The sequence below is a fragment of the Enhydra lutris genome, unplaced genomic scaffold, assembly GCF_002288905.1.
Source record: "Enhydra lutris kenyoni isolate GAN:26980312 unplaced genomic scaffold, ASM228890v2 scaffoldscaffold110, whole genome shotgun sequence".
NCBI classification, from domain to species: domain Eukaryota; kingdom Metazoa; phylum Chordata; class Mammalia; order Carnivora; family Mustelidae; genus Enhydra; species Enhydra lutris.
Window position 1 is genome coordinate 824,442 of NW_019154194.1, and position 70,732 is coordinate 895,173.

Here is a 70,732-nt window from a genome sequence, read left to right on the forward strand (position 1 = left end):
CTGATGGAGAAAATTCGTATTTGGAACCCTGATAACTGAGAGGTGAAAGGAAGCTGTTTGTATTGAAACCAGGGAAAGGGAGGCCTGAGAACTGCCCACTCAGACTCTGTTACTCTCGGCCCGGTCACTAGTCCTGGAGCCTCGGGGCCCCGGGCTCGGAGACATACACTGGTTTCTCCTTATGTCAGGTGAAAAGTGAGGGCTCAAAAGAGGGGAGATTTACCCAGGCCACAGACTATAAAAGCCAAGTCTCCTAACCTGTAACAGAAACTTGACTACATAAGCCTTATTATTTTAAGATTTTTTATTTATTTATTTGACAAAGAGATCACAAGCAGGCAGAGAGGCAGGCAGAGAGAGGAGGAAGCAGGCTCCCCTAGAGAGCAGAGAGCCCGATGCGGGGCTCTATCCCAGGACTCTGAGATCATGACCTGAGCCGAAGGCAGTGGCTTAACCCACTGAGCCACCCAGGCGCCCCTACATAAGCCTTATTATTAAAACAAGTCACCTGTTTGATAACTTGACTGCACTCTGGGGCGCCTGGGTGACTCCGTGGGTTAAGCCTCTGCCTTTGGCTCAGGTCATGATCTCAGGGTCCTGGGATCGAGCCCCGCATCAGGCTCTGCTCAGTGGAGAGCCTGCTTCCCCCACTCTCTCTCTGCCTGCCTCTCTGCCTACTTGGGATCTGTCAAGTAAGTAAAATCTTAAAAAAAAAAACAAAAAAACCTGATTGCCCTCGTTAAGAGCAGTTACCTGTTGAGCAGTTGTTCTCCAACAGAGTGTGTGAAGCATGGACACCAGCTTTCAATGACCTCATACCCTGCAGAAAGGCCTCAGGCCACCTCAGCCCTGCATGCCAGATCCCCTTTGGTCCCCAAGCAGAGTCATTCTCAAACTGCCTGTTCCCAAGAAGAGCAGCAACGTCGTGAAAGTCCTATCAAGTAAGTGCTTAGAACAATTGGAGGGTCTGTCCCTGCCAAGCCAGACAGGTTGAATCAAGAAAAGGGACGAGGATAGGGGAAGGGGGAACGCTGAGGGTGCTGGTTGACTCCCAGATTCAGAAGAGAAGAACAGCTCTCTTCCTCAACTGTTCAAAAGAGGTTCCTTTTTAGAGCCTCTAATGAAAACTTCAGACTCACCCTGAGAGAAAAGCTGACGTGTGCAAACAATGCTGAACAAGACTCATTGTTCACCATCACCCCGCTGAAACTTGATGGTCCTCAGTTGAACCACTGTCCTAAAAAAAGATGGCACAAATCAAGCCCTTATTGGATGCTGGGGTTTGGACAGCAAAAGGCTCTTGAACTTTTTTTTTTTTAAGATTTTATTTATTTATTTGACACAGAGAGAGAGATCATAAGTAGTCAGAAAGGCAGGCAGAGAGAGAGGGGGAAGCAGGCTCCCTGCCGAGCAGAGAGCAGAGAGCTGGATGTGGGGCTTCATCCCAGGACCCTGAGACCATGACCTGAGCTGAAGGCAGAGGCTTAACCCCCTGAGCCACCCAGGTGCCCCTGAACTTTAATGCTTGTTAGGCCAATTCCCCCAGAGATTCAGATCCAGCAAACATGTCCAGATGAGATCCAGGAATCTGCCTTTTTTTTTTTTTTTTTTTTTTTTAGAAGGAGAATCCCAAGCAGGTTCCATACTCAGTGCAGAGCCTGACTTGAGGCTCAGTCCCATGACCCTGAGATCATAACCTGAGCCGAAATCAAGAGTTGGATGCTTAACTGACTTGAGCCACCCAGGTGCCCCCAGAAATCTGCATTTAAACACCAATTCTGGGGCACCAGCTGTTTCAGTCAGTAGAGCATGCAACTCTTGATCTTGGCATTGTGAGTTTAAGCCCCATGTCGAGTGTAGAGATTACTTAAAAATAAAACATTTAAAAATAAATAGGGGAGACTGGGGTCATGGGATTGAGCCCCAGGTCAAGTTCCAGGCTGGGTGTGGAACCTGCTTAAGATTGTCTCTGCCTCTCTCCCCACCCCCCCCACCCCCTCGCCAATCAATAAACAAACACCAATTCTGATGCAGGTGACTTGCTGACCCCTCTAAGGAGCCTTGCAGTGCCTATTTTTAGTTGGATATGGGAGCTGCGTAAGGAGAAGAAAAGGTGCTTTTTTTCTTTCAATCTTGCCAAAATGATGCAGTGCCACTACTTCGTACCTAAGTGATCAACCCCTCTTCTGTTCTTTTCCTTTCTCCTATCTCTCCCACCCCCTCCTGTTGAATTTGCAGAATCCCAGCATCTGTGTGCCAAGCATACATCAGAGGGGTGGAAGAGTGGCAAGGAGACATGATGCCAGTGAGAAAACCTAGCTGTTGACACCATTTCTGATTTTCAGTTGTGAGGTCTTGGGGAGCAGCCCACGGCCTGGCCTGTAAAGCGACTGTTCTTGTCAAATGACCTAGTCAAGCTGGGCACAAAAATTTGAGTGTTAATGTCACTCTGAGAAAGAGTGTACCTCGTACCACCAGACAACTTCAAAATCAACTGTTTTTCAAGGGTCTTGTTAGTCCTCTGGGCATGGAAGTGGGGAAGGACTCACTGGCTTCCTGGCTTTCCCATAGTTCTCATTTACTGAAGGCAGTGTTGCTAGAGATCTGTCCTAAGCACTTACCTTGTCATCTCCTTTAATTCTTCAACCCCATAGGGTTGGTATTGCCCATATGTTGCAGATGAGGACTTTGAAGGTCAGCTATCAAAAGTCACACAGCTATAAAATGGCAGAACTGAGATGTGAATTCAGAATTTTGAATTCATCCTAAATTCTGAGACTTGGTTCTGTTGGGTGAAAATATGGCTCAGGCCTCACTTCTGAACATATACTGTTTGAACAGAAGCAAAGTCAGCCCCCTACGCAGCACACACGTACCCACCACCCTTACCAGAACAGAGAGGAGACCACAGGAGAGCAGGCAGCATTTCTCTCTGTACAGTTTTTACTTTTTTATTTTTTGATGTTGTTCAGATGAATGACACACTCAAGTTACAAAAATGGGGCCTTAAAAGAAGCACATTGTACAATGAACAAGCAGATTGGAGTTAAGAACACTGAAACGCTAACCCGCTACCACGAGAAGAGACAGGGAGGGGTACAGGATGGGCAGAGAGGGGCTACCAACACAGGGGTCAGACAGAACTGAAAGTGGGGCTAACTTGCTGAGAACAGATGAAAGGCAGGTCTCCTCCAGGCCTACTCAATTTCCAGACACCATTTCATGGTCTCCCTTGCCCTCTACTTGCCACCTCCTCCCTCCCCATTCCAACCTGGTCATCTAAATGAATGGGTGGGAGACACCCACCCCAGAAAGGGCTGAGCCACTGAGATCTTTACAAGGTGGGTGCTCATCTTGCCCTAGCACAGGCTTGGATTTGGGAGGTGACAGTGGCAGCAGTGGGACGGGAAGCCAGAAAGGAGCTAGCAGAGAGGAGTTGATCCAAGATCAGGCCCCTGCTTTTCCCCCAAAGACTCCTTGCCCCTTTCCCACCCCACCAGGATCCAAAGGCCCTCTCTACAAGTGCAGAGAAGTCCCAGTCACCCTGCAGATATGTAAATAAATAAATACTGAGCCCCTGGACTTGGAGGACAGGCTGGGGGAGGGGCAGCAGGGATAGAGGAGAGGAAAGGGAGGCAGAAGGGAGGGGTCACAGACATAGTAAATAGTTGTCTCCGTCCCAGCAACACTTCTCTCTAGATTTTTCTCTCCTTTTTGTGTTTGTTTAACAAGGAGCTAACATTTCAAGGACAAATACTTAAAAATATACATTATTTTTTTCTTCTTTTTCGCCTTTGTCATCGTCATCTTGCTTTGGAGACTGCTGAGGTCAAAGTTCAAACCGCACTAAGGAGCTGCGGCTTGGAGTTTTTGTGTATTTTTTTTAATTTTTCTTTTTTAATTTTTTTCACTTTTTTTCCAACGTATAAAAAGGTAGCGGAGTTGTCTGTGGGTTTTTTTTTTTTTTTTTTAAATGTTTAATTTTTTGGTTTTTTTTTTTTTTTTTTTTTCTCTTGGAGGCCTTTATCTCTCTCACTTGCCTTTCCCACTTGGAGGCCAGTGGGGGCCCGCGTGTCTCAGTCTTGCTCAGTCGGTCTCACTCTCTCTCTCACTCAGTTCCCCCTACCCTGGGCTAAAGGGAGAGAGAGGCACCCTGGGATTTGGGTGGGCAAGGAAATTATCAGGTCATCACCTAAGAGGCTAATCCCTTAGCCTGTCTTCCCAGGGTGCAGGGCTTGGAGACCCTCTCTTGGGCTTCCCCAGGGAGGAGATGTGCTGGGGGGGGACAGAAAAAGACTCATATCCTTCCCTCCCCTCCTGATCATAGCCCCAACTCTTATAGGGCTTGGGTTCCCCATCTCCACCCAACCCTACTTAAAACCCTACCCCCTCCCTCCCAATTCCAACCCCCACCCTCCCAGAAGAGAACAGAGAGATGTTTCAGTTACTGGCATATATATATATATTTTTTTTTTTGGCACAAAAGGCCCACCATTAGGGTAGACCCATTCTCTGTCCCTCCCTCAAGTAGGAGGTCAGTGTTGGGGAGAAGAGAATTTCAGAAGGCTCCCCCTTCCTCCAATCCACTCATCTTCCTCTCTTTCTAGCCCAGGCCGCTGGCCCCCCACCTCAGACATCTCACCTAGCCCAGAGCCTAGCTTGGGGTCTCCCTCCCCATCTCCCACATAAAGTCCCCCAGCCCCCCAACTCTCTCGCTCACACACAGACACACGGACACAGGCTCTGTACAGACCACAAAATAAAAACGATGAGATAGTTTTGTTTCCCGGAGTCGAGACAGGGGGTACTGGAGTGGAAGGGGCAGAGCGGGGTGGGGGGCATGAATTCCCCCATCACCTTCCCAACCCTGGCTCCCTCCAGCCCCCCAGCCCCTTGCCCTGGCTGGCCCCCAGCCAACGATATTTGGTTTCCTTTTTTTAACATTAAAGTTCTATGAGGTATTTGGTGCCTTATCTCGAGTCCTCGGGGGAGGGGGGCCCAGGGGGGAGACCTGGGGCACACATGCCCCTCCCTCCCTCCCACCCCCTTCCCAATATTTGGTTTCACAGCTGTAGTTAAAGCTTGGGATTTGGTTATTTTTCCCCTCCCAGGAATTTTCTTTTTTTTTCTTGTTTTTCTTTTCCCAGTTATGGGGGTTGGATGGGGAGGGTCCCTCCCCACCCCCGGCTGGACGGGGGTCCCTCCACCAATGTCAGGGCATTGGTCCCATCCCTGCCCCTGCTTCCTCCTCTCCCCCTGCCCCACTCCCCCCACACCAGGGGGTGCGGGGTGTGGAGTGGCCCAACTTGATGGGGAGGAAGCAGGATGAAGTGGGTGGTGGTGAATCCTGGATTTTCTTTCCTTTTTTTCTTCTTTTTTCCTTTTTTTTTTTTTTGTTTTTTTCTTTTTGTTGTTTTTTTTTTGTGGGGTTTTTTGGTGGTTTTTTTGTTTGTTTGTTTTTTTGGTTTTTGTTTTTTTTTTGTTTTTTTTTGTTTTTTGTTTTTTGTTTTTTTTTGGTCTAGAATCATAGTTTTTGAGTCATCTCCACCATGCCTTCCATGCTGCCTGTCTTCTCAGAGGGGTATTTGGTCGTAATTCCTTTCATTTTGCTCTGCTCAAATGTCCTTCCTTTCTGTTCAGGAGCCCTTGGCCCCCTCTCCACCCTTGGGCTGGGGCCCAGGCCCTCTCGCCAGTCCCTTCTCTTCAGGAAATAAACATGGACAAACTCAGAGGTAGGGTAAGGGCAGGGAGTTGGTTCAGCGGAGATGCTTACATTCCGGCAAGGATGGGTCGACAGCATGCCAGGCCCCATCGGTGCCAGGGCGGGAGGGGCAGCCGCTCCACTGCTGCCCAGACAAGGCACCCCGAGACCCCCAAAACAGCCGAGTCTCTGCTGTCTCCGTGGCCCAGCCCAACAGTTTCATTTCCCGGGTGGGAGAAAGGAGACAAGAAAGAAAGAACGCTGAGGCCTCGGGGGACCCAGGGTGGCAGCCGCCTCTCCTTGGAGTGTCCAGTGGCACCGCTGGGGCTCGGGGCTCTGGGCTCCCCGCTGCTCCGCCCAGCGGGGTCCAGGCCTCTGATTTCAATGGCTCGCGTCCTTCACAGCAACACTTTGGTTTGAGGAGAGACACAGAAAGATGGGAGACTGAGAGGGGCGAGAGAAGAGTGAAGGATGAGGGGGAGAGAGAAGCAGAGAGAGAACGGACTGAAGAGAACAGAAAAAGAAATCAAAGGAGGAATCAAACCACCCGAAAGTTTGTTCGTTTTCCTTTGTCCATTCTTTTTGCTTGCTTATTCCTTGTTTCGTTCTTTTTTTTTTTTTTAAAGCTTTTTCAATGGATTGGGGGGCAGGGAGCTTGGGGCTCTTCACCCCTGTCTCTGACCCCCCCCCCTCCCAGCCCTGCCCACCCGCTTCCATCTGCCCTGGCTGAGGGACAGGCCCAGCCCCAGCCTCCCCCTCCGGCTTTCCCGAAGACGACGTCCATGAGGTATTTGTGAAGAGAAAGAAGCGTCTGTCCTTCCATCCGCCTTGGGGACCAAGGGCCTGGACCACTGGCGCAGGGGCTTGGCTCCACCTCGCGGCTCCTTCTTATTCTTGAAAAGTCCTCGTCTTCTTTCCCTTAAATATATATATATCTATAAATTCTTTTTTTTTTTCTAGTTTTAATTTATTGTTTGTTTGGTTTTTTTGTTTTTTGTGTTTTGTTTTTGGTTCAAAACTTTGTTGGCCTCCACATAGCAGGAGGGCAAAGTGGCTCCCAGTGGCATCTCTCCTCTGTCCGTTGAGACGGGTCTGGGGCTGGGTAAACATGGGGTCCAGCCAAGACTTGAGGGAGGTCTCGTGGGAGTGGTGGCCACCACAGCGCCCTCTCGGATGGGGACCACAGGTCATGGTACTGTCCCCACCACATGGACCCTGATGGGGATGCCACCTTGAGGAACCCCACCACTGGGGTGCGTGCGTGTATACATGTGTGGGGTGGGGGGGAAGAGGCATCTGCCAGTATCAGAGGGGCACAGGGTGGGAAGAGCGAGGTGAGTTCTCTTTTTGGTTTCTGGTCAATGTCAAAGAACGTGAAGGATCCCACGGATAGGCACTGGAATATGAATTTTTTTTTTTTCAGGGAAACTGACAGACGAGGATGGGAAAAGAGACAACTCAAATGCCCTCACCTCATCCCTCTTGCCCGAAACGTCCACCTTCCCCTGGGCCGGGGCGGTGGGTGGATTCCAGAGCAGAGGACAGTGATGGGGTTGAGGGGGGCACATGTGAGAGCTAGAACTTCGCAAAACAGCCTAGCCCACCCTTCAAAGGGAAAAGGGAGAGGTACGAGGGGTGAAAAGTCATCCCAAGCCTGCCCCTGTGCTCTCCCCTGGCTGGGGGAGGGAGGAGGTTAAAGCGAGACCCCCTGCCCAGGTGGGGAGAGCTGGGGGCCAAGGGAGAGGGGACACGGTAGGGACACATTCTGTTGAGCGCAACGCTAAAAATTCTGTACATCCTTTGGATGAAGCTACTGAATATTTGGTGTAAGGTTGTTCAGGCCCCTTCTCTTTCACCTTCTGGAAAAGAACATTTGGCGGGTGGCTCTGAGCCCAACCCGTTGGCCCCAGGCTGTGCCCTGTCTTCGCTGGCCCAGGGCTGGGGGCTGGGGCTGGAGGCTGGCACATTCTCTTTTGCCTTCTCTGGCCCCCACTGAGGGAGGCAAGGTTGGGGGTTGGCCCCCCAGCCAGGGGCTTGGCGAGAGGTCCGCCCTGCCGAGGCTTCTCTGCCCCTGGCTGGGGTTCTTATTTGGTGTCGTAGCAGTGAGGGTGAGCACACTGAGATCTGGCTCGCAACTGGTTTTTGGTTTGGTTTTGTGGGGGATTTTTTTTGTTTTTGGTTTTGGTTTGTTTTTCACCTCTGGTTCCTTTGGGGCAGCTGGTTTCTGTTGCGATTATTTTTGGTTTCTTTTGTTGGTTGGTTTCTTTCATTTTCTTTCTTTCCTTCTTTCTTCCTTTTGTTTTGTTTTGTTTTGTTTTTTTGGTTAGTTGGGGTTTTTTTTTGTTTTGTTTTTTGTTTTTTTGGTCTTTCCTCCCTTGTCACTCCAGCTCCAAGGACCCTCTGCGCCACCACCGCGGACCTCCTCGCCCTCTTCCCAGGCGGGGGGACTGAGATGGGGATCAGAGGAGTAGGAGGGGAGGCAAGGTGGGCCCTCACTCGGGCTTGGACCCTGCCTCGGGCCCCCCAGGGCCTCCAGGGGTCTGTGCTGCCGCCTCGCTGCAAGTGGAGGACGAGGACGAGGACGAGGAGGAGGATGAGGAGAGGCCCGGAGACTTGCTGGAGATGGAGGCCGCGACGGCCGCAGCGGCTGCAGAGACCAGGCCCACGCCAGGCGGGGCGCTGAGCAGGGGCAGCCCAGCGTGGTTCAAGAAGAGCGGCGAGGTCACCAGGCCGGGGCTCCCCGGGGCTGCGCCAGCCGCCCCCAGCACCAGGTTCCCGCTGCCGTCAAGGCTGGTAAGGGGCAGGGTTCCACCAGAGGCCAGGGCTGGTGGGGAGAGAGAGAGGCTGGGCTGGGGCGCCTTCCAGCATCCTTCCCACGGTGCCCCCTGTCTTCCCATCTGCCCCACTGACCCCCATCAGCACCCCTCACACCTTCCCCAAAGGTGAGATGGGTATGAAGAGGCGAGCGATGCAGTGAGCGGGGACAGGATGGCATGGCTGGAGCAGCAATGGGGGGAGGCTCGAGGCCCCAGGGGGCCAGGCTGGTGGCGATGGGAGGGACATGAGGCAGAACGCACCTTGGATAGTGGCCAAAGGGTTGTTGCTCATGAGGGCTGGACTCAGCCCGGAGCTCAACCCCACCATTGTGCTTCTGCAAGAGGCAAAGCAGAGGCGTTAGCAGGGGCAGACACCCACCAGCGGCAGAACTGGGACGCAGCTCCCACCCCGGGAAGCAGCAGCCACCCTGCTTCTCTCCCCACAGCCTCCCAAACTGCAGCTGTCCACTTACCCCGTGCTGGGGTTCAGGCCCGACAAGCCGATAGCCGAGTGGCTGCCTTGAGGGCTGGGATTTGTGCTGTTGGTGGTGGCCGGGGGTGGGGGAGTGACAGAGGGGATGGAATTGAGGGGGGGCGCGGCCCCGCCCCCGCCCCCGCCCCCTCCGGCTGTCCGGCTGGGGTGGAGCGTCCCCACAGCTGAGGATAAGGTAGTAACTGCCAGAGAGAGACAGACAGACGGAGACTTCAGCTTCCACTCGTCGTCCACCGGGGAACCCGGGGTCCACCCCTGCTCGCCTTGCCGCCTAGCGCGCGCCCTGCAGCATCTCCTCCCCCACCCCCACCCCCCCCAGGAACAAATTTAGGCCTCCCGCCCGCTCTTCCCACAGCCGCGGTGACAGCGATCACAATAATCGCAGTGTGAGCAGCCGTCACCCACGGAGCCGAGCCCCGTGCCCGGGAGCGCTCACCCGGCGCGAACCGCCCCCCACCCCCACAGAGCCTCGGTGTGGGGCGCCCCGAGGGCTACCCTGGGGCTCCCTCTAGGGGCCAGGCCGGGGGTTGCAGCTGTGCGCCCCAAGGTGGACCGGGCTCGGAGCCGGCTAGGGCCACATTGCCAGACAGCCAAGGGCGGCAATTTCCGAGCTGTCCGTCCCATCTGTACCCTTGGGAGAATGCCTTCACCTCTCTGGCCTTCAGTTCCCTAACTTGGAAAATGCGGTTAATAACAGGACCGACTTCATAAAATGGGTGTGAGGATGATTTTTTTTTTCTTTTTTTAGTTTATTTAAGTAATCACCACGCTCAGTGTAGTGCTCGAACTCACAACTCTAAGATCTGGAGCTGCATACTCCACGGACTGAGCCAGCCAGGCTCCAGTTTTATTATTCTTATATATATATTCTTATAAATCCTTATATATATTATTCTCATATACACAAGCCCCGTCCCAGGAAGGGAGCAAGGAGGGCTTTGGGTACAAAAGAGTATATGTGTGTGTGTGTGTGTGTGTGTGTGTCTGTATGCAGACATACACTCTTGTATGTACATATTCATGTATATAGCTTCTGTATGTAGTATACATTCACAATAATTTTATAAAACCTGAGGCTCAGAGAGGTAAAGTCACTTCTGGAGCTCACACAGTTTATAAAAGGCAGGAACAGACCTGAGGACATCAACTTTTAGCAAAGCCCATGCTTTTCTCATAGGAAATCGCAGAGCAGAGGAGAGCCGAGCTGCTCTGGCAGGGAGGGGTGAAGCTGCCCTCTCCCCTCCGTGCCCCCTGCCTCCCTCATCCCCAGGCTCAACCTTCAGGCCCACAGACACCCAGAGCCACTAGAGAACCCCGGGCCTGCACTGGGTCTTCCCAATGCCCCCTCATGGGGGGGCTCTTGCCTGCCCTGACCTGTTGTGCTCAGACTGCTGGAAGCTTGGGACAATGGCAAGGTCCCGGCGCCCCCCTGGGGTGTGACCTGGGGAGAGACGAAAGAAGGCATGTTGAGGCCACTGTTTCCCAGCAGCCCCCATGATGCTCCCTGTGGGGAAGACCCCCATTCATCTGCCCTCAGGCTGAGGGGAGAAGGGGCTTTGGGCACAATGCTATGCTTATATTATGCTAGGTTCTTTCCATCGTATCTAACTTAACATTTACCCAACGTGATCCTGAGCCACAGGCAGGAAGAAATCATTCCCAGTTAAGAGTGTTCCCCCATGTTTCCTCTGACACCATCCAGCTGCAAGTCTAAAGCGTGTGTGTGTGTGGGGGGCAACTGTTATGATCATAAGGGGTGTCTCTGCATCAGAGTGTTGGGGTGTCCTACTGCTTGATTTTCTGGGACCACCCACCAGCCTCCTTCTTGGCCTCCCTGCCTCCAGTCTTGTCCTTCTATCATCTCCAATAGCCTCATTCTTAATGTGACCCTGTCCCTTCCCAGCTCAAAAGTCCACCTTAGCCCCTCACTGCCCGTGGTTCACATTCAAGCTCCTCAGCATGTTACTTGAGAGTCTGGCCCCTGCCCAGCCCCTACCCTCACACTCATTCATATACATTCCTGCTCCAACCACATTAAATTGTGCTGGAGTTCCTCTAGTCGGGGTCAGCACACTCTGGCTTCTAGGCCTTTGTGCACAGCAGTCTTCAAGTGGCTGGCGGCCTCCCCCTCGTCCTTTAGAACTCAGCTCAGGTGGTCTCTTCTTCCTCCATACCAAGGGGGCGGGGGGCTCCTCTCTGTCACATCACAGCCCCTTTCCACATAAGATGCAATAAAAAGGTGTCCCAGTGTGTCTGATCCTGAGTGGGTCTGTGTGCAGCTGTGAGCCTGAATGTACACCCAGGGACAAAATGCTGTCCCTGCCTGTGTCTGTGTGTGTGGCTGTGAACCTGTGTGTGGAGGGAGGGGTACCTCCATCCCTTAACCTGGGATCCCTCCCCGTGTGGCCATGCCCTGTGAGAACTGGGCTCTGTTTTTTGGCTCTGATGGTGTGTGTCTGTGGATGCTTGTATGCCCTACATAAGACCACAGTTTCCTGAAAACTGTCCCTGGGTGACTGTGCTCTACCCATGTGACAGTCTGTCCCTAAAAGTCAGTCTCCCTGCCCCTGTGCCAGGCACTGAGAACAAGCAGGTAGACTGTGCTTCACAGAGGCGCCTGCCCAGGGGCGGGGTGTTGCCAGAGCTCTATGCCCCCCACCCCCAGGGGGGCTCCTTGTACCAGATGGGGGCTGTAGCTGGCCGGTTTCCCCGGGCTGGGCAACATGGGGGCTGCACTGCAGGGGTTGATGCGTTTTTCCTTCTGGCGCCGGTTGCAGAACCAGACGCGGATCACTTCCTTCTCCATGTGCAGCTGCTCTGCGATCAGCAGGATCTCCTCTGAGGTAGGCTTCTGGTTCTGCGGGCAGAGGGCTGGTGAACCCCAGGTCCACCCCGACCCCCCACCCCAATCCTCAGGACCGCACAGAAGGCCTCACCGCTAGAAAACTCTTCTCTAAGGCGAAGCGGACGTTTGTCTCGATGCTGGTCCTCTTCTTGCGTCTCCGGCCGGGGAGCCCGTCGAAGCCCAGGCTGGGGCTGCTCAGCTGGTTGGGGCTGGGCAGGCTTGAGTCCACAGACATAGTCTCTGTGCCCGGGCAGAAACGGGGGCATGAGAGGGCGCCTCCTGGGCCCAGCACCCACCGTGCGCCCTGGGAGCCCCAACCCAGTCCCACCTGCGTCGTTGAGCCACTTCTCCAGAAGGGGCTTGAGTTTGCACATGTTCTTGAAGCTCAGGTTGAGGGCCTCGAAACGGGAGATGGTCGTCTGGCTAAAGTCGTTGCCGTAGAGCTTGCCCATGGCCAGGCCCACGTCACCCTGGCCGAGTGAGATGGGAACCGGGCAGTGGTCAGGGCCCGGCCTGCGGGTTAGGGCTCACCCGCGGCACAGGCTGGCCACACCCCTGCCCCGCCCACCAGCCTGCTGCGGCATCGCCCCTCCCTACGACCTGACCACGCCTACTGCCCAAGCTTCAGGGAGAGAAGCCCGCCTCCAGCCCACCACCTGGCCAGGCCGCTTCAGACTCACGCCCACCGCCCCCCACCGACCCGCACCCCCCCACCCCGCTGCCCGGTGGCTCCAGACCTGTGTGAAGCCCAGCTTGATGCGGCGTTGCTTGAAGGTGCGGGCGAACTGCTCCAGCTCCTCCAGGTCACTGGGCTCCTCGGGGTGAGATGGTGGCTCCAAGCATTTGGGGGGCTGCGGGTGCGAGAGGTGCGGGTCGGGCAGCGTGGGGCGGGTCACGGCCTGGTAGGGTGGGCAGGGGTGGGTGGGATGCAGGACCGAGGACCAGGATGGGGCTCAGCAATGGCTGCACAGTTCCCCCTCCCTCCTTCCCTCCCTGCCGTCCCGCCTCTTCCTGCAGGCTCTCCTCTACTGGTCCGCAGGAGGCTGGTGCGCGCTCACTGTCAATCCCCACCGAGGAGACTCTGCTGCTACGTAGGGACCTCTCGCTGCCCCAACGCTCTCTCAGCACATTCCCTCCCAGCATGCAAACTCCCAGAAGGAGTAGCCCGCTCCTTTCAACCAACTGCTTTTTCCCTGGAGCTGGGGGCCATGTTTTTATCCTTCTCTCAGACGGGGATTCAACGACTGGCTCTGTTACCGAATTGCCAGGTAACTCAGGCAAGTTTCTTAATCTCCCTGGGCCTCTGCAGAATGGAAACAATCATGGCTGCTCTGCCGACCCCATGGGGTTGAGGGATGGGAGAACCCCCTTAAAAGTTGCAAATAAAGTGAAAGTATTTTAAAAAGTTGATGGGGAGGGTGACTGGGGGATTTACAAAGAAGCAACAACTCTCTCTGGATTGCTTCATTTCCCTAAAAATATCTGAAACAGGCGTTAAGTGCAACCATGTTGGTCATACAAGCCCTCCATCCATTATCCAAACACTGGAGCCATATGTGTTTTGGAACCCAGAAATTTTACAGATTTTAGAAAGCCTACACAGGGCACATATAAATAATGTGACCCCCCCCCCCATCAGGGTCAAGGCATCGCTCCATCACCGAACACATTAACAGCTCTTAGCAAAGCACACATATCACACGGAGGGAGAAAGGGAAGTCAGACTCCCTGCCGTAGGTCAAGATGGGTTTTGCAGCCAGATGACTTCTGGTCTCACATTACAAAAACAACTTGGTTTTCCAAGCATTTTGGGTTTCAGAATTCAGCCCAGCCCTGTATTATCTCTAAACTTTTGGGGTTTTCTGAAATAGTTCATATTTTTTGAAAGTTCATATTTAAAAAAAAAAAGTGGCTAGAAGGGAACACTAAAATCCATAAAGAATCATGAAAGATTATTATTAAAGCCTAGAACCCAGTCAGCACACTGAAAGAAAGGCCAGGCCACAATCTATAGGGTTTTTTTGTGTGCTTATACACGTGTGCATTTTGGGGTAGCGGGGGTCAGATCAAAATCTTTCATCAGATTCTCAAAGGAGTCCATGTGTCTGAAAGGGTTAAGAGCTGCTGGCATGGCTGATTCCCCTCCTTCTATAGAGGAAGAAGCTGACCCAGACACGGAGCACTAAGGTCCCACAGCAAATCAGTGGCAGAGCAGGGCTGGTCCCCAGGTCTTCTGACTCCTGTCCTGGCTTCTGTGGTCATGAGAAGGGTCGAAGGGAGAGGAGACCCTCACCCTCCCACCCCCATTCACCCAGCCTGGAACACTCGGTGGACATTCTCACCTGTGTGGGCAGCCCGGCCCGGGGCTGGGAGGTCAGAAGAGCTCCCTGGGTTTGCTGAGGTAGCTGGAAGAGATTTGGCGTCGGTAGCAGGCCTGGGGAGACAAGGGGATTGCATGGGGTGAGGGGGGAGGGAGAGTTCTGTGGAAGCATCCTGGGGAGGGGAGGCCTTCGGGGTGGGCCCTTACCTGGCTGACTCTGCTGGGCCTGTGGCAGCAGGAACTGAGCAGGTGGCTGGAGGTGGTGGCCGGGGACAAGCACCAGCTGCTGAAGCTGGAGGAGCTGCTGTATGTCCTGGCAGGGAGGGGGATGGACAGAAAGACAGCCTGAGTCCTGGCCCAGCTCCCTCTGCATTGCTTGAGCCCTGAGAGACTCCACAGGGTGGGCCGGGAGGGACAGAGCACTGGCTCTGAATGGTGTCCCATAGTGTCCCAGAGCTAAGCGCCCCCAGGAGGCTTCTCCCAACCCAGTGCTACCAGAGCATCCTATCTGGGCCATCCCAGAAGGGCTCGCTCTTGATTTACCTGCTCTTTCTTAAAGAAATATTTGCCTTGTCTTACATTCCTGCAGAACAAATAAAATTGTTTAAAAATGTAAATCAGACCAAGTCTTCCTTTCTCTTAAAACACTCGAGGCAAACGATACCAAGTCTGGAATTAGCTTTAAAATACTCCAGCACAGTAAATTGGTTCAACCACTTTGGAAAACTCTTTGGCACTGTTATGGTTTGAATTGTGTCTGCCCCTCAAAAAATATGTAGGAATCCTCACCCCCCCACCGGAACCCCAGAGGGTGACCTTATTTGGAGACAGGGTCCTAATCCAATATGATGGGTGTCCATTTAGTAAGGGGGAATTTGGACACAGAGACAGACATGTACAGAGGGGAGGCACTGTGAAGAGAAAGCAGAGAGAAGATACCCAACCCTGCCAACACACTGGCTTTGGACTTAGAGCCTCCAGAACTGTGAAAGAAGACATTTCTGTTGTTCGAGACAGCCACTGGCGGCTGGTTGTTCCAGCAGCTCTAGAAAACAAGTAGAAGCATTATTTACTAAAGCTGAATGTACGCCTGCCTCACGACCCAGCAGTTCCACGCCTGGGGGTAAGCCACTGTAAATGCGTTTTTGTGTTCACCAAAAGACACATACCCGAATGTTCACGGCAGAACCATTTGTAATAGCCCAAACCCAAAGATAGCCCAGGTATCGAAAGCATCGAAATGGGTGAGTAAACTGATTCAGTGGACTACTACAGCCACGAGAAGGGGCAGTCTACAACCTATAATGACGCACAGCAAAATACACGTCCCGGACATGATACAAAGAAGGAGCTAGACACGGTAGAGAGCATCCTATCTGGTTCCATTCGCATGTGGGGAGGGAGAGGCAAGAAGGCATCACAGGGGCGCCTGGGGGGCTGGCCATATTCACTTCTTCATCTGGCTGCCAGTTACATGGGTATGCTCAGTTTGCAAGGGTCGTTGGTCTGTATATTTATGATTGGTGCACTTTTCAGTATTTGTTACAACTTCAATGAAAAGATTTTTTTAAAAAAAGAATTTATTTATTTATTTGACAGAGAGAGACAGCAAGGGAAGGAACACAAACAGGGGGAGTTGGAGAGGGAGAAGTGGGCTTCCTGCTGAGCAGGGAGCCTGATGATGTGGGGCTCAATCCCAGAACCCTGGGACCTGAGCCAAAGACAGATGCTTAACGAATGAGCCACCCAGGTGCCCTGAAAGATTTTTTTTTTTTTTTTTTTAAGGGAAATGAGGCAGGGACAGAGGGAGAGGAAAAAAAAAAAAAATCTAGCCTCTCTACCAGAAAATGAGGGATATAGATGAAACAGGATTGGCAAAAGTTTGGAATCTGTTGAACTGGGTGAAGGCATGTATGGTTCCTTATATCATACTCTCCACTTTTAGCTTTGAACATTTCCAAAAGAAAAAGTAAAACACACACACACACACTCCAGTGGCTTCTTGTGGCCACAATAATACAATCAAAACTCCTCACCTGGTCTCTAAGGTCCTTTATACCAAAGCCCGTGCTAGTCTTCCTGACCTCAACTCCTACCTCAGGGCCTTTGCACATGCTGTTCCCTCAGCCAAACCAGTTCTAGTTGTTATACTCCTACCTAATCCCTTCTTATCACTCAGGTCTTCACATAAAATCACCTCTTCAGAGGCCCCTGGGTGGCTCAGTCAGTTAAGTATCTGACTCTTTTTTTTTTTTATTTTTAAAAATTTTATTTATTTGACAGAGAGACACAGCAAGAGAGGGAACACAAGCATGGGGAGTGGGAGAAGCAGGTTTCCCACTGAGCAGGGAACCAGATGTGGGGCTTGATCCCAGGACCTGAGCCAAAGGCAGACACCCAACACCTGAGCCATACAGGCACCCCAAGTGTCCAACTCTTGATTTCAGTTCAAGTCATGATCTCAGGTTGGTGATCTCAGAGTCACGAGATTGAGCCCTGCATCAGGCTAGGCATGGAACCTGCTTAAGATTCTCTCCCTCTCCTGCCCCTTCCACTTGTGCTCTCACTCTCTCTCTCTATCTCTCTAAAATAAATGAATAGGAGTGCCTGGGTGGCTCAGCCGGTTAAGCATCTGCTTTCAGCTCAGGTCACAATCTCAAGGTCCTGAGATCGAGCCCCACATCGGCTTCCCTGCTCTGTGGGGAGTCTGCTTGTCCCTCTCCCTCTTTCTCTCTGTGTTCTCTCTCTCTCTGAAATAAATAAGTAAACCATTTTTAAAAAATAGAGAATAAATAAATAATAAATAAATCCTTTAAAAAAGATTCTCTCTCTCTCTATCCCCACTCCTCAGGGACTCACGCTCTCTCTTGGAAAAAAAGAAAAAAAAGATCACCTCTTCAGAGATGCCCTCCTTGACCATCTAATCTAAAGCAGCCACTACCACCCTCCTTTTGTTTTTTAAAATATTTTATTTTTTAAATTTATTTGACAGAGAGAGAGAGAGAGAGAGACAGCGAGAGAGGGAACACAAGCAGGGGGAGTGGGAAAGGGAGAAGCAGGCTTCTCGCTGAGCAGGGAGCCCGATGTGGGGCTCGATCCCAGGACCCTGGGATCATGACCTGAGCTGAAGGCAGATGCTCAACAACTGAGCCACCCAGGCGCCCCTACCCCTCCCTTTGTCATTTTCCCTTCACCTTCTCTTTAAGACTTATTACTATCTCAAGGTATCTCTCATTCTGTTTAGCCTTTCACAGTGCATCTCCCTCACTGGTATGTCAGCTCCACAAGTGTGCAGTCTTGATGGTTCTGGTCATTATTATAATCCCAGCATCTAGAATAGGATCTGGCACCCAGTAAGTGCTCCACATATATTTGTTGAATGGACCCACATGGATACTTCATGATTTTTACCCAGCAACTTTTCTGTATACAGTTGAAAGTTATGTTATTTAGAGTAACATTCTTTTTCCTTCTGGGAAGTTGAGGGGGATGACACATGCCCCTCAATTCTTCCCAATGCTATCGTTATCCCAAAGACCAATCTGATGTCCTAGGACGTGAACAAGCTGAGGGGAAACACAAGCAAGTTGAAACAAAGGGTTCATTTCTTTAACATATAAAGAGTCATTACAGATCAATAAGAGAAAAACGAACAATCCAGTAGTGATTTGGCCAACGTAGGTCTGGTGACTGCCCAGCAAAGGAAATACAAACAGCTCTGAATGAAAAAACATTCAGACTCATTCACAGTAAGATAAGCACAGCCACAACTGCACAGAGATACTATTTTTACCTATCTGATGGGCAGATAACAGCAGTGCAGAACACGCTGTGTTGGGGCATATCGGGAAACATACACTCTTACACATCACTGGGGAGAAGATAATTTGGCAACATCTGTCAGAAGCAGGGCAGAAGACAAGAACACACATTTCTCCAAAGAAGATGTATAAATGGACAACAGACACATGAAATGCTGCTCAGTATCACTCGGCATCAGGGAAATACAAAACAAAACCACAATGAGATACCACCTCACACCAGTCAGAATGGCTAAAATTAACAAGTCAGGAAACAACAAATGTTGGCGAGGATGTGGAGGAAGGGGAACCCTCCTACACTGTTGGTGGGAATGCAAGCTGGTGCAGCCACTCTGGAAAACAGCATGGAGGTTCCTCAAAAAATCTGAAAATAGGGGCACTTAGGTGTCTCAGTGGGTTAAAGCCTCTGCCTTTGGCTCAGGTCATGGTCTCAGGGTCCTGGGATCGACCCCCACATCGGGCTCTCTGCTCAGCAGGGAACCTATTTCCCCCTCTCTTGCTGCCTGCCTCTCTGCCTACTTGTGATCTCTGTCAAATAAATAGAATCTTTAAAAAATTTTTTGAAAATAGAGCTACCCTACGACCCAGCAATTGCACTACTGGGTATTTACCCCAAATATATAAATGTAGTGATCTGAAGGGGCACAGCACCCCAATATTTATGGCGGCAATGCCCACGACAGCCAAACTATGGAACGAGCCCACATGTCCACTGAGAGATGAATGGATAAAGAAGATGTGATGTGTGTGTGTGTGTGTGTGTGTGTGTCTGTGTGTGTGTATATATACATATATATATATATGTATATAGTGCAGCCATCAAAGCTGAAATATTGGGGCACCTGGGTGGCTCTGTGGGTTAAGCCTCTGCCTTTGGCTCAGGTCATGATCTCAGGGTCCTGGGATCGAGCCCTGCATCAGGCTCTCTGCTCAGCAGGGAGCCTGCTTCCCCCACCCTGCCTGTCTGTCTGTCTACTTGTGATCTCTCTCTGTCACATAAGTAAATAAAATCTTTTTTTTTTTTTTAAGATTTATTTATTTATTTGACAGAGATAGACACAGCGAGAGAGGAAACACAAGCAGGGGGAGTGGGAGAGAGGGAAGCTGGCTTTCCTGCCAAGCAAGGAGCCCGATGCGGGGCTCGATCCCAGGACTGTGGGATCATGACCTGAGCTGAAGGCAGACACTTAACGACTGAGCCACCCAGGCGCCCCAAATAAATAAAATATTAAAAAAAAATGAAGTCTTGCCATTTGCAATGACGTGGATGGAACCAGCGAGTATTACGCTAAGGGCTATGTCGATCAGAGAAAGACAATTATCATATGGTCTCATATGTGGAATTTTCAAAAAAATTTTTTTAATGATTTTATTTATTTATTTGACAGACAGAGATCACAAGCAGGCAGAGAGGCAGGCAGAGAGAGAGGAGGAAGCAGGCTCCCCGCTGAGCAGAGAGCCCGATGTGGGGCTCGATCCCAGGACCCTGGGATCATGACCTGGGCCAAAGGCAGAGGCTTTAACCCACTGAGCCACCCAGGTGCCCCTCATATGTGGAATTTAAGAAACAAACCAGAGGATATAGGGTAAGAAACAAAACAGAGGATATAGGGGAAAAGAGGAAAAAATAAAACAAGATGAAATCAGAGAGGGAGAGAAAGCATAAGAGACTCTTAATCATAGGAAACTGAGAGTTGCTAGAGGGGAGGAGGGAGGAGGATGGGGGTAACTGGGTGGTAGACATTAAGGAGGGCACGTGATGTAATGAGAACTGGGTACCACATAAGACTGATGAATCACTGACCTCTACCTCTGAAACCAGTAATACATTATATGTTAATTGACTGAATTTAAATAAAATAAAATTTTTAAAAAGAAAAAAGAATGACAAAGGCCTATACCCTTTGACTCAGCCATTTCGCTTCTAGGAATTTATCTTAGAGATACGTTCACACTTGTGCAAAATGCCCTCCCTAGAAGGGCATTCCTAGCAGCACGCAGTGTTCCGCAAGAGGGGAAGTAAGCTGACCGTACAGCAGTGGGGAGCAGGTAAATGAGTGAGATACCATACATTTGTCAAAAAGAACAAGGACACTCTTCATGTCCTGATATGGAGCAATCTCCAAGATGTCCTGTTGAGTGAAGAGCTCAAGAGACAGAACAGTGGGTATGAGGTGCTTCTGTTTGTGGCGTTTGTTTGTTTTCGTTTTTTTTTTAAGTATATCTAGGTATTTCCTGGGTATGCATAGACTATACCTGGAAGACTATACCAGAAACTAGCAGTGCTGTAAGTCTTCCCATATCTCTCTCTCTCTTTTTTCTTTAAAGATTTTATTTATTTATTTGACAGACAGAGATCACAAGCAGGCAGAGAGGCAGGCAGAGAGAGAGGAAGGGAAGCAGCCTCCCCGCCGAGCAGAGAGTCCGATGCGGGGCTCGATCCCAGGACTCTGGGATCATGACCTGAGCTGAAGGCAGAGGCTTTAACCCACTGAGCCACCCAGGCGTCCCTTCCCATATCTCTTGAGTTTTGAACATTTACCTAGCCCGAATAAAGAAATAAAGATGTCCCACCCTGCCCTACCCAACCGAACACTCGCTTCTGCCCGACATCCCTGTTTCCCAACTGCGTATTTTCTGTCCACTGCAAAGGCTTCTGCTTCCTCTCTGTGCCTCAGAAAGTGGACAGAGTCCCCAGCTGCTCCTGACTTCTCACTTCTTCCCTCTAGCTGCTCATCTAAAACAAAGCTTAAGGGGTTTGAAGTCCCAACACTCCATTCTGCCTTGCCTTCTGAGTCTCTCCTCCTGGTCACTCACAGGGTGGCATCCCTTCCATGTGAGGCCTAGCCTGATATGAGTGAAGCCTGGAATTGAGGCCCCCCACCCCTTTACAAGAGACCCTTCCAGGTCCCCGAACCTAATTTTGGTCTCATAATTTTGTCTTCCTTTTCTCTAAAAGGATCTGCACATTGTATAAAGATGAGGCCGCACAAAACTGAACCCACCCTGCTCTACACTGCATTTCTCGCAATGCAACGCACTGGTTTATGTACAGTTTTCCTCTGCTCTCCTGTAACTCTAGAAGGCAGAGGCCAGGTTTTACTCTTCTTATATCCCTACCTCTCAACACAGTCTGGTCAGCCCCCATTAAATGCCCACTGAGCTGAATCAAAGAATAAAGCCAGAAATAAAGACTTACCACCAGTGTTTTCCTGACTAGCTTGCTATTTAAATTATCTGTTAACTACTGTCTCTACCCTAGTGCGACTCTCAGCGAAAACCCACCTTTCTCCCCAGAAGCCTAAAAGAGGAGTGTCCACAGATTTCTTTCTGAATCAGCAGGGAGAGTAAAAGGGTGGGGAAAATGCATCCCAATTTGCAGGGGGCCTCATGGGAAGAAGTCCAAATGAAAAACCCAACCCCACTCCATGCACGGCCACCCAGACCAGAAACTTAGAGGTCAGTCCTGATACCCTCCATCCCTTCCTCTCCCCCATCCAACACATCTACAAGCCCTAACAAAAAAAGTTTTAAATTTTTTCTGGGCTCAGAATTACTTGATGTCTGACAAGACTTACTACCCCCTTCTCAGAGTTTAAAAAAAAATGTGTAGGGGCGCCTGGGTGGCTCAGTAGGTTAAAACCTCTGCCTTTGGCTCAGTCATGATCCCAGAGTCCTGGGATCAAGCCCCACATCAGGCTCTCTGCTCAGAAGGGAGCCTGCTTCCTCCTCTCTCTCTGCCTGCTTCTCTGCCTACTTGGGATGTCTGTCTGTCAAATAAATAAATAAAATCTTTTAAAAAATATAGAGTTAAAAATGTATAAAATAAAATGTGCAGGATTTCACATGAAATCAACTACATATGAAAAAAATCATCCAACATCTTGAATTGTGATAATAATCTATGGGTTTCTTTATTAGCCTGTTAAAGAATAAGATCAAGTAATACATCTGAAGACTACTGTAATTTCAAAGCAATGATGAGTAAAAATATTTTGAGGTCTGTGTGTATTATATAGAATTATCTGTGATTCCATTGGTAACAGAGTCCCACTAATGCTAACGTTCCCTATATTCATAATAGAAGGAAACACAACATTTTCAGTTAGATAGTAAAAGTTGAGACATAATTTTTTCCCATCCAAGTTCATGGACTCCCCTGAATTCTATCCACAGACCCCTCCAGAGGGTTCCTGTTCTGAAATGTTAATCTAACCATAAAGCCTCCACTGGTTTTCATCACACTTGTAAGACAATTCAACTCCTTGCCATGGCCCTGGCTGACCTGGCCTTCCTCATCAACAAGGACTCTCATTCCCTGACTCAGAGCCAGTCACACTGGTCTCCTTCCTATTACTGAACCCAGAAAAGGTCCCACCTCAGGGCCTTTGCACATGCTGTTGCCCTCCCTCTTCTTGATCTGTACACAACTGGCCCCACCCCATCACACAAGTCTCTCTAAAATGCCCCCCCCCCAAAGAGGCCTCCTCTGGCTACCCACTCTGATCAGGAGTCTTCCTATCCTCAATCTCTCTCTATTACATTATACTCTTTTACTTTCTTCATGGCAGTTGTCTGCTATGGGTAGATGCCAGCTCTGGGAGGGCACAGACTTGTCTGCCTTATTCCTGCAAAAGGTGCTGGGGCATGCTGGATGTTCACTAAATGACTAAAGAAATTACAGCATGAGAAAAAGAAGATTCTGGGTGCTGTGCTGGCTCAGGACTGGGGTTAACCAGTAGGAGGCCCCATTTCTCCATAATCTACAGGCCACGGGCAATTTGAAGCCACTTGGGGGCGTGTTAAGACCAAGTCAAGATGGTGGGGAAATTAGAGGAAGTGGAGACACTGGGGAAGGTCCCCTGGCCAGGATATTTAGGGGATCATCTGCTCTGTTCCTGACCTGTGAGAAAAACGAGCACAGAGGGCTTAGCACACCCCACTTAAGACCATAAGCTCTCAAGGGAAGGTGAGAAGAGAAGAGACCGATTCCCAGGTTCTCATTCATCGCTGTATTCTGATCACCCCCACCCCAGAGTGGGCACCCAGCAGGTGATCAATGAATTTCCAATGAATGAATGAGTAAAACCTAGGACTGACTGGTGGTGTTTCAGGCTGTCCTTTGCCACAACTGGGATCTTGGCCATAGCTGGGCAGAAAGACTGACACTCAATTTACGTGACACACGGGTGAATCGGAGTATAAATGTCCATTTTCCCATCTGGGCTTGGTTCCACCTGGGGGTGGGGGGTGGGGTGGAAAAAAGCCTTTAAAAGGAACTAAAGGAGGCCTGGCCCCTGCTGTAGCCGTTCGGGGCCAGGTGCAGCGCCTCACTCCAGCGCACAGGGCAGATACCACCCCTCCCCACGCTGCAGGCCCCCACACATGCTCCAGCAGCCACCCAGACTGAGCTGGTGTCCGCGTGACACTCACCGGCCATCCCTGATATGGCAATCTATAGCCAGTTCTGAACACCCCATTCCAAGATATGGACAGTTCAGAATTAAGTCCAGAGCGGAGAGGGCAGGAAGGGGGTGTCTGGAGGACCATGTAAACGACACTGTCAACAGTTGTGTTCAGAATGAGGATGGGCTTCCTGAACCTCTGAGCCATGTCGGGTCACCCTGTAGGTGGAGAGGGCTGCCTGGGAAGGCAGGGAGCACCTGTCCTGAGAGCCACCTAGGAGAAACGGCACCCTGACTTGCCCAGAACTGTGCGGAGGGAGTTAGGTGGGAGGGTGGTTGGAGGAGTGCAAGGGTCCCTGACTGCTGGGAGCCTTGGGGGTCTGAGCCCAGGCTCTGTTGCTTGCCTCTCCCTGTGTGACTCCGGGGAAGCCAGCTCGCTTCTGGGCCTTGGCCTCCCCAGTTCTATAGGGTGACAGTGCATGGTGTCCTGGAGACGGCCAGACACACGACTGTCCTCCACACAGTCGGGGAATGTGGGCATCCCTTACCCTGTTTACACCTCCATTTCTTCCAGTGATGCCACAATAATTCTTACCTCCTGGGGCTAGTACAGGAATTAAATGCAACAACACATGTAGCATGTTTAGTCTGGTCTCTGTTCACTCAAGTGGTCCTGCATAAATGGTAGTCATTACCACTGAGTCATAGCTCTCTTGGGGCCTTGGTGTTCTCATCTACAAAATGGGGATAAGAACGTCTGACTCTTTACTGGATTGTACTGAGGCCTGAGTAATATCAGTATCTGCAAGGTGTTTGGGAAATCACAACAGACTCCCCTAGCACAAGCATCTGCTACCCCTGTACCCCTTGTCACTCCCTGGCTGTCATCCCCCTCGACCATAAGTTCTCAAGGGCAGGAGCCCTGTCCTCTGCCTGACAACTCATAACTGTCAGTCCCCTCCCCACCCCCCAGCCTCTCCACCGAGCTCCAGCCTCAAATGCCCGTCTGCCTCTTTGATGTCTCTACTTGGATGATGAATACACTCTTTATCCCCTGCCATGTCCAAAGGGAAACTCCTGGTTCCCTACTCCTGCCCTCCAAAACACCCTGTGCCCACTCCCTGTCTTCCCCAACTGAAGCCAAAATTCTAGGAGTCATCCTTGATCTACCCTATCTACACAAAAGTGTACCCCAGACCCCCACCATCACACTCACCTCCCACCTGGATGCCTGCCAGCATTTCCCACTGGGCCCCTTACTTCTACTCCGGGCCCCCACAGTCCATTCTCCCTATGGCAGCTGGAGGGAGCTTTGTAAAGGGTCAGTTGGCTCATGCCACTTGCCTGTTTAACAAACCCCAACAGCTTCCCATCATATCTGGCAGACATTCCAAACCCACTTATGTGGCCTAGAAGACACCTCACCTCTTACTTGTGTCCCACTCACTTGCTCAACTTCAGGCATAACCACCCTCCTCCATGCCCTGGTGTCAAGCTGCCTTCCACCTCAGGACCTTTGCACTTGCCGTTACCTTTTCCTCACTTCTTCGTGACTGACTCATTCAGGCCTCAGCATTCAAAGGCCACCTCCTCAGTGAAACTTCTCCTGTCCACCACCCTCAAAGACACCAGTCTGTTTCATTTTCTTCAGGACACCCACTCTAAAACATTCTTGTTTTGTTACTTTGTTTACTTGTTTACTGTCTGTCTCCCCACTAGCCCATAATGCCCTCAAGGGCAGCCACCTCCACCTCATTCATAGCTGTTCCCTCGGGGCCATGCATGAGCGCCTGACACGTACAAGGTGCTCCGAAGTCCTGGATAAATGAATAAGCAACTATGTTATTCTAGTCACTTCACTAGAAGAAGCCCTGAAGTTTGGGGGGGCCGGTGGTGTGGGCAGAGGTGGCCCACACCTCTGAGAGAGGTGTGGCTCTAGAGAGCAAGGGCTCTTCTCTGTGCCCCCTCCCCCAGACATGGCCCTGCCGCACAGAGCCCAGGAAGTCCCAGCGATTGGGGCAGAACACAGCCAATCCGCAACCCAACAGGGAGCAAAAATGCCTTCTGCACATTCTGTGTTATACCCCCTGCTACTCCCTCATGTAAAAATGCCAGGATAGGTGAGTAACAGCAGACCCCAACCCCGCAGTTGTGGGGCGACTGATACACCCTGGCCCGGCTCCAAGGTACACTGACCCCATGTCTCTAGGTATGGATGACCCAGCACCCACTGCCCCTTCCCCGAGCAACAGGATCCATCTCTTCCTCTTGGGGACTTGCCCTCCCCCATTCTCAGGTCACACGGTCCAGGTGGGCTGACCCGACCTCCGCAGGGGTTGAGGACACTAACTCAACCCTGGCTGGCTGTTTTATCTCTCTAGGCACTGAGGCTGCAAGTCGAAATGGGCAGGCGCCCATTTTGCGTGGCTCAGAATGAAAACAGAGGCAGACCCCTGGGTCCGGGCCCCACATTCCAGGCTAGGCCTCTTCGGTGATCTGAGCCAAATATCCCCTTTCCTTCTTCAGCCACCTGGCATGGTGTTTGGTCCCACTGCTACCCCTGCTAGCCCATCCTGCGCATTCTTCCACTGCTGGCCCCCGACCCCCCATTCCCAAGCCCACCGCACTCTCTTACGTTACGCTCCAGGCCTGGAACAGCTTTCTCCCCTTCATATACCTGGTAAACTCTTACTTGTCCCCGCTCAGGCGAGATTCCCCCTCCTCCAGGAAGCCTTCTCTGATTCCCTCAGACGCAGTTCCCCTGTCTTCTCTCACACTCCCACCACATCCAATGGGTTTCTCTGGGAAACCTGTACTCACTAGGTCCTGCCCGCCTAAAAGATTTCGTTAAGCTTTATTTGCCACAGTCATATTATGAAAATAGGGATTTTTTTTTTCCTCTCCAAATACAAGATGATGTTTTAACGGTTAATGTAAATTTTCAATCAATGCCTACCCCTACCCCAGTCATTCTGAATTACTCCCCTGGAGAGAGGTCTTCCCTACCCTTGATTGAAAAGTTGCAGCAAAACATCCCTCATTGATTCAGTAAACATCCACGTGTCCCCCTTGGTGGAAAGCATTGTGCTGAGAGCTGGACACACAAATTATAGAAGTGTGTTATAATCGTCCTTTTCTCTGTATGAGCTGGGAAAATGCAGGGAAGGTTCCTGCCAAATGGTTGAATTGACATTACTTTGGAAGCTGGCATTTGAGGGACAGACGGGGGACTTTCCCTTAGCACTTCATGTAATTTAAAAATGATAGGGCTAAGGGTGTTTTTTACTTTCTTAGTATTGTTCAAGTAAAACATTTCTTAGTGGTTCGCTGGTGTGTCTGTTTCCCTAGAAGACTGTGAGCCCTGAGGGGGCAAGGAAGGATCTGAGTCATTCCTAAGCCTTTAGCTTCCCGCCAGGGCCTGACACACGGAAGGCCGGGAAATGTCTGTGAAATGACCACAGGACAGAGCGGAGCGGGCACAGGAAGCAGAACGGGCAGGCATGGGACACAGGCTGAGGAAGAGCGGTCAAGTCCAGCGGCGAGACAACTGGGGCTACAGGGGGCAGCTAAGCGGGGAGGACTGTGGTACCCACTGCAGCTGGTTGGCACGGTGCCTGGAGCCCTTGGTGGTACGGGATAAACATTTGTCTGTTAGGGAAATGAGGTCACAGGGTGACAGAACTCTCGGGAAAGAAATTTGGCTCAGCTTCCTAGTTGCAGAAGGCAAACCCCAGCAGATCCGGGCTGGGGAGGGAGGAGCGAGAGGAAGGGGTTGGAGGAGGCCTTGAGAATCAGAGTCTAGGCAGGACAGCAGGTGGCAGGGAGCTTGGAGGAGGTGGTTTTAGAAGTGTATGCACGGAAGGAATGCCTGCCGCTCCCAAGGGAGGATGCCTGGCTGACCTGCACGAAGCTGCTCCATCCCTCTTCCCCCACTGGAGTCTTTGTCCCTTCCACAGATGCTTCCTCTGGCATATTCAGACCCAGCACTGGTGATTAGGGCCAGAAGCAAAGGAAAGGGGCTGGGGGCCTCCAGAGAAGGCAGGAGGCAGGAAATCAAAGCAGGTGGAGGGAGTGAAGTCTTGGAAGACTTCCTGGAGGTGTGGACTCCCAAGCTGAGGTTTAAAGGCTGAAGAGAAGGTAAAGGGAGGGAGCCGACTTCCAGGCAGACAGGAGAACGGGAGAACGGGAGCCAGGGCACAGACACTTAAGACCTGGGGGAGGGAGGAGCCCTGAGTATTGGGGATGCTCTGTGAAGAGCTGAGTGCGCTAAGAGGAACTCCCCCGCCACCAGCTGCTTAGATCTCTAGTGTGGGGAGGGGGAAGGTGGGAAGGATGGCTACAGGCAGCAGCCCTAGATCATGTGATTTGAGCCCTGGACTCCCAGGCTGCTCTGCCCCTTGGGGTGCCCTTGCCCAGGATGAGGATTTGTGGATTCAAGGAGGTCACGGTTAGCACAGTGCCTGCTACCAAGGCAGCACCTGCCAGACTCCAGTTACAGTTGCTGTGGCAAGCCAGGCACCATGGGGCTAAGTCTGGAAGAGCTGTCACAGAGCAGTGATATAGATTGCTCTATGAGTCTCCGCAGAACGAGGCCCAGAGGCAGGAAGCTCTAAGGAGGCAGAAACCAGCTCAGCATTAAAGACTGTCTCAGTGAAAGCGCTGGTCAGTAGTGGAATGGGCCCATCAGAAGCTGAACTCTGTCAAGGGAAACCTTGTGGGCACCGGACACCTTCTCTGTGTAGACAGTGTCTGGCCCCCAGGGTTCCACGAAAGGCAGTGGATAGAGAGAAAGAAAAGCGATCCAAAGAACAGTCATTGTGGGAAACTCAGGGCGAAGGGAAGTTAAACAAGGCTCCTTGCTGCAGGACTTCTCAGGACCTTCACTGCCCTGGAACACGGGCCACAGACTGAAATGCTTAGAGAACCCAGGCAGATAGCACCAATGGGTAATAGAAACAAGTGTGGATGGAGAGAGCAGGGCCATCAGGACGGGAGGCTCTGTTCTACCTACTCTGTTCCACCAACTCTCCTCATAGGAAATTTGTGGGCCACTATCTTGGGTTGAATTGGGTCTCCCAAAAAGATGTGTTGGAAGTCTTAACCCCTGGTGCCTACAAATATGATTGTATTTGGAAACATGGTCTTTGCAGATGTAATCAAGTTAAATGAGGTCATTAGGGTGGGCCCTAATGCAATGACTGGTGTCCTTACACTAAGAAGGGGAAAGGTGAATGCAGAGACAGACACGCACAGAGAGAAGACGGCTTTATGACCAAAGAGGCAGAGATTGGAGTGATCCAACTACAAGGATTTGGATTTCGGGCACTACCAGAAACTAGAAGAAGTTGAAGGAAGCAGAGAGAGATTCTCCCTAGAGCTACCCAGTTTGCGGGGCTGTGTCACGGCAGCCCTGGGAAATGAATACAGCTACTGGCTCATGATTCAGTGTAGCTGGAAGTGTCCAGAATGGCCAGAGCAGCTGCGGCATTCCCTGACCCAGCGGCCACAGGCCTCTTTTCTGAAAGAGCATCTCTCACTGGATATGCCCCAGCACACATTATAGGGCGCTGGCTCAGAGCCTTGGCCTTTCCTTCTGAGCCCATGTGGGCACCATTCCACAGAGGTGACTCCTCATTTCCTCAGTCGTAAACTGAGGATAATGGGCCAACCTCCCAGGTGTCTGGGAGACCTCGGTGAGACACACAGAAAGCGCTTAGCCGGGGGTACCACCACATGGAGGAGGCCCTCCCCCTGAGCCTCGCTGTACCCCATTGAGACATGGGGGCGGGGGGGGGCTTCCCCAAAGGCCTCCTTGGGTTGCTGGGAGCTGCCTGGCACGTGACCGGTGGTCAGAAGCGTCCACACAGACGGTCAGCCGCCTACACACCGGGCTTCTGCGGGCCCTCCACTGGAGGGCGCCTGCCCCCCAGGGCTGCCCTTACCTGTGCTGTGAGCTGGATGGGCTGGGAGAGGGTGAGCTGCGGGGTCCCGGGGGGCTGGCTGGCAGGCTGTGGTGGTGGCAGGTCAGCCCCCCCAGAGGAGGCTGGGGGTTGCGAGGTCGAGGAGGAGGCAGAGGAGGAGGAGGAGGAAGAGGAGGAGGAGGTGGAGGAGGCGGCAGCAGCGGCGGCGGCGGCACTGGATTGCTGCACGGCGGCGGCCAGGAGCTGGGCCTGGGCTTGCTGCAGGAGGAGCTGCTGCTGAGTTGGCATCAGCGCCGTGAGCTGTGGGGCATGGGCGGCAGGGCCAAAGGAGGGGCGGAGGGGGGCGGGAGGAGCAGAGAAGGCAGAGAGGGGTTAGTGCCCGAGCCAAGCAGGTTAGGGGGCAAGTCTTCCAGGAGGCCTGAGGAGGGCAGGAGGCGGGCATGAGAGCGTGGCCGCGGCCCTGGTAGGACACCCCCTGCCACGGGTCCTGTAACAGATGGGTGGCCCATGTTCCCCATCCTTCCCCAAGTACTTACCCCGGCTAGCTGGCTGCCCGTCAACATGAGTTGGGCCTGGGGCAGATGTGGCTGAGCCGGCTGGGGGGGGCGGGGGTGCTGCTGGGGCTGAGTCGCCACTGGGGTCTTCAGCCTTGATCTGGGGGGGAGAGAGGCAGGGTCCGGGACCCCAGAATGTTAAGTGGAGGCCAGAGAGAATGCCCACCTGTGAACCAAAGAGAGGGCACGTGTGTGGCAACGGCAGCCACGGGCTGGTAAAGGAGGGGGGCGTTGGGGCATGGAGGCAGGGCCCTGTGCCGACTGGCCAGTGATCTCAGGCCACCCCTCTGGCCTCGGGTTGCTCATCATTCAGTAGGGCTAACACCCCCCCCCTGCACCAAAAAGGAGGGAGCACCTTTGGAGAGCAGTTTTCCCCTCTGGGGGGTGGGGATCGGTTTCTCCATCTGTAAAATGAGGAATGTGCCAGCAGGGGGCTCGGGGCATCAAAGAATAGAGTTCCAGGCACCAAGCCCTCATAGGCTTCAGCCAGAGATGCACCTCCCATTAATGAAGTGAGACTTCATTGGAAGAATGAAAAAAAAAAAAAATCACCCCCTTGGAACATGGATCTGGAATTCAAGTAAGTATAGAAAGAGGCAGACAGTGCAAACGGGTGGCGTGGGCAGGTGAGGAGGGGTGGGCTGGTGGTGCGTGTGGGCCTCCTGGAGGAGGGGAAGCTTACTCAGCTCCCCCTCTGCTCCCACCAACCACTCATTTCAAAATCTAAAGCAAAACCCAAAAACAACCTAAAAAAAAAATCTGCTGGCAGGACCAGCCAAGCACATATGTAGGCCAGATGTGGCCCAGATGCTGCCAGCTTTTAGCCCCCACCCCAGAAGTCCACCGAACCCCGCCTTGTCTCTCGGTGCAGTATGTAGATGCGTCTTGTATCAAACACATAGGACAGACTGGCATAGAGCAGTCATGGTCTTCCTCCTCTCCTAGACAGAAAGGCCAGGCCACGGTAGGCTTGCCTGAGAGGTCAGCTGGTAAAGGACGTGTGTGGGTGGGGTGGGCGAGGCTTGGAGAATCGAGCTCTCGGGCCCAGAGGGGATGCTGGGCTGAAGGACGATCCCTAATCCCTCAGCCCAATGTCCCAGCTCCATTTTACAAGAGGGGTTCCAGAGAGGGCAAGCAACTTGTGCAAGGTGACACAGCAGCTTGGCAGGGGGGTGTGTGGCATTTGGAATGCAGTGTGAGATAAACAGAGGCCTGGCCAAGGCCAAATCCCAGAGCATGTGCCCCAGGGGATGGAGACAAATGTCAGAAAGTCTGAAGGGTCCAGGGATGCCGCATCCCGTGGTGGGAAATCGGGGGCCTCCGGAAGTCTGGCTGTGTTCTGCCTCTTAACCTGGTGCAGGCAACGTAGGTGTTCAGTTTGTGAAAATCCACTGAGGATCTCTGTATTGTCACATTTCAATTAAAAGTTAAAAATATAAAAAATAAAAACAACCAACATGGTGAGTCTTTGGGATTTCTTTCATTCTTTCTGGTTCTCTTGAGAAAGCCTCCCTTAGGGGCTGAGATGGGTCTAGCACCTCACCCCCAGCACTGCTCACCTCCCTTTCTAACAAATGAAGGGAAGGCCTCCGGCTTAGACCCATCAGCAGGCAGGAGTCTCTGGGTACATTTTAATAATCATTGTGTTGAGGCGCCTGGCTGGCTCCGTCGGTACAGCACTGACATTTGATCTCGGGGTCACGAGATCGAGCCCCACGTTGAGCATGGAGATTACTTACAAAAAAAAAAAAAATCATTGCATTTATTTCCACGGCAAGAGATTCTGGTTTTCCATTCATGAAATTTCCATTTAAAAGACATTTATTTGAGCTGTTGAAAAAGCAAGCCAGTTCATAAGCTGAGAATTGCTGAAGCTGACTGATGGGTACCTGGGGGCTTACTTTCATGATACTCTTTTTTTCTCCTTTTGTACCTGCTTCACATTTTCCATAATAAAATGTTTTTAAAATTGAAGCCAATTAACACGATTATAACGTACATAGTTGTACACGGCAGTGTGTGGATGTGTCTGAAATCATGATGGGAGCACATGAATCACTGTAGCTGGGGAAAACAGAGGCCACCAGCGAACAGGACGAGGTGTGGACAGAGGCCCAGAGTCAGAGGTCAATGCCCTCTCTGCCTCGGGCTTTCCCGAGGAACCAGGGTGCAGGCGAGGGAAGGGCAGCGAGAACCCTTCTTTCCTAGGGTCCCCTGGTTTCCCCACACAGAAGCAAGGCTGCTGTGGGGCTGGGAGAGGCTGCAAAGATAGAGCTGAGGAGGGAGAGGGTCGGGGCAATGCATATGCGCTCCGCTCCAAGGGCTAAGGCCAGAACCGTGCCTGAGATGAGAGGGAAGGAGGCCAGAGCCAGAGCCCTTCACCCCTGGGCCCCGGCCAACTCACTCAGCACAAGATGCCCACCCGCTAAAATGCATCAGGGTACCTCAGAGGCCATGGGATCTTATAGCCCCCCATGTTAGAGAAGAGGAAACTGAGAAGCCCAGCAGCGGTAGGGGGCGGGGCGGGACAGTGATTTTCCCAAGGTCACAGAGTAGTTCCTGGCTCCCAACCCCATGCCTTGCCAAGGACCCCTCTGTCCCTGCCCTCCATGCCGCCTTCAACCCAGACAGACTGGAGCGTGGAGGCCTGGGCCCCATCTGGATTAGGGATTTGTTCTGTCTGGCCACTTCCAGCCTCCCCATCAATGTCAACCATCCTTACTGTGTCTGCCCCCCAATCCTTATCCCCCTCTATTGGCTGGCCCCTGAGTGTGTGTGTTGGGGGGCTGGAGGGGTAGGGCAGGCCCCTGTCAGGGAAGTTGGGATGGGGGCGGGGCCCTCAGCTTCCTGTTGTTCATCACCCTGGGGCTCTGGGGGGGATTTCCCTGGCCACCCCCACCCCCCAGGGAAGGGGAAGGAGCCTGGGTGAGTCACAGGCCTGGGGCGGGAGCCCAAGTGTGAGAAGGGGCGGGAGGAGCCTTGTCACCAAGGTATCAGGGCTCCATGTCGCCCCCCTTCAGGCCCTGGGCCCACAGAGGTGTGTAGGACCCTCTCCCAGACACCAACCCATCACAGGACACCCTCCTCTTTCCTCTGCCGTGGCTGTTCGGATAGGTGCTTACCTTGGTGCTGGGGCCGGTTGGGGACACGGAGAACGGGGAGGTTTTATTCTGGGGGTTCTAGGAAGAAAAAATTGGGGTGGGGAATCGGAAGAGTGAGGTGAAGCAGCTCAGCTCTGAAACCCTGCCCCTCCCCCACAGAGGGCCCCTCTGTTCCCTTCTCCCCCTTCCCACCCCTCCAGCTCATCCACTCCCTCCTGACCTGATGGTTAGTGTCTGGTCCATTTCTTTCAGTGTCTGCAACGAGAGGGAAAGTGAGTTGTCACCTGTGCCCCCCACAGCCCTGCAGCTCCCCCACCCCACGGGCCCCCTGCCTTCCCTGCTCCCCTCCCCACCCACCTGTGTGCTCTGACGGGGAGTCCAGACCTTGCTTCTCGGCCTCCAGGGGCTTAGACATTCTTATTTCTGGGGACAGAAGAGGGATATAAGTGGGGTGAGGGAAGCCAGGAGGGCCCTTGGGCACCACCCGGGCCTCTCTCCAAACCCCCCGCACCCCATGCCACCTTGCAGATGCCTCTTTCCAGGAGACATGCCCTCCTTACTGGGCCTCTGCCCTCCTCTGGCAGGACAAGAACGGGATCCTTTTCACCCCTGCAGAAGGTGGCACGGGGAGGGCCAGCTCCCGTGAGGCCCTGGGACAGGGTGGGAGGCGGCTGGTGGTCGCAGGAAGGCTTTGGTGCCCGGGAGAATGTGGGTGATGTTCCACAGGAGCGAGTCAGCCTTGGGCCTCCTCCCGAGGCACGCCCGTCCTGCCTCACCAGGTTTCGGGTGAGACATGTTTTCCACTCTGAGTGGGGCCTGGGGGTGTGAAGGGCTGTAGCATCCCCAAAGGAGTGAGTCTTCTGATCTCTGCGTGGGATTCGGCGCCCTCTGCCCCTCCCTCAGCCCACAATGTTCCTGTCCACACCTGACCCCCACCTGGCCTCCTGGCCTCCCTTCTCACGTTCAGCACACAGGCCCGGCAGCCCCACTGGACCTCGGAACCCCGACTCCAACACCATCCAGCTCTGCCCCTGACCAGGTCCTTAGCCTTACTCCTAGGCTACCCCAGGACTCCAGCCTTGAATCCCGACTGCACCCCAGATCCAACCCGGGTACCCCAGCATACAAATGCAGTGCCACGCGATCGTCCCGTAAACCCAGGACATGAGGGGAGGGGGCAAACAGCCAGCTGGCACCGGGGACACAAAGCAATGCTCTGCCCTCACAACACTCCGATGCTGAGAATGGAAAGGCAAGCGCTTACCAGTGCTGAGCACAGCATTAAGTGATTCAGAGCTCACAGTAGCAGTTGGTGCTAATATTACCCCCATTTTACAGAGGAGGAAACTGAGGGCCAGAGAGCATAGTAGAGGTATGACAGTAGAGGTGCTCCAATTGGACACCAGTCTTCATGACTCCAGAGCTCCTGCTTTTAATCAGGACTGCTATGGTCTAGTGGACCCCTGCTGTGATTTCTGCCGGCCTCATCTCCAGCTGTCACCCCTACTGGAGTTCACCCTGACTGATGCCATCTCAAATCCAACCCTTTCTAGTCCTAGACCCCACACAAACCTAGGCTTCTGCCCTACCCATTCTCAGTCCCCTTACCCACCCTGAATCCCAACTCCCATCCAGGTGGTACAAGCCCTTCATCTGACCTTGACTCCCAGTGTGGCCCCAGACCTCACTCGTGACCCTGACTCTGACCCGAAGGTCTTCCCCACCACTCACTCCACATCCCTGCCTAAACCACGATGCCCTATCAAAGGGGGTGTCCAACCCAAGAGTGTTCCGTGCCCAAGATATTTAAAGAAGGCCCACTAACGAGAGCTAGGACGTTCTCAGCAACTGGGAAAAAAAAAATGTCCAGGAATTTTGCAATTGAGGGTTACTCGACATGAAACGCTGCTCGGGTTTAAAATTACTGATTAAAAAGCCAGGTCACATACTGCTCGTGGGAGTGTAAATCGATATAAGCACAATTCAGGAAAACTGAAGAGGTGCCCCCTCCCTAGGACCCCGCACATCCACTCCCGGGCAACCTCCTCAGACAGAGAAACACCCGGCCCCTAAGCCCGCAGGCACACAGCAGCCCCTTCCAAATGGCCCCAAACCGGAAACAAGTCAAGGGCCTCTCAGCAGATGGACACAATGTGGTTTGTCCATGCAGTGAAATGCCCCACTACAAGAAAAGGACCAAACTCCTGCATCACACGCACCCCTGAGTCTTGCAGGCCCGACACCGAGGGAAAGACATCAGACACAAAAGCGGACAGACGGTAGGATTCCAATTACAGGAAGCTCACAAACAGGCAAGATGATACCAGATGGCCAAGGTCAGGCTCTGGGTACCGTCTGGGGCTTGCTGACGGGGAATGGGCGTGAGGAGGCCTGCAGGGGGTTGGAAATGTTCTGTACCGTCATCTGTTGGGTGGTTATGTGGTTCCATACATAGGGAAAATTCATCAAGCTGCACCTTTAAAATTCAAGCACTTTACTATAAGTATGTTTTCACTTAAAAAAAAAAAAAGAAAAAAATTAAAAACTAAAAGAAAAGAAAAGAAAGGAAAGGAAAAGAAAAGAAAAGAGCCAGTACACAGCACTACTAAGGCAGAGGCTGGCGAGGGCGGTGTGGGGAGCAGGTGCCCAGGATGCTGCTATGGGAGCTCAGGCCCTGCTTCTAGGCCGTGGGTGGTGGTGAGTGGCTCATGATCTTGAGAGACACAGGAGGAGGCCCCAGGTGCTGGTCCCAGGTGAGAGACCCCACCTTAATCCTGCCTCTACATGACACAGAACTTGGTCCAGCTCCCAGTGACCACTGATGCTAGTGTGGTCCTGCATCCCAGACCTCCTAGCATCCCTGAGACTCCTGCTCCAACCTCCTCCCTGGCCCCTCCTCCCAGCCAGTATCCATCAGGCCCCAGGGAGGATCTCCCCACAATCTGGCTGTGAACCTTTCCACAGCTCCCTGTCTCCCCAAGAAAAACCCAGATAGGGTTTTCAAAGAGGTAATCAAGTTAAATGAGACCATTACGGTGGGCCTTAATCCAATATGACTAGTGTCCTCATAAGAGGAGGAAATTGGGACACAGACACACAGAAAGAAGCCAGCATGAAGACTCAGGGAGAAGTCGGTCCTCCCAAGCCAAGGAGAGAGGCCTCGGAAGGAACCAACCCACTGCCACCTTGATCTTGGACTTCGAGCTTCCAGATTTCAGGGAAGTTAATTTCTGTTGTTTAAGCCACCCAGCATACAGTACTTCAAGATGACAGCCCTGGGAAAATAATACAGCCTCCCACTGCAGTGCCCTCCCACTGTCCTAGCCCTGAGCCCACAGGCCCATGGCCTTCTGTGTCCCCATCCTTTCCCACCAGACCTGGGGCAGGCCTGCTCTGACTCACTGCTGGCTCCCCGGCACCCCCAGCTCAGAAGAGTGGGTACTAAGTGTTGGCTCTCTCTCTCTACTTGTTTCTGCCTCTGTCCTGCTGTCTCTCTACCATTTAACACATGTTTCCTGAGGCCTCGGTATGGGCTGCTCCCCCCATCTGGAAGGCTGCCCCCCACTCTGTCCACCTGGCAAGCTCCTACTCATCCTTCAGGCCCCAGCACAGGCTTTGTCCCTTATGACGGTGGCTCCCTCCACCCACTCCCCTGGTGATTGTCCTAGAGGCTGCAGCCATCTGGGCCCCAGTACATCTCCCCCATCAGACTAGGACCCCCTTGAGGGCAGGTCTGACTCATCTTGGGGTCCACAACACTGCCCAACCCAGGACATCTGGGTCGAGTGCACAGGGTGCCCTGAGGCCCTGATCTCCCTCTTCCCCCCAGCTGGTGACCTTTTCTTCTCTACTAGCAAACTCTGGCTCCTCTTTAAGGTCCCAGCTCACACATCACCTCCTCTGTGAGGTCCTCCCTGACTCCTCAAGTGTTTAGTGTCTTTCTTATCTGGAAACCCCCTGCCTCCCCCTCCCTAACACACTCTGACCCCCTGGGCAATGGCCTCCCCCTGCCCCAGACTATGAGCTTCTTAGAGCCCAGCAGCCCTGGCTGGGACTGTCTTTGGAATGAATGAATGCGTGCAAGAATCTCTGACAGACCAGGACCCAATCTTGTCCCAGGTAAGCCTCTCTCCCTGTCGCCACCTGCCACCTTGACCTTGAGCCCCAATCCCCAAGCAACTCCAACCTAAATCTTTGAAGTAACCTCTTCAGGGATAGTGGCCATGGGGGCAAAGGTGGCATGAGAGGAAATCTCCACCACTCTGTTTCCCTTGTTCTCCCTAATTCTTCCACCACCCCAAATCGCACACAGCCCAGGCACCCTGCAGCATTTGGCCGGGCTTCCTGCAAAATGGCCAGTGTTGCCCTTTGCCCAAGTCCATCTTTCTTTTCTTTCCTCCTTCCCACAATCCACGAAAAGGGAGTCATCAAATCATCCCTACCAAGGATGAAGAGGGGACTCCATTTCCACCACAGGCCCGAAGCCAAATGATGCCTTAACACTGGAGGGCACTGGCAATCCCCTTAAGAGGCCTGATGACGCATCCGTCCTGCAGGCTGTCCGCCCAGGCCCCGGTCTCTTGACTCTAGATAAACGCTGACACCTATTCTCACCCAGACTCTCTGCTTTCACAGGGACAAGGGGAGACCTGGACATCTGGACTTTGAAAAATCCCCCTCCCCCACCCCCACCAGGCCATCGAATATGCTCTGGCTCCCCGGTGTCTTCCGAAGCTCATCTCAAGGCCTCATTCACACAGAAAGGCTGCTTGGTCATGTGACTGTAGTCATCCCTCCCTTCTCCCGTCCCAGGCAGTGTATAACTCTTTAGAGGGCCAGGCAGGAAAAAGCAATGCAGAATTCTGCTGGGCCCCTTCAATCCTACCATCCTGGAGTCAGACACACCCAGGGCTACCCACACCCTTGGGGTCACACTCGCTTGCCCCACTGCCTCAGGCCTGGGACTCTGGGTCCCCTCCGCCCTCCCCACCCCTCCCTCGCCCCTCCCTCCCCGGACTTTCACTTCTCCTCTGCATTTCCCCCAGCCGGTTTTAGCAGACTTCGGCCAGCTTCTCGTTAGCACTTACCGAAAATGGGGCTAAATATAGAGGGCCCAAGGGCTGCCCCTCACCCCTCCTGGCCCCTCTTGGCCTGTCCCCTGGGTCTCCTGCCTTCAGAGCGGGCTTCAATCAAGGCTGCGGCTTGGGAGCCCCTGTGGGCAGGGTTCACGCTGCCGGGAACCTCTGCGGGCCCAGCTGGCCTGGTCCTTGCCTCCCAAGGAGCAGCACCTCACACCCCCACCACCCCACATCTGTCCCTGGGTGGCCTCAAGGGAGTGAACACTTCTGAGCTGTCAGGAGGGAGGGATGGCGAGAGAGGCAGCAGACACAACAAGAGAGGGTGGCCCCCGCAGCTGTGCAGACAACAGGCTAGAGCTGCTACGTCGCACACACACCACAGCCTCAGCCGGGCAGGGCCCAGACGAGGACAGACCATGCAAACACACACAGAGACAGGTGCGCACAGAGCCCAGGCAGAAGACACACACCCAGACAAAATGACATGGGCACATATGCAAAACACACCCTAGACATGTGCAAGTACACCTGCACTTACACACACACTCACACACCCAGGTCACTCAGACAGACAACACACACATATGCCCACATACACCGAATCGCACCCTGGAGTCACAAAGAGACATACAAATAGACATGCATGTGTACACACACACACACACACACACACACACACACAGAGGTCACTCAGACACACACACATACTCACACCTGAGTCACTCACAGACAGATAGACAGACGTGCATACACACATGCACTCTGGTTGCTCAGATAGACGCATACATATGCCCAGAGCCACACAGACAGGTACACGGAGACATGCACACGCACGTGTGCATACACACATACAGTTACTTGGAAACACACAAATGTGCACACATACTCAGAGTCACTCACAGACAGACACACGGACTGACACAGACAGACAGACACACACATACCCAGGCCCCCCAGATGAACATACACACACACACACAAGTGCACACTCACACATCCAGAATCAGCTCATCCTGGGAGATGGCCAGGGTGGACCCCTGAACCCAGTTCGCAGGTGTGGAGCTCAAGCCCAGGTGGGACAAATGATCTGCCCAAGACCATGCAGTGTATTCATTCTCGTCCAGGCAGGGAAGCCAGGTGGATTTCCCGGGCAGGGCAGCTCTGTGAGAAATCCCCAGCCAGGGGTCTAACTCAGGACTTCCAGCACATACGAGGCCCCCATTCAACCCCAGATGGGCATGAGTCCGGGGTGGAGCAGAGGGCATGCATGTGCAATGCCCCGGATCCCTGGGTCTACACTGTATGTGCGCACACACATACATAGTTGCACAGACAGTCACCTCAATAAATAACCATGTGCCATCCTGTAAGTACTCTTCCCTCCATCTCAACCCCCTCTTTCACCTCCTTTGTCTTGCTTATACCCACTCATCCTTCACATCTCAGCCCACACGTCCCCTCCTCCAGGAAGCCCTCTCTGACACCCCACTGGCTCAACCAGGCCAGCCTTCTGGGCTCCCACGGCTCCCTGTGTCTCCAGCATCCCAGCCCTGACTCCTCTGCCCATGCCTCCTCTGCTGTCTAGCCAACAGGTCTGTGTGTCCCAACTGGGAACTCCGGGAGGACGGGCCCCAGGCTCCCTTTTTCAGTTATATTTCCATCACCCAGCATGGAACTGCTCAAAAAATATATGTGTTTGAAGGATCCCAGGGATGCCCACACACACAGATGCAGAGAGGATGGCACATGCCAAACCAGGACTCATCCCGCAGATGCTCACGAATGGGACACATACCAACACTCACACCTATATAGCCACAAACGAAACAATCACGCAGTGCTGACGCTTGCTGTGTTCCAGGCACTGTGTTAAGCATCTACACACATTACCTCATTTAACTGTCCCATCAGCACTGCTGGGAGATGACTATCATTATGCAGAGAGAGACACATTTTATCAAATGAGCCAACAAATACAAATCACGTTGTACGGTGCCTGGCACCCAACATCCACCTGGTCTGCTGACATATAATAAATTTCCAGGCGGTGATAAATGCCATAAAGGAAAGACAAAGCAGGGGCAAGGGGACTGAGAATGGTGGGATTGGTTGCCAGTTCAGACAAGGAGGTCAGGGAAGGCCTCCCTGAGGAGGTGACATTGAAGACAAATGAAGTGAGGCAGTGAGCCAAGAGATCATTGCCAAGGCGAGCCCACAATGCCACACACAAGAGCCCCGCAAGCACAGACACATGACAGGCATACTCGGAGGACTCAGAACTACCAGTCACCTACACACACACAGAAACTCACACGCACTGAAAAATCCTGCAACTTAGTGTTCCCACCCCTTAGCAGCCGCCCCACCAAGAAGCCCACTCACTGATCCTCCATATAAGAGCCTGCTACCAACACAGGGCTCCATCGTTCCCCCCCCCCCCAGCCCTCAGAACATGGCAGCACAGATGAGGAGGGAGATCAGAAGCCCCCAGGTGCTTGGAGTGGAAGGGAAGGGGAAAGAGGAGCTGAGGGTAGGGACCCAGGGTGGGAAGGGGGAGCTGGTGAGGTACAGAGCGAAAGAAAATAAGAGGAGACAGCTAAGGAGGAAGGGCAGGGCAGGCAGCGGGCGCTGGCCCCAGGCCCCTTACCTGGAGCCCCCATGCTGGAGTGAACCATGCTGCCCGCCCCGCAGGGCTGGGGGAACAACTGTGTCATCTCCCCGCCCTCTCTGGGGGCCAAGCCCTCTCAGCCGGAAGTCACCCAGGGAGGAAACCACAGGGTCCGCCCCCTTCAGAAGGGAAAATACTCTGGCCCAAAGGCCCACCTCAGGAGGCTGCAGACCCCAAATCATGTGTGTGTTGGGGAAGTTGGGGCGCAGGATCCCCAGGCTGGAGGGGCTGAGTCCTCCAGCTGAGTGTCTGGGACATGCCTGCCCCAGCTACCCCAGCCCTCCCTCCAGCTGCCTCCACCAAGGCCAACATATCTGGAACAGGGCATGTGGGCCTGGGAAAGAGGGTGGGCCCCTAACAACAACAACAACAACAACACTAAACACTGGCTGGAAGTTTTGGGGGGCTTTCCCAATGCCAGGCTTGACAGGCGCACTTGACAGGCACCATCTCTTATACTGATCACTATTTGTGCCATTTTACAGACCAAAAGACTGAGGGCCAAGAGAGCTGAGGTGCCTTCCCGAGGGCCCAGAGCCAAGAAGCGATGAAGCCAAGAAGCACAGCGGGGGGAGACGTTTGCGCTGGGTGTCCTGCAAGGCTGTGAGAGGGGAGGTACCCAGCCACGCACCTGTCTGCAGGTGAGGCATCCATCCACTGAGAGGAATCGGTGCCCGTGGGCAGTGGCAGTGAGGGCGACGGGGCAGGGCCTTGGCCCAGATTGGCAAGACGTCTGTCAGGGGGCAAATGCGGGCGGCCGAGCCGGTTCAGGTGAGGGGAGCCCCGCGTCCCCTGACTGCCCGCCCGCCATTCTCAGAACTGCGCTCCCGGACCAGCATTTCCCACCGCGCCCGCCAGAGGGCGGCAGCGCTCAGCCAATAGGCCGGAGGGCGGGGCCGGCTGCGGAGGAGGAAGCCCCTCCCTCTGCTCCCCTCCCCGCACCCCCCCGCCCCCGCGCGCACACCTGCGAGGGTCACACAAAGGCGCAGGACTCCCAGCGCACCGCGGTGTAGACAAAGGCGCGGCGGAGTCCGCTGCCCTCTTCCTCCTGCTCGCGCTCGGTCCGAGGCTGCAAGGCCACCTGGCGCGTCCATACAGCCCGCCCGCCCACCCTAGGTCCTGCAGGCCTCGCCGCGCCCACGCTGAGGGACCCCCAAACCACACGTGCGCACACAGACGCCTGGACTCACCCAGACAGACACATACACTCAAGCATTTACACACATGGGCCCCAGCACTTCACACACACGTGTGCACACGCAGACACAAGAGAACCCTCGTCTATGAGCCCAGGGTCCAATATCAGCCCTCTCTACCCACCATCCGAGACTCCTGTGTACAGAAACCTCTCTGCTCCCTCACGTGGGCACAAGGGCACATCTACACGTGTGTGCCCAGGCACACCTCCTGGCCATGTGTGCCCACGCTCACACCCGTGCACACTCGGGCAGGACAGAACACACAGGCAGACCCTTCATGAGTGCCCTTCCTTCTGGACCCAGTGCACCCAGACACACCCAGGCAGGCAGGCCAGCCCGCCCACTCACTGGGGATGGCCAAGGGCTTTTACATCTGCACACAGAGGGGACAGTTCCCAGCCACCTATACTCCACAGCATCCCATATCCCAATAGCTGTTTCACCCAGGAGATCCAGAGACCACAGAGCATCAAGCCACCCACCACAGCTTCAACTCAGACCTCCCCCCTCCTGGCCCAACCCCGTCTCTCTTTCAGATGCAGGGTTTCTGTACATGAGGGCCTTCCGGATGGCAGTCTGGCTGGTGGCTGTGAGTACTGGAGTCTTGTCTTGATGCTGTAGGCTCTGTTCTGATTTAGGATTTACATCTTGAGGGGCATGGAAATGAGGGTAATGAGGACATCACGGGGGGCCAGAACCCTACCAAGCCACCGTCATGATCCACCGTGGACATAGTCAATATCATCCATGTCAGGTTCCTGCTTTTGGACATGACTGGGTGTCAACCCCTTAGGATGAGAACGAAGGGAAGCGCCACCCATTTCTGGCGCTGCCCTCCCAGGTCTGTAGCTGAGTGGGGGGGAAGCCAGGGAAGGCCTCAAGTGCTCCCCCAAGGGATAAAATCACCCCATACCTCTTGCCTCCCAGGCTGACAGAGTCCCTGAGCTGGAGTGAGGGAGCGGAAGAAGAATGGGTCTGAGATGTCTGCCTGCTGGGAAAGAACAGAGGGCCAGACTTTGGGGCCGCTGGGTGGATAAGGCCTGGCAGCAAGGAATGGGAGGCCCAGGCAGGGTGGATAGTGCCCTCTCAGCCAGAGAAGAGGCCTCAAGCCATCTTGAGCAAGGCAGGTAGGACATGGGAGCTGGGGAGCAGTGGGGGGCCTCTCAGGTGTGGGGAGCCTGGGAGGGAGGCAGTACAGGGGAGGCCAAGCTGGGCTCAGGGCTGAGCGGTAATTAAAGGAGACGTAGGGGGCTCCCCAGGGCCAGCGGGGCTGGTAACTGACACGCGGGCCCCATTGCTCTGCTCATATTTCTCACCGGATCGATACGTTTGACTCCCGACAAGACAATAATCGCTTGTACGCGGCCGGCGAGTCGATCAAATACATTATTAGAGCGAGGTCCCCTGGGGGCCCGGCAGGGAGTGGTGGGGGGGGAGCAGCCAGCCCATCGGGGACAGCAGAGCGGGATTCTTCACCCCTCAGGGCCCCCAGCCATGGCCTCTTCCTCTCTGTTGTCCCTGGGGACCCTCTCTGTGGCTTGGTTCCCTGACTTCTTTTGGGATTCCCGCTGTCTCTGGCAACCTCTCCACTCAGCCCCCGCAACATGTCCCTGCTCTGCGTGGGGACCCAGGGGGTCTTTCTCCGCAAGTGCTTCCTCATCTGTAGGGCTGTGCCTGTTCGAGCTCAGAGAGGCCCCTCAGACCCCCAGCTTAGCCGGAGACAGGGATACAGGCCACGCTGAGTCAACAGCCGGCCCATTAGGAGAACTGGTGATTTACCGATACCAACCTTCCTCTTCATCTCAACTCATGGGCCTTTAGAAGAGAACAGACTGAGAAGGCTCTGGAGGGAGAGGGGGTCAGGGAAAACTGGCTAAGGGACCCAAACACATAGGAAAACAGGATGAGGAGTGGCAGACAGACACAGAGACAGAGAGGGGTCTGGCTAGTCCTACTGCAAGGCAGTCCTCCTGTGGGCCTTAGATACTCTCAAACCAAACCTAGCCTTGGCCTGCCCTGGGGACTGCTTGCCCACCTCCTCCCTCACCTGCCCAGTTTCTGGGCTTGAGCCTTCATTTCCTGTTTACACACCTGCTTCACCCTCTGCCCTGCCCTCAAAACGCTTCTCCAGTGGCCCTAAGTCAAGGTCAAACTGCAACCACCCCATGATCTGCTTCGGAGCACCCAGCATCCAGGGACTTAAATATACATTTCTTCTTCACCATCATCATCATTACCACCACCAACACCACCAAAAGCAGCAGGAGCAGCACTGTCTGCTCTGTGATAGTTGAGCCAATACAGTATGTCTAGTTCTCACGACAATCTGAGAAAGCAAGGTCTATGATCATCCCCCATTTTACTGATGAATTGGAGCTCAGAGAGGTGAAGTCACTTGCCCCACGTCGCACAGCATGTGAATGGTAGAGTCAGGATTCAAACCCAGACCTGTCCTCCGCATAGCTTGCTCTCTCTCTCCTGCACCATGGGCCTCCTTCGAGCTTTGGAATGTTCCCCATCCTCCAGTGGATAGCAGGAAGCCCGCCCAGGAATACCAAATCCCTTCACGGCCCGCAACCCCACTCCCACAGCCCTTAGTCCTGATTTTCAACAATGCAGTCGACTCCCTCTGACTCATCAGCTCCTGGCTAAAGGTAGGCCAACCCTTCCATGTCCTTCAGTTCAAGTGTTTCCTGTGTGTCCCTTGGTGCCAAACCCTGGGCTGGGGGCTGAGGACCTAGAGATGAGGTGGGCTGAAACGTGCCTTAGAATCTGATGGAAGACAGAGGCTGGTGCGGTACGGAAGGCTTGTGAAGAGGTGGCATTTACAAAGCAGTCTGGCCTTCGTGAGGCAGAGAACATGGGGGAGCCCACCGCCAACAACGGGAACGGAAGAGTTGGGAAGGGAGGCATGTGTGGCTTGGTACAGGGCAGTCAAGGCAGATAGAGGAGACAAGGTGGAGAAGCTGAGCCAGGCCCCAGGGTCTTGCAGGACTGGCAAGCATTTTGGATTTTACTACAAGCACAGTGGGATGCCACCCAGAGGGTCTTCAGCAGAGAAGTGACATGTTTCTGTGGACAATTCAGGCTGCTGTGGGAGGCCAGACTGAAGGGCCAGAGTGTGAGGGAGGTCAGCCAGGAGGAAATAGGTGGTGTCCACGTGAGATGGAGGGGATGATGGCTGGGACCAGAGTGCTGGTAGTGGTGGTGGCGCAAACAGGTGTCCCTAGAAGCAATTTCCAGAATAGACCCAATAGGATTGCATGATTTGCTGGAGGTGGGGTGGGAGTTAGGGGATGAGTCAAGAATGAAGCCCAGGAAGGCGGAAGTACCTTTTCCACCTTTGAAAGGTGGAAGATAAGGGAGACCTCAGGCTGGGATGAGAAAGATCTGGGCAGGGCACCATACATGCCTCGAGGCTGGATTTGACGTTGCAGGTAGAAGACTTTTGAGCTTGGACAGTGCGTGTAAGAGAGATCCATGGTGTGAGGACAGGCTGGTGGGCGGAATCTGGAGGCAGGATGATCACAGAGAAGACTGGGACAATGGCTGAGATGACAGGGAGGTTGGGGCCATGAGAGTCTGCCTTCATGCCAGATTCTACAGGACTCTGGTGGGCCTGCAGGTGGACGACTGGGGCACATGGCTGGGTAAATACTGAGACCATTACCGATGGACAGTGGGAAGGAAAGCAAATGCCCAGGTCAGTGCTGGGGGCAAGATCAGGAAGAGGTGTGTCAGAAGCAGCGAGATCTATGGACCAGGAAGCCAGCAGATGCTTAATAAATTCACATGGACACAGCATTCCTCGCTGTACCACCCTCAAGCCCGTGACACCATTTCCCCAAAACCTGCCAGAATTCCCGAGAGTTCACCTCAAGCAAGAAGAGATCAAGAAGCACTGTGATAGGACTTCAAGAAGACAAAAGTCACGAGACCAAGCAGATCCCCATTCTGAACTGGCCGTTTGGTGACCTGGGGCAGCCCTTTGCCTGCTCTGGGCCTCAGTTTCCCCATCTCTAGAAAGTTAGAGCTTCTTCCAGCTCTAACAGTCTGTGCTTGAATGAAACAAGAATGGGCAAATCAGTCTGAGGGATCCATGAGCTATAGGACAAACACAGGGAGAGAGAGACCTGTATTGCAGACCTACACTCAGGAGGATCTGGCTGTGGGTACTCAGGGCTTCACTGACTCCTCACCTTTTATTAAGGACTTTTGTTATCCCCATTTGAAAGAAATGAGGGAAAGTGAGGGCCACGGTCATAGCTAGTCTGGGGCACACCCACAGGCTCTCTGACCCCAAAGCCTGTGCCCAAACTGCCATGCTGAGCTGACTGTTGCTTCTCCTGGCTTGTACGCGTCTCTCCCATTGTAGGTCCTCTGAGAATAGGGCCCTTGGCATCTATCAACCCAAACCCACCAGGGCCTCCAAGGAAGCAAAAGCACCAGGTGCCTGGCCGTGGGCCTTCCCCTGACAAGGCACCGCCCTTGGCCCAGGAGCCCGCACCCAGCCCTATGCTGTCCGCACCAATCCAGGCCAGACTTCCCACTCCTCCAGCAAGACTGTTGGCTCAAGGCTGCCTCCCACAGGCAGGTAGGGAGCTGTCCAAAGGCTGAAGCACAAGGGCCACCATCCTTGGTCCAGAGGCTCTCCAGGAACCCTGCTCGGCCTCTGGGACAAGCTCAGTCCCTGCACCATCACAGCCTCCTGGGCCCTGCAGGGCTTCACCTCTCCCCACGGAGAGCACTACACACCAGCCACACTGGAGGAGGTCTGTCCTCACCGTGGGGCCTTTGACCTTGCTGAGCCCTCCCTCAGAATGCTGTTCCCATCTCTTCACATTCCTCTTGTCCTTGAGAACTCATGTCAAAGGCTGCTTCCTCCAAGAGGCCCTCCCTTAGACTCTCTCCACGCCATCACCCGGTTTCATTTTCCTTGTAGTGCTCTCTGGAATTCAACTATTGGCCGCTTGTTTATCTGGTTCCCCCTCTGAATGGAAGCTCTCTGAAAGCAGGTGTCTTTTTTTTTTTTTTTTAATCTTGTTCACTGTGGTGTTCCCAGCCCCTAAAATAGTACCTGGCACAGAGCAGGCGTTCCAGCCCTCTCTGTTGAATGAATAAACCCTTCTGGGCTCTCAGAGCCCACAGAATGAAGTCCAAGGCTAGCTCTCCAAGCCCAAGTGGGTGTGGACCTCTGCCGACCTGTGCAGCCATTTTGCCCTCAGAGCTCCCCTGCTTCCTCTGGTCAACACTTTGGATTCCTCCATGTGCCTGGCCTTCCTGCCTCCTTTGTCAGTCTCAGCTCAAATCTCCCCTCCCTGCAAGCCTTTCCTGACTCCTCCACCAGAGGTCCGATGAATAGTAAATGACCTTGTCTTCCCATGTCCAGGCAGCATTCTGGGCTTTAGTACCAATGGCCCTGCATTGCAATTGTTCCCCATGGAGGCCGCCCCACAGAGCAGGGCTTGAGGGCAGGGCAGAGCCCGATCTGATTTGTTACTGTGGCATCAGAGCCCAGTACTGGGCCTGCAGGCAGGCAGGCAGGGCTCCAGGAATGTTCGTTGTATTAGGGCACCCGCCCTGCAGACTGTAATTATCTGTACAGTGTAGATAAGCACTTGTTTAGGAGTCAGCCGTATGAGGATTTGCAAACTGGTTCCTCCATTCACTTGCTGTGTGACCCTGGGCAAGTGGATTCACCTCTCTGAGCCTCGGCTCCACCTCTGTGAAATGGGGGCACTATCATGGGCTGACAGGAACATCATCAATCTTAAATGTAATACTAGCAACCATGCACGAGGACTTCAGCAAGTTCATAAAGTGTTCGTCACATCAAGGTTTGAAAGAGGAAAATCAGCAACAACCCAGACGCCACCAACAGGACAGAGGCTGAGTAAATTGTAGTATATTCCTCCTCGGCATGTGGTTGTGAAAGACAATGAGACAGACCTAGATGTGGACTCGGAAAGTTCTCCAAGCCGCTTCTGAGTGAGAAAGCAAGCTGCAGAAGGACTTATACAATTTAATATCAATTACGTTAAACATCTACAAGCATTGACATACATTTTCTGTGGGTGCACAGGTAGCCACAAATGCAGAGAGAAAGGTCTGAGGGTCACTAACTAGTGACAGCTACCTTTGGTGAGGGGACCAGACTGGGGAAGCAGAGGGTTTTCAACCTTTTCTGTTATGGTTTTAGTCTTTATAATCTGACTTTATTCATTTTTTTTAAATTAAAATCAGAATACATTAGGGGCGCCTGGGTCGCTCAGTTAGTTAAATGGCTGCCTTTGGCTTGGGTCATGATCCCAGGGTCCTGGGTTCGAACCCCACATCGGGCTCCCTGCTCAGCGGAGAGCCTGCTTCTCCCTCTCCCTCTGCCTGCCTCCCTGCCTACTTGTGGTCTCTCTGCAAGTCTGCCAAATAAATAAAATCTTTTTAAAAAATTAAGAATACATTAAATGAGACATGGTGGCTAACTACAAAGGAATAGTGAAGAAACTGTTATTCCCAAAGTGAGGACAGTGGTTGCTTCCAGGAGGGGTGGGGGGTGTTGTTGGAGAAGGGCCACATAGGGGTAAAGGCTGCTGAAAGCTGGGGGCCTTCTTGACCCCTAACAAGTGGTGACTGCGCAGATGTTCGGTTAATAAAGACTGATTAAGCTGTACGTTTATGACGCATCCCATGACAGTGCTTCCTGTGGGCAGGGCCAGCTCATATAGACGTAGTATCATCTGCTCCCCACCCAGCCCTAATTCACTGCACAGAAGCAGACATTCACAAAAGTCCTTGTTCAGTAGGGTGCGCCCCGTAGCTGCCAGTGCTCCCAGGGACGAGCCGCTGTCCAGGGTACTAACGGCCCAAACCTGGGAGCTGACCAGATAACTATGCCAGCTTCGAGACTCCTTATCCTAACCAGCTACTCTTCAACCCTGCCATGTGACCCAACCCTAGCCTGCCTCTATCACATCACCTCCCATCATGCCTCTGCCGTGCCTCAGGACCTTTGCTTGTGCTCTCCCCCTGCCTGGTGCCACCTTTCCCCAGATGTTCGTGGTACCTTCCCTCACTCATTCCTGGATTACACTTACATACATGTCCTCGACACAGAGAGGTCTTGGTCATCCCGCCTCATGTGAGCCTTTCCTCTCCTCCTTTCTATCCTCTCCCAGCACTTCTCACTGCCTAATGTTCAAGTTTTCGCAGATTATGTGCTTGTTTATAATCTGCTTCCCCACACCAGAATGTCCATGCCAGGAGGACAGGGAGCCTGTTTGTCCTGCTCGGTTTTATCTTGCTTTTTAAAAGGGCCTCCGCTGCCCAAAATTGCATTAATCATAAGCCTCATTTCACTACATACTCCCGTTGTTGCCTGGGCAAACCCCCTGCCATTATTTATTTGCTTATTTTATTCATTTTAAATAATGTGTTCACGTGAACCCGCCACTCAACATTCAGATCGAAACCATGAAAATAATCGCTCTGACTCCTGCCTGACTTGTTCATGCTATGTCCCCAGCGTCTGCTATGTAGGAGGCACTTGGTAGCTATTTACTTAGAATAAGCTAAGGGGGGGCGCCTGGGTGGCTCAGTGGGTTAAAGCCTCTGCATTCGGCTCAGGTCATGATCCCAGGGTCCTGGGATCGAGCCCCGCATCGGGCTCTCTGCTCAGCAGGGAGCCTGCTTCCCTTCCTCTCTCTCTACCTGCCTCTCTGCCTACTTGTGATCTCTGTCTGTCAAATAAATGAAATCTTTAAAAAAAAAAAAAAAGAATAAGCTAAGGGACACTGACCACCACACACGCAAAAGGGAGCTAATGGGAGTGCCTGGCTGGCCCCTCAAGGAAGCAGAGTGGGGTGGAGAAGAAATCAAAGGCCAGGTCCTCCACTGATCTTCCCTGTCCTCCCTGGTGCCCCCAGGCTCGGCTCTGCCTGGCCCAAAGCCTCTTCTGTGCAATTCAACTCTACACCTTCACAGAGGTCCCACGGTGCCAGACCATGTGCCAGGAGCTGAGGATACCGAGCACGTCCTCAGTGGTTCTCAAACCGCCAGGCCCCGGGCCCCCTGGCTGTCCGCTGCTACTCTGAGCCATAAGAACAGCCAGCCAGCGCCTGCTCGTGCAGGCATGTGCTCCGTGCTCTTCTTGCATCATTTCTTGGCATCTTCCCAGTGAGCCAATAAAGCAGGTACTGTTCCTTTCCCCTCTTTCCAGAGGAGCAGGCTGAGATGGGCCACAGTGGGCAGGGACTTGCCCAGACCAGGATCGGGCAGGGCGATTTGAGAGCCCATCTTGCCTTACCCTGGGGCATGCTCCCTGCATTTCTGCCAAAGCAACTAGCAGAGAGCAAAAGCTGTCCCCTTTGGAGTCACATAATAGGTGGTAAGGTCAGGTCCCAGTGGCGGCGTTCAGTGAGGCATGGGCAGGGGTGTCCCTTGGCCCAGCAATACCAGTCACGAAGGGTCTCATTGAACAAGAACTACCTTTTTTGACTTTACAGTTGGGTGCCCCTGCCAGACCACACCACCTGGGGGACACTAAGAGTTCTGTTTTACTAAATCAGATAACTTAATACATGACCTGGCAAATGTTAGTTATTTGGCATTTTGTTGTTGTTGAGAGCACAAGCTGACAAGTCCATTTTGGTGTTCCTTTATTCTCAGCATACTGGGAAGCTCAAAAAGTAGAAGTGGTCCCAGGGTTTTCTCAGCCTCTATGAAGCTTGCTGAGTCCTTGCTTCCTTGCTGTGTGACTTCAAGCAAGCCACCCAACCTCTCTGAGCCTCTCCTGGAACTGTGTGGCCTCTGAACAGCAACCACAGAGGGCCCTGCCTGCAGGAGGTGCCCCGTAGACATTTATTCGGAGGCGTTTAGCCTGATGGAATGAGGTTGGCCACCATCATATGGGACAGTCCCTGCCACAGTGGAAACAAACCGTGAGCTCTGGACACTTGAAGGAAAGTGAAGGATCAAGGGACATGTGTAGGGTTTTGGTGTGACAACCATTTACTGAGATGGGACGAGTTCCTAGAGGAGCTCAGGGACAAGGAATCCAGAGCTCTGCTTCAGACGATTAAAGGAGGCACCCTGCACCCACTGGTTAGAAACATTTTCCACGCATTTTCTCATTGAATATTCTCGCCGAGTGGTTCTATAAGAGAACCATTATGAACATGCCCATTTTACAGATGACGAAACTGATGCTCTGCAAGGTCGAATCATTTGCCGGGGCTGACACAGATGGAACCAGGATCGGCGTCCAGGCAGCTGGACTCTGAAGTCCGTGACGCCATCCACCTGCTCTTCCTCTCCCCAGGATTCTCTCCCAGGCCCTTGCCCACCTTTTCCCTTTGGCTTAGGCCTGGGTGTGCCATCTGAGACATCCACATACCTCCTGTCCCTGTCCCAACTATGGCCTCCTACCAACAGGAGCCATTTGCTAAGAGATTTCATGTCGGTTGCCTCCCTGAGTCACAGCGACGCTGGCGTGCAAGCTGAACAGTGTCCCGGGGGCCCTGGTACATTCTCCAAGCTCACACAGCAAGGCCAGCTGTGAGGAGAGCAAACACCTGCAGACCGACTTGCCCCATGCACCCGCTTGCTCAGAGCTCGCCTCCTCTGGGAAGTATCCTAAGGAAGGCCTCTCGGTCACCTCCATGCAGGACCTCTGTTCGGCAGTGAACTTCTCCTCCGTGCCAAAAACAGCAGGCACTTTGAGGTTTGTGTAGAAAACATTACTAAATATGCAACCCAGGATTTTGCCTCCCAGAGGTTGCCCCTGGCCTCCTGCAGAAAAAGCAGCCTCTGTCCTGGTGAGAGGAAAGGCTTGGGTGTGTGCAGGGTCAGACCCTCACTCCACCTGACCAGCCGTGTGACCTTGGATTGCTAGCTCCGCTACTTGAAGCCTCGTTCTGAGCACCATCCCCAAAGCCCCCTCGGATTCCTCTACAACTGCAGCCTGGTACCACTTCCAGCTTCCTCCCTGCAGGTCTTCCTGCTGCCATGCATGACCCCCATAGTCTCCTCTTGCCCTGGCACCCCCAGAGGTTCTTTCTAAAACTTAATCAGGCCATCTCTCCCTTGCTTAAGACTTTAGGGACTTTCCTGCATTGGAACCCAAACCCCTTAACCCAGGCCACAATGTCCTGTGTGATCTGCTTCCTGCCTCTACCTCTCATCTCTTCCCCTACCACTCTCCCCTTTACCCACCCCACTCCAAGTCACACTGCCTCCTTTCTGTTCCCCAGACCAAACTTCCTGCATGTACTATTCCCTCTGCCTGGAAGATTCTTTGTCTAGTTAAGTCCTATTCTTTCAAGATGCTGTTTAAATGTCTTGCCTGGTCTCTGCTGGCTCCCTATAATTGTCTCTTCCTTGGAGTAATTTATCACAATTTCTGATTTTGCATTTCATTGATATTTACACTTAAAGATCCACATCCACTTTGGTTTGTCAACTCCATGAAAGTAGACTGTGTCGGTTTTGTTCACTGCTTTCTCTCCAGTGTCCAACACAGGGCCAAGGCTAGAAAGGGCTTGAGAGTCAGTCACATGGATCCTTTATGGGGACAAGCAGCTGAGCTAGGACTTGAGTCTTCTGAGCCTCAGTTTCCAGTTCTATAAAATCCAGATCATAATTCCTCCCTTCTAGGGCACTGGGGAGGCTCCAAGCAGACAATGAATATTGATGGTGCTTTGGGGAAAAAAAGATGTTCTTCAAATATAAAAGCTTGAAAGAGCTGGGACCTAGACTGGCCACATTCAGAGAAGAGCAAGAGAGAAGGGCACGGCCATTTGTCAAGTAACCTTAACTGCCAGACATTTTACATTTCCTTGTTCACTGACTTCTGTGAGATGGTGGTTAGGGCCCAGAGGAGGAAGCTGAGACTCAGAGAGGGGAAATCACCTGCCCATTCAGTAAGTCTGTGGAAGAGCCTGGATTTGAATCCAGCGCACAGAGGCAGTCATGTCTCCTGTGCATCTCCTGCAGAACTTGACTTCTTGCAGTGGGCTCTGCAGTGGAAAGGGCCAACCAGAGTCGCTTGGGCCTGAAAGGCTGTCCCACCCCGGTTCTGCCACTCGCTGGCTGGTGATCTTGGGCAAGCCACTCCCCTTCCCTAAGCCTCAGTATCCCATCTGCAGAGCAGGAATGATGAGTGTGCCCACCATCAGAGCCTTAGCCTGTGCTAAGGTTGAGCACTTAGCACAAGTAAGGAGTTATGAGCAGCTGTAGGACGTTACTCTTAGACACGAGGGAGAAATATGAGTGAAGTCTTGGGGGCAGGTTGGGGGAATGATGAGAAGGCTGTGGAAAGAGGTCCCATCAGAGAGGACCTCTCAAAGGAGGGGTCCCTGAAGCCAGAGAGAACAGGGACTCCCAGGTCTGCACCCAGCCTTCAAGGTGGGCAGTGGAAAGCCTTGACACATCTTGCACTCCGAAGAGTGGCCCCTGTCTGGGGGATGGGCCGATCATCTCCAACCAGCTGGGGAGGGGGAGAGATAGCCACCAGTAAGGGATGCTCCATCTCCGGCCCTTCTCTCCACCCCCCTGCTTCCACACCCCTCACCTCCTTCCAGGTCTCCAGGGCCCCCACCAGATTCTCACCTGCCAACCTCATCTCCATGCCAGGGTCCAGCCCAGCCCCAGCTCAGGCCGCTCCCCGCCCCTGCCCCCCCCCACAGCCCACAGGGGTCTTTCTTTTGCTCAGAGGGCCTTTTACTAATTAGAAATTTATCATCTGAAGACCGTACAAAACATTTCCCAACGGTGAAAAGTAAGGGGTGTTTTAGTTGCAAGCTAGCATGGGACATGTGGGTCGGTACATGTGTCTATACACCACATTTCTAATACAAACTGCCTCTTCCCACCTGCCAGAGGGGTCACAGATACACAGCTCCTTCCCCCCTTCACAAGCCAGGGAGCGTGAGGCCTGAGGGGGAGGAGACGGGAATGCTGCACCAACACATGGATTTGTTGCCTGCGGGGTCACTGAGTCCCTAGAGGAAGGACGGCAGCTTGGAAAGAAGACTGTGGTTCATCCTGGAATCCTCCCTTTCGGAGTACCCCACTATCTGTCAACTTCCCGTCAGTCCAACCTAGAGATGTCTGAATCCCTCTGCTCTTCCCTGCTCCATCACCAGCCCTGGCCCCAGCCCAGCTCCATGCAGCCCAGCTCCATCGCAGCCCTCCACTTTCTCCTCCCGCTCCCCACCCCCAACCATTGCTCAGGCTCCTCCTCCCTTCCTTGGTTGCTTACCCATTCCACACACACCTCTTGAGCCCCGTGCATATGGTAGACACTGAGCTCAGAATAAGTGACATGGTCCTCGGAGCTGGGATCTGGGGTCCTGAACCCATGCCCTACAAGGCTCCCTAAAGCACGACTCTGATCAGTTCACACAACCCAGAGGAGAAGTCTTGGCATCCTGGGCTTTTCTCTGGCTTCCCCTTCCCAGCCGCCAGGAGAAGGTGAGGGGGCAGGTCGGCAGCATGGATTAGGACATCTGGATGGAGAGGTGACCATGCCCTTCGTCAGTGCGACCCTGCCCCGCAGCCTCCCCGGGAGCCGGTGAGAACTCCAGATTCTCAAGGCCCCTGTCATGCCCATCCCCACAGGAGGGGGAGAACCAAGGGGGAGGGCAGGCAATGACAGGAGCAAAGCCCCATGGCACATCTGTGGGACCCAACCCCCAGTTCTCCGGTTCTGTCTCCGCAGGTGCCACCTCAGTCTAACTCCAGACCCTGACACCCCCAGAAGAGAAGGGAGGTTTGAGATCTTCTCTCTGTACTTCCTGCTGACCTGACGTTCCAAGGGCCTGGGCCTCTGTTTATTTTCACTTTGAGGGAACAGAGAGGGTGGCGGGGACAAACCAAGGAAGATGGGTAGCGAGATGAGGAATGTGGGGGCAGGCAGGGTAGGAGAGAGGGGAGGGAAAGGCAGATAGTAGGGCCCAGAAACAGGGCACAGGGAAAGAACGACCAGGAACGCTACAAGGAAAACGGACAAGGATATGGGGGTGCTGGCATCCCCGGAGACAGACAGAGTCACACAGAGACAGAGACAGAAGCAAAGAGAGACAAAGAGAAAGGGAGAACAGAAAGTGGGGAGCAAAAGCAAGCTGGGGTGGGGCTCTAGGGGCCGTCTGTAAAGTGCTTCCCCGATACCCCGCACATAATGGGGCTGGTGTGGGAGGGGTGTCCAAGCCCCTGTTCCCCCCCCACCGCAGGGGCCCAAGTGCTACATGGGAGGGGGAGGCACAGCCCCTGGAGGACTGCAACCAGCCAGCGCAGGGGCTGGGGTCTCCCTTTCCCCACCTGTTCTTGTCCCCTGCGCTGCTCTCCTGACTTCGGTCCACACCTCCCTCAACCTGTGGCCATCATCTCCCAGCCTGCCCACCCTGACACTGTCCTGTCCGTCCCCGGCCCCCCCCAGACAACTCATCCATAGCCCACCTTTCTGCTCCCCAGCAGGTTTGGGGTTCAGGCGGGGAGCCCGGCAGCCTAGATGGGGAGGGGGCGGGTGGATTATAGAGGATGTACTGGACTGCGGCTGACACAGATGAGGAGGAAGAGGAGGGGGTCTTGGTGATGGACGATGCTGGTTCTGCGGTGGGGGGCAGCAGGGAGGGGGTGGAGAAGGGCTGGGGGAGGGGTGGTAAGGAAGCGGGTTGAGGGGGGAGCAGGACCAGGCTCACATTTGGCATTCAGGGCAGCTGACAATAAAAATGCTTTATTGCCAAGAAACTGGATCGATCGGGGCTGGAGGGGGCCGGCAGGGGGGACGCGGAGGGCTCGGCGCAGAGGCCGGCGGCCGGGCCTCCGCAGCGACCAGGGCCCGAGCTGCCCTCCCCCCTGCACCCCCCTCCCCGCCTCCTGCCCTTTCTCTCTCCTGCAGCCACCGCTTAGTTCTTATTATATTTTTTCTTATATATATTTTTCCCCCAGCTTCTCCTGCTCCTGTTATTTTTTTTCTTTTAATTTTTTTTAAAACTCGCTGTACTCCCAATGCCCAAGGCCACGTGGGGGCAGGGTGGGGGTGTCTGCCCAGGCCAGGCCCCTACCCACAGGGCACCCAGAGCTGTTGGCTCTGGGCTGAGCCCCACTTTGCCCCCACATCCCCCAGTTCAATCAGTCTCCCCCCAGAGCCTGCCTCCGTGGGTGCCTATCTCCCCTGCCATTCATCTAAAGGGTCTCCTTCAACCCATTGAAACACCCCCCCCCCCTGCTCTGGTGGGCTCAGGGCCCTGCCTGGGCCTTCCTCCCCTCCCCCCTACCTGGCCCCCTGCTCACTCCCAGAGCCATTTGGCTGATGGTCAGAACTGTCCGTCAAGGGGGCTCTGAGCCCCTGGGGACCCAGATGGGAGGAGGGAAGGGGAGAGGTCGGGGGTCAGGCCACGTCCCCTCAGCTCAGCTCTCTCCCCTCCCCCTTCCTAACAAAGGGAACAGCGGCCAAAGCTGGGTGGGGGCAGCATGGTACTCAGGGAAGCAGGGAGAAGAAGGACTGTGGGGATGGCCACGGGCAGGAGGTGGGGGTGGGGCTTCCCTGCCCCTCCTCTGCCCTCCCCCTCGGGTCAAGGCTAAGGTGATTCCTCAACCTCTCGGGGAGGCTGGGCTGGGCTGGGAGGGGAGGAGGATCTGGACAGACAAAGAACTGGAGCCCCGGGGAGTTGGGGGCTGGGGGACGCACCTGGGACCCCGGCAGCCCCTTCGGAGGGAGGGGAGGCAGGCACCCCTCTGGCCTTGGTCTCACCCTCCGCATGGCCCTGCCTCCCTTCTGTATGGATCCCTGCAGATGCCAGAGCCACCCTCGAGCTTGGGCAGGGTTAGATGGGGATGGCGGGGGGCGAAACTGAGAGCCCAGAGAGGGGAGATCGAGGCAGGGCTGGGATGGAGGATGGACACACAGCCCCAAGGCTCTCAGTGCTGTCTGGAGCCTCTCCATATTCTCTGGTCCTACCTAGGGAGACATTCCTCCCTTCCCTGCCCAGCTCTGGGGAGACGTAGGTTGGGGGCAGGTCTTAGAAAGTTCTACCAAGAGGAAAGAAGAAAGAGGGAGAAGGGGAAGAGGCTGAGTTTTCTTCTCTCTCATCTGAGAAAGAAGGGGGATGAGGAGAAAGAAATTTTAAGCATAGTGTGTTCCCAGCACTGGCCTGACACAACTTTGAGGTGGAACTTCAAGTCAGAAAGGGCAGGAAACCAACATGGATGGGGCCTTCCTGAGTGCCCAGCTATCAGTGGCTGGGGAAGAGGACATTCAGAGAGGTTCTTTCACCTGCCCACCAACACACAGCAAAGGAGGTTGATTCAAATTCCTATCCATCCCTGGCCCAACCCAACACTGCCTCAAAGCCTCCCAGCTGCCCAGCCCGACTGTGGAGGGCAGAGGGATGCCAAGGCAGTGAACACCTCTGAGCACCCCCACCTACCCCTCCACTCCCTCCAAACCCCATGCCCACAAGAGAGGAAGAGCTGCCCCAGGCAGAAAGATTAGTGCTTAAATTCTTAGTGCTTAAATTCTTCTACCAAGGTGGTTCCCAGGGAGAGGGCCGCAGCCAAGGGGAGGTGGGGAAGGATACGGCAGGCCTCTTTTTGGGGGGGTGGGCTGGCTGGAACATGGCCCCCAGCCCGCCAAGGAGGCCCCAGATGGGCCAAGGACTATAGGGGTCCTGCTGCCCTCCCCCAAACCTCCCCTCCCTTCTCTCCCTCTCTTTCTCGGCTGGCTATCGACCGGGGCTGTGACATGGTAGATCAATACGGCAGGGATATAAAGCCGGCTGGCTGGCTGCCTGCCTCTGCCTCTGCCTCTCCCTCTCTCCCCGCTTGCCTTCCTTCCCTTTCTCAGAGCCTCACCCAGGTCCCCCACCCCCCATGTCCCCTTTACCCAGGCCTCTGAGGGGCCAAGCCCCCCCCCCTGCTGCCAACCACCCCCCCCTACAGCAAGAGAGCTTAGGGAGGCTGAGAGCTTGGACAGCCAGGAGAGGGGGTGAGTATGGGAGTGGGCAGGGAAGCAGATGGGGATGGGGGTCACACTGATAAGGTAAGGGGGGTAGGACAAACTGAGGGACAGTCCCCCTGGAAGAAAGCAGGCATCCCCTCAGCTGGGAGCAGCTCGGGGAGATGGGGCCCTTTGAGGGTATGAGAGGGATGGGCCTCTGGGAGGTGGGCAGGGGTACCTGGAGGGGAGCGGGGGAAGGCCGGGGGATGTGCAGAGTAAGGTATGGTGAGTGGGTGCCCAGAGCACCGGGGCCACCCCCAGGCAGCCTGCTGCCCAACCACAGAGCCCCTGGCTGCCCCATCCTTGGGTCTCTGTGGGCAGACACTGCCCTGGCCTCGCCCCAGGGCCTGGCCCGCACGTGTGTGTCTGTGTGTGTCTGTGTGTGTGTGTGTGTGTGTGTGTGTGTGTGTGTGTGTGTAGCGGGGGTGGTGGGGGATGGTGTTGTAAGGCTTCCAGCAGGAGGCTCCAGGGACAAGCTATGGTGTCCGAGTTGCCATATGCCTAGGGTGTGCGTGTGTCTCCTATAAACCTGGGTGGCCGTGTGTCTTTGAGTCCTAAAGCTCTGCTGTGGAACTCCAGGACTGTGTGTCCCCGCGTGTCTCAGCTACTGAGTCATGTCTGTGTGACCACGAGTATGTGGGTGTGTCCCCGTGGACGTGGGGCTCTGTGTACATGTGTGTGCTTCCCCAACCCTGGGCATCCTCGAATGTGTGTACGCAAAACTGAACCCTCGGGGGGCTGTGCGTGTACCCCCAGGAGCCCCTCAGTGACCTCCTGTGCCCACGGAGCGTGCTGGCTGTGTGTTCTGATGTTCCTGGAAATCTGCGTGTGCGAGCCACCGCCCGCGTGTGTCCGAGCGGGGATGTTTCTGTGAGAGCGGGGGGACCGTGGAGCGAGTCCCCAGGTGTCCACGTGTGTGTGGCTCTTGTGCCTGTGTCTGTGGATGGTGGTAGGTGTGGTCGCCTCCGCATGGGATCGGAGCCTCTTTCTTCCTGAGAGCCAGAGACCCTGTGTGCCTTCTGTGTGTCTACGTGATGCCACGTGTCCCCCTGTGCCGAGGGCCGGGTGTTTTTCCACGAGTGGGCTGGAGGTTCTGGGTGTGTCCTGTGTGTGTCCTGATGACTCGGTGCATCTGACAGTGTTGGGGGGGGGTTCTCCGAGTGGAGGAGGGTGGCGAGGCAGCAGAGACGGCTGGCTGGCCCATCTATCGCTACAGCTACCTCGCCTCCAAATCCACATGTGAGGGCCAGCTGTCTCCCCTTCCCTGCTGGAGGCCCCGATCCCTGCCAGGACGGGCCCAGGGCCCCCGCCCCCTCCCCACTTGGGCACTGGACCTCTGCTCCTCAGCAACCCCTGCTCTGGTGGACGCCACCTCGACTCCACCAAGCGACCTCCGTCCCTCCCACCCCCCCCAGCGCCACCCGCTCCCCCCGCCTCCCCCCCACCACAAGTCCAGTCCAACCCAGACAAAAGCAATTACTCCTGAGGTAGGATGTGAGTGTGGGTGTTAGAAACAGAAAAAAGGGGGGAGGGAGGGGGAGTGAGAGACACACACACAGAGGCAGGGATGGACAGCCAGAGACCCAGAGAGATGGGGACGGGAGAGACTGAGAATGAAAGAGACTGGAAGAGACCCAGGCACAGGAGGCAATGGAGGAGAAAAGGAGCAGAGGAAGGGCAAATGGGGAGGTGGGGAGACACAAAGACACGGGGACCAGACAGACAGAGAGAGCACAGGCAAGGCACAGATGGAACTGTGCTATTTAAGCGAGGATGGGGGCCAGAGACGCAGAGGACTGAGGGGCTGGGGGGACAGGAGCGATGCACAGAGGGACACAGAAAGATTGCCATAGGAGAGCAGGACAGACGGGGAGAGTGAGACAGAAAGGCAGAGACAGCTGCCCAGAGAGGAGAGACGGAGAGCCAGGCAGCTGGATGTGGAGGGAAGTTGGGAACACGGGAGACACTGAGGCCACAACGCTAGACAGGAGCTAAGAGAGGCCTAGTGCAAAGTGGTTTCTCCTCTTGCGTGCGTGTGCGCTCCCGCTCACACACACACACGCACACGCACACGCACACTCTTGCAGCTTTCTCTCCGGGCTCTGGGCCCCACCCCGGCCCGGCCCGGCCCCATCAGGGTGCCCAAGCCCTAGGGGCCCACGGTCCTCCAGGCCCCTGTGAGCCAAGGCAGGGGGCTGGACGGACAGATAGGGAGTGGTGGGAGCAGACTAGGCTTCTGGTCACGAGGCGGGGCGGGGAGGGGGTGGTCAGTGGTGGTGGTGAAGTACCTCCCTCCTACAGTCCCTGCAGTCTCTCCTTCCACCTATAAGACATGCACACCAGGGGCCACCAGGGACCCTGGCCAAGTGCAAGTCTCTGTCCCATCTCGGCCTGGTGAGGGGTGGGGCCCCAGGCACCAGGTGTAGGATGTGCCTCCCACTATCCCCCTGATGTGCCCCCAGGCCAGGGGTCCTCACCCTTAGCAGCTCACTTTTGCGCCCTCATCTGCACACTCTTTCTGACTGTCTCTGAGCCCCTTGCTCTGCTCTCCCAGCTGACTTTTTGCTATTTCCTGGTCTCTTTGTCTGCTCTTCTCAGCTGCTCCCCCTCTCCAGGCATTTCTCTGTTGCAGGGTGCTCCCTGAGTCTCCTGGTCTCTCTCTCCCTTTCTCAGGTGACCCCTCTGGCCCTCCTGTCCACACATGCCCCCAGAGGTGGGCAGATGGCCGTATGCTGGTTCTCAGAAGCTGTCCTGGAGTGTGAGGCTGGGTGAGAGGGGAGCACCTCCTTTCTTGTTTTTCCCTCAAGCACCGTTTTTCCTTCTCTCTTCCTCACCGCCCCCCCCCCCCCCCCCGCCCCTGCCATCCCTGCCAGGTCTACATCTCTGTGTAACTCTCTCTGGAGACAGAAAGCTAGATGTGGACCTGTACAAACCCTACTCGCAAGACTGGAAAGAGACCCAGGCTCAGAACAAGGAGGGAGCGGGGCACCATGGAGAAGCAGATACCCAGATGAAACCAAGCAAAGGAAAAAAGAAGGGGACAGGGGAGCCCCAGGATGAGGAAGATGAGAGGACGGAAGCCAGAAGCAGAGACAATGTGAGCTGGACAATGCCAGGGGGTGGGCTGGGAGTGCTCATCATGACTTGCAAGGAACTTTGCTAAAGCTACGTAGGGTCAGACTGTGGACTGCCCTCTGTCTACCAGCCCCCTATGTGGAGTTAGAGCCGAGTGCCTGTCCTTGGCCCCTGGGGCTCCAAGCCCGCCAGAACAGTGGGGACTTGGGCCTTCACTTGCTCAGGGACTGGGATGCCTGAGACCCAGCAGTCCCTGAAACTGCCGCCAGTCAATGGCCATTTGCACCTCCTCCAAATCCGTTCGCCCCACCCCGAGGCTGACAGACACTCCCAGTCCTGGGTGGGTGACAGCTCTCTCCACCCACCTAGTGACAGCAAAGGCAGCCAAAGGGATTAAGCGATCTTTTAACACCTCGGAGCCTCCTACCAGTACGCACACGTACACGCATACGGGCCTAAGGCATACACCCACTCAGGAGCTCGCCGCCGCCCTCTGGACCACTAGCCCCGTCCCCACCGTGGGGCCCGCCCACGTCCAGGGAGCCGCCCCCATACTGCACCTCCTTCCGGCCCACCCAGCACCCACCCAATTCCTGCAGCTGGAAAGGCCCCTCCACAACGGAACAGTGGCTATCTGGGCCTGGGACATCCAAGCAAAGCCCCGACCCCACCTACTGACTTCTTGGTTCTGGTCTGCAGAACACCTGCAATGCCACCCAGGCCTGCATTTCGGATCCTGGGGCATCCTGCTGCCGCACCCATACTGTCACCCCTGGGGAGGAGGCAACCACCTTGTGGCTCCATGTCCCCGCCTCTTAAGCAGCCCTGGGTTCTCTCAAGACCCCTCACCAGACCCGGCAAGAGAAGCCTGTCACCCCCAGCTGAGCCTGTGTGTCTGAGGCAATCCAGACTCCCCCTTAGGGTGTGCGGGGGCCCCAGGCACGCCTGAGTGCTGGTGTCTGAGCCACCTGTGAGACTCCAGGGCCTCATCCACACCCAAGGCCACCACGTCGTTTTGTGGAAGGATGGAAGGAGACAAGGTGGGGATACACCTGCTTCCTGCCCAGCACTGGGAGGGCCTCAGATGCCCAACGGACAGTAGCTGGCCAGGCCAGAATTCACGGTCCCCAATACTGACCAATCCACTGGAACAGTGACTTACACCTTGGCTTCTCCTGACCCTTCAGGAGCCCATTCACCGCCTCCTCCTCTCAAAGACTGCCTGAGGCCCCCCGAGGCAGGTCAGTCACATGGCGCTCTCTCCTGACCCAGCGCCTGGCAGACCTGTGGGTTTGGGGTAGTAGTGTTTATGCCCAACTGCCCACCAGCCTGGGGCCCCTCAGAGGCTACAGGGGTCTGCCCCCCACCCTGAGTCACAAGGACTGGCACACTAGAAACCTCCAAAAAATGTTGGCTGCAGGAATAAATGGATGGATGTGGGTTTATGTGTCCGTGTGCTCACTTATTTATTCTTTCAGCAAATCCTTATTGAGCATTTACACTATGCCAGGGACTGGGTGTCCACAGCTTATGGCTGGGGGCGGGGGTAGTTTCACACACAATATATGATCAGATATGGTAACAGAGGTAACAGCACTCAGGGAGCAGGAATGGGGGCCAATGCCGCCTTGCGGTGGGAAGGGGGTGGTCAGGGAGCCTTAGATGGAGAACTGAGGGAGGCAGAGGGGAGGGGAGGGAGCCCCGTGGGCACAGAGGATGACCAGCACCTCCAGGGCTGGAGGAGGTCCCTGCACTGAGGAGGCCTCCAGGCACCCATGCAGAAACACTCATCTTCCAAGTGCGGGTCTAAGGGAAAGACAGTGGGGGTGGGGCCCATGTTTGTTGTAGTTGTTTTGTGACAAAATTATATACCTAAGAGAGCGTGGCCTCCTACAAACATGTCTCCCTTGACGGGGGGGGGGGGCACGAACTTTCATGTGAACCACACAGATATTTTGGTGACAACCTTCAGGACCCACTCACAGACTCCCATCAGCCAAACATCTCCTGTTATTACATTTGTCTCTAGGTTCTATCAAAAAAACCACAGGTAGCCCCAGTGTTATCCAGCCCCGCCGTTGCTAATTTATCAGAGCTGGTACCCAGTAAGACTTCAGGGGTTTTCCCCAAAGCATGTCCCTCCCCACCTGCCCAACCAAGCAACAAGGATCCCAGAATTGGCCACCCTGAGGAGATTCCAGTGGTGGGTTCTGTGAGGTCGGAGAGAGGGCTCGCAGGTCAGGCAGACCTGAATGCAAAATCTACCTCTACCGCTTACTTGCCTGAGGCCACTTGCCACTGCCCCTCTCTGAGCCTCAGTTTCCTTTTCTGGCAACAGGGGGCTACCATTCGCCCACAGGTTTGCACTGAGGATTAATGCCAAATGCCCAGACTAGGTAATCCCTGGCACGGAGGTAGCCCAGTAAGTCTCAGTGTCCTCATGAGGATGCAACAGCTCTTGGCACCTGTCACCAAATCTGTCAGGCATATGTCCGTGAGACCTTGGATACTTAACAAATATCTGTTTGAACACAAAGAGCTAATACCAGAGGCTCGACGGCAACCTCTACCAACTCTGAAACGTAATTCCTTTAACAGCCTCTTATTTTAGCCAGACTTTTGGGCGTTCCTCCAAGTCAGCCTCTAGCCCCCAAACAAATTCTGCAACCAGGAAGCTCCTTGACCGTCTTGTTTTTATTTTCATTTTATTCTAAGTAGGCTCCATGGTCAATGTGGGGCTTGCACTTGTGACCCTGAGATTAAGGGTCACGTGTTCTACCGACTCAGCCCCTCCTTGACCGTCTTTTCAATGTCAAGAGCATCATGGGACGCGAGTGTTCCTGGGAAAGCTGCAATTCTGGTTCCCCGGAGAAGGCACAGAGCCTGTATTCAGACCCTTCCATTCCTTTCCAGTCAGAACCAGGTCCAGGCATGGGCAGCAGGAGTCCGTGGAGATCCGGAGCTGCAACACAACTGGGGAGATGTAGGGATGTGTTTTCCCGGGAGGAAGTCTATACTAATTCCTGCACGACTAGAAATCTGTGGGCCAAAGATTACTCGAAACTCTGTGGTTTGGACCACAAGGACATTTTTGAAATTTTGTTAAGTAGCCGAAGTTTAAAGATTGGGAGATTTCACACGAAATTCTGGCTTTCTGGTTTCTTTTGGAAAACTGGAAAAATCTGGCGAGGGGCGTCTGCATCTTTGCGGGAGACAGTGAGTGGAGCTGAAAAGCAGGCTTCCGCCCCAAAGCATTGTGTAAGCCCACTGCGGTCCCCGCTGCAGCAGGCTGTAAAGCCTGAACTACGACTTCCATCTGTGTCTTAAAGTGAGTCTGGGACCTCTGCTACAGGGGGGATGCCCAGGTGGGATGCCTATGAGGGCAGCCAGAGGCCTCCGCAGACTCCCTGACACCCATCTGGGGCTGCTGTTCTAACTCGTAGGGAATGGAGGGATCTGAGTACAGGAAGTGTGCCTTCTCCAGGGAGCCAGAATTGTCCTGAACCAGAACAGTCCTGAGGCCTGTGGGTTAAGCTGCTCTGGGAGGACCAGAGGTGGCATCACAGAGTGGGGGCGGGGGGCCCCGCCCCGGAGCAGCCCTCTCCAGAGGCTCACTGGCAGGGCCTCAGCGAGCTGAGTGCAGCAAACACCGGAGCCCGTGCCCGGAGCCCCTGTTTCCTTCTGAGCTGAGCAGCTGGACAACTCCTGCTTCCGTTCAGGAGTCCCAGTGGGCTCCGAGGAGGGGGTCTCGCCAATCCTCACTCGCTCAGGGTGGGGGGGTCTTCCAGCTGTCTGTCAAGCTCCTGCTTCCAGAGGCACACGCTCCCGTGCAGTAACTTCTTTCATCCTCCCATCCTGTGTGGTGGGTGCTGTTATCACCCTCCTTTGATAGGTGGGGAAACTGAGGATCACACCGCTGGCACAAGGCAGAGCTCGTGCCGTCCGGCTCTGGAGCTGTTACCAACTGCCTCCCTAGCCTTCCGGCCTCGGGATGGTGCTTAGGCAGGTTCTGTCATTGTTCCCGTCATAGAGGAGGAAAACAGAGGCTCCGACTCTCCCAAGTCACTCAGAGCGAAGAAGGGAAAGGAAAGCGGTTCAGACACAAGTGTGTCTGCCCCCGACCTGTGATCTGAGCCACCCAGTCACCCACCTCTCTCTGACTGAGCATGACACTTGTTGGTAGAAACCCTCACAGTCACCCGCACCCAGAACCACCGGTGTGGCCGGAAAGCCACAGGGCACACAGAGGCTGAAGAGGCAAAGCAGACTAACCTTGTGGAGGACAGAGTAGAGCAAGGGAGGGCAGCTCTCCTGGGGTGCAGCCCCGGGAAGAGGATGGGAAAGCAGGGGCTGCAGAGAGGGAACAGGACCCGGAGCGCAGTAGTAAGCAGAGCTCTGAGGCCGTGGCCCTTACCTCTTGGGCAAACGCAGCGAAGCTAATACATTCAGGCCACCAACCCGGTCCAGTCGAGAACCTGGAAAGAGAAGAGAAGAGAGTCAGTCTCCCAGGGAATCTGCAAAGCATCTCTACTCGGGCAGGATGAGGCAGTCTTCCAGAAGAGGGTCTCTGCTCCTGTCCCACCATCAGGAGGCACAAATTGGCAAATGTGGACTCAGGACCTGCCAGCCGCTTGCTGCCCTCAGTGGTCATTTCTGGGCTCTGAACCTCAGTGTACCCATCTCATAAATGGGCATCCTGCTGCCTGCCTTGTTGAACATCTGTTTCTCCAATCAGGTGGAGGGCAGGGACTGTGTCTTACAGTGTTAGCCCTTGGCAGAGGGCCCTGCGAAACGCAGGGAGCTCCAAAGTCAATGATGGGTGAGGAGTGAATGGGTGGATGGACGGAGGGATTAACTAACTCACAAACTCTGTATCTCAAGGGACGGTTGGGAGGAGCAGATGTGAAAGACATCTGAAAGAGTTACTCATTATTGGGTACCTGTGTGCTGCAAGGAGATGAAGATAAATGTCCAGAAAAGATGATATTTTTTCTGACTTGTATATTTGTTCATTCATTTATTCGCTGGGTTAATCAGCAGATACTGAAGCGTGTCTGACCTAAGCTCTGGACCAAGTGTGGGGGTACAGAGGTGCCTTGGACAAGGCCCCTGCCCTGTCTGCCCAAGGACTCACAGCCAATTTGTGGGGGGAAGCAAAATAAAGAACCCAACATCAACACATTGGGGTGAGCAGAGGGTGCTGCGGAACTCTCAGAGGAGGTCAGGGAAGACCTAAGGAGGGTGCCACCCCCAAGCCAAGCCCAGCAGACAAATAAACTTTAGTCAGGCAGAGGGTGGAAAGGAAGAGCATGTCAGGCCTCCACCTGCCCAGGGGACAAGGAGGAAGTGGGAAAGACGAGACAGCAGGGACCATAGCCCACAGGCCCTGAGCCAAGCAGCTAGGGGGAGGGACACACTCCACTTCGTCTTTAGGGAGGTCCCTCTGGGTGCTGTGCAGAAGATGGAGAGGACAGGGAGGACATGGGGAGACCTGTCCCCAGAGAGTGTTTACTGAGCCTCCCTGCACTCCTGCAGGGAGGCAGAGTGACAGCTGGTATCAGCCCCACTTTACAGATGCGGCAGACGAGGCTCAGAGGAGATCTAACTTCCCTGGGGTCCTGTGGAGCTGGTTAGAGAGTTAAGACCTTGTGCCTCCTCCTGAAACCTGGCTTCCTGCCTTCTGGGAATATGGTCTTCCTGGAAAAGGAACCCACACAGAGATCACCTTTGCCCCTGCTTGCTGTGGGCTCTCAGAGAAGGAGCAGGGACGGTAGGCTAGGGAGAGACTTCCCAGAGGAGACAGGATGTCAGGGAGACCCTTCCACCAGGAGGGTACTGATAAGTTCACAGTGACAAGCACCCCTGTGAAAGGAGCTAACGAAGCTGTGGAGGCCACAGCTGTCTCACACCTTTGTTGAACTGTGGGTGCTCTCCCAAGAGGGGAGACCACAGGGCGACAGGCAGGATGGCCACAGACCTAGAAGTTTGGCACATGACTTTCCTATCTCGTGGCAAATATGTTGGCACAGATGGGGAGACTGAGGCCCAGGACCAGCCAAGGACACAAAGAATTAGTGGAGGCTGGATAGGAGTTGAGAAGGACAGAAGAGAAAGAGAAAAAGATGGACTGAGACAGTAGACAGATGATGGACGGATAGACAGACAGAGAGATGGATAGGAAAGAGAAGAGAACAAATGGGGAGACATAGACAGAGAGGAGTGGAGGGAGCCACAGGCAGAGACCAGAGAAAAGCCCAAAGGAGGAAGAAAAAAAGGGGTCCGCCCCACTACACCCCCTCACTCCCTTTCTCTCTACCGGGGCCTCCATCTTCAGGGTTGGGAGGGGACCAGTACCCCTGTTCCCTGCCGGGGTGGGGGGAGGAGCTGGAGTTTCTCCCCATTCAAGAGCTGCTCCCCCCCACCCCCCCACCCCCCCACCCCTGCCCAGAGCTAATCAGCGGCTGTCATCTCCACGGTGAGGTCTTGGTTAAGGAGATTTAGGGCCGGGATCAATAGGAAATTTAAAAATCGATGCAGCGCGCAGGGCAAAATCGATGGCGTTTAATCGCCTTGCCGATTCCCAGTCAAAACAATTAGCCGCGCTGAGTGTTGAACACGGTGGCGACACGGCATTAACCGTCAATATTGGTGTAAGTGATGGCGGGCGGGCGGGGGAATCCCTGAGCCTCTGAGGAGCCCCGAGTCAGACAGTGCCTGAGGGCTGGGGTCTTCCCCGGGGCAGCGCCCCACGCTGGCTCTCCCTTCCGCACATTGCCACCCTCAGCAGCAATCCCCAAGGCTTGTGGGGAGCACTAGCCCTGGCCCATCCTCCTCATCTCTTCTCCCAGCCCCCATACCCCCATATGTCCTCTGACAGACCTCTCTCCCCAGTAAATACCATCTCCCCTATGCAGCAGGCGGATGGCCCTGTGGGAGCTGGCAGCCACCTCCCCAGCAGTGCCTGGGGACTGGAAGATGGCAGAAGCCCTTTCAAGGATGCCTTCTCCCCATTTCACAGATGGGGACTCTGAGGGGCAGGGAGGGGAAGCAGCTGGCCTGTCTTGCGGACGAACTGGGCCTTGAATCCCGAATTCTCTGACTCCTGTATTCCTTGCAGCTAGCCAGGCCACAGAGAAGGGGAGGGTTCTGCTATTGGCCCAGAGAAGGAGAGAAAGTGCCCAGCTCTCGTCAAAAACAGTATCAAAGTTTGTGTGTCCTGGTGCCGAGCTGGGCTGCCACGCGCCTGCCTGAGGGTGAGCTCTGGAAGGGTAGGCTTGGGCCTGGCTCCTCGGGGCTCCCCAGCATCACCCAGTACAGGGTGTGGCCCCCCACACACACTGCCCTACCTACACTCCCACCAAGGGACTGACGGGCGGGGCCACTGGCCCCCACAAACACAGCAGCTGTATGGGCTCAGCTGGGTGGCCCTCAGGGAGGATGGCTGGTGTTCCCAGAGCGCTAGCTACAGGCCAGGCTGCCGGGCATGCTTAGCTGCTCTGTGGACGTGATCTCACAGAATCCTCATGACCCGTTGGGTGATGATCATCCCCAAGATAACACACGAGGAGGTGGAGGTTCAGAGAGGTGAAGTGCCTTGCCCAAGGTCACACAGCCAGGAAGGAGCAGCTCCATCTACCTGGACTCTGAGAGACACGGGGCACAAAGCAAATAAGATCTCTTGATGACTGACAAGAGAATTTGATGTAAGCAGAGGGTGCAGGAGCCAAGCACCGAGACCGAGGACCTGGAGGGGCCCCCACGGGATGGGGGAAGCAAGGCAGAGGCAGAACCAGAGATGGCACTCTGGGCTCTGGACCTGGCAGGACCACAATGGGAGGTGGCAAGGCCAAGGCTGGCTCTCACCTTCTTTGAACTTGCAAAAGGGCTCCTGGTCCTGGGGCACTGCGTAGGGGAGGGCAGAAGCTTCTGCCGCCACCTGCTCCCTGGCGTGGAGGAACAGGGCGGGGGCGTGTGGGCAGGGGAGGAGGCCCATGAGATGAGCCTGGGATTGATCTGACAAGGTCCTAATCAAATGGTCAATATCGCTGACCTGACCACTTAACCTATTGATAAGCTGGCAAAGATGGAGCAGACAGCAAGTGGGCTCAGGACGGGAGGCAGTGCAAGGGCTGGGGGGAGCCCGAGAGGGCAGGGCTCAGGTCTGCAGCGTGCTGGGTCTAGGGGCCTGGAAGAGGGTGGTCTCCTCCCCAACTGCCCCCCCCCACCTCCCCTCTGACGGCTCCCATGTCTTCTGTCTGGGGGCTTCCACCAGAGCTTCTTCCTCCACTCAGGGCCCCTCAGCCCCGCCCAGAGTGAGGCTGGAAACCACCCCCAGCACCCAGGCCACCCTCAGCTCCGCTTGGATGGTGCCTTAGCTTTTCATCCATGGGAGGGATTTCTCCAAGCCTCGATGTCCCCACCTGTTAACTGGGGATAATTATAATAGGGAATGCCAGGAAACAACCCAGATGTCCTATGATTGGGAACCGGAACGATAAGCCCCAATACAGCTGCCACAGAGCAGAGGACCCCAGGCTTGTAGAAAACATTCTCGATATAAATCCATTGATAAGGGATCGAGGCTCATAGCCCATTGTTAGGAGAGAAAGGCAAGTTATAAACTGGTATGTCGCCTGCGATCTCATTTGTATGGAACAAATACACATACGCTCTCCCCCTCCCCCAAAGTAAAAGGTTTAGAAGTCAGAATTCTGAGTTTGAGCCCAGGCACCTGAATTTTAGTAAGTTCTTTGGGTAAACTCATAAGGATACTCCTGTTTGAGGAAAAAGCAACCCAGAAAGACAGGCACTGAGAAGTTAAATTTTTTCTCTTATGACTTGATTATCATGGTGGATTTTCCCCTCCACTCTCTGAATAACTGCATTTTCTCTCTTTTCTACAATGAGCATGTATCACACCAGTTAACATCTGTAATTGCAAAAAGTGGGGTTGGGTGCCTGGGTGGCTCAGTCAGTTGAGTGTCTGCCTTCGGCTCAGGTCGTGATCCCAGGGTCCTAACATAGAGCCTGGCATCAGGCTCCCTGCTCAGCGGGGAGCCTGCTTCTCCTTCTCCCACTCCTCCTGCTTGTGTTTGTTCCCTCTCTCGATATCTCTCTCTCTGTCAAATAAATAAATAAAATAAAATCTTAAAAAAAAAAAAGAAAAAGATTTATTTAAAAAAAAGTGGGGTGGGGGGGTGCCTGGGTGGCTCAGTGGGTTAAAGCCTCTGCCTTCGGCTCAGGTCATAATCCTAGGGTCCTGGGATCGAGCCCTGCATCAGGCTCTCTGCTCAGAGAGACTGCTTTCCTCTCTCTCTCTCTGCCTGCCTCTCTGCCTACTTGTGATCTCTGTCTGTCAAATAAATAAAATCTTAAAAAAAAAAAAAAAGTGGGGCTAATGAACCCTGCATTGGCAGGACTGAGGCTCGGTGCTTGGTGGGCTCATAGTGAGCGCTGTTTCTCTGGCCTTCTTCCCTCTCCTGGCCAGGCTGGTCTTACGTCCCCACTGTGTCCAGGCCCAACAGAGTCCAGCATCCCCCAAAAGGTGAATGAATCTAAAGCCTCCTGAGCAGAGAAGCACTCGTTCCTCTAACTTTCTCCTCTATCAGAGAAGGCAGGGTAGGCCCAAGCCAAATTCTGTGCCCTGTGCCCTCTTCAGGAAATTGGTCGAGGACTTACAGACTGGAGGGCCAGCTGGAGGGGAAGCTGCAGCCCAGAGCAGGGAAAGAACTTTCCCAAAGTCAC

At 54.3% G+C, this 70,732-nt stretch overlaps 1 protein-coding gene across 1 annotated transcript; it reads right to left on the bottom strand.

Moving 5' to 3' along the window:
- Window positions 1-8,422: 8,422 nt before the first annotated feature.
- LOC111139537 (POU class 2 homeobox 2) lies at window positions 8,423-40,753 on the bottom strand. Its single transcript, XM_022491835.1, is given in 15 exon segments — window positions 8,423-8,525; window positions 8,991-9,192; window positions 10,385-10,451; window positions 11,691-11,867; window positions 11,947-12,095; window positions 12,184-12,325; window positions 12,593-12,754; window positions 14,198-14,289; window positions 14,383-14,488; window positions 29,859-29,933; window positions 29,935-29,976; window positions 32,999-33,055; window positions 33,198-33,232; window positions 33,335-33,400; window positions 40,703-40,753. Coding segments are annotated over 15 exon segments (1,440 nt in total). The 5' UTR covers window positions 40,731-40,753; the 3' UTR covers window positions 8,423-8,485.
- Between the last annotated feature and the right edge of the window lie 29,979 nt (window positions 40,754-70,732).